This window comes from Bradysia coprophila, chromosome IV (genome assembly GCF_014529535.1).
Source record: "Bradysia coprophila strain Holo2 chromosome IV, BU_Bcop_v1, whole genome shotgun sequence".
NCBI lineage: Eukaryota > Metazoa > Arthropoda > Insecta > Diptera > Sciaridae > Bradysia > Bradysia coprophila.
In genome coordinates this window covers 11,382,694-11,447,322 of record NC_050738.1, presented here as the reverse complement: position 1 = coordinate 11,447,322, position 64,629 = coordinate 11,382,694, and the positions used below count along the sequence as shown (strand labels likewise).

Below are 64,629 nucleotides of genomic sequence, written 5' to 3'. Positions count from 1 at the left end.
AAAACTTTGATCGATGGAAGTAATAGACCCGATAATAATACTTGCCAAATGACTGCCATCTGTAACAGGTTAAAAACATTCACAAACTGATAGTCATCTGTTATCGACAACAACAATAAACGGTGGGCTGAGGATACTACTCCATTATATGATGACATGTGTACTTAAAGAAAAGATGTACAAGATTCGGTAACACGAAGCCCTGATTTCTGTTATGAAGAGAGCACTACATTTACTAACTAGTTATCAAAATAGCTATTGAAATACTGAAATACGACATATTTTGCCATGATTTTTTGTTATGAAATGTCAGGTTTCCCCGAACGATGTAGCGTGCGGGAAAAAAAATCATTTCTTTACGATTTATCGTGCGAGAACGGTTTTGAATGAATTTTTCCATGACTATTCGATTGAACAAATTTAATATGGTGAATGTGAAGTTTCAATTTTTAGCCCCGTACGAAGTACGAAGGGGCTTATAGGATTACGATGCCGTGTGTAATTGATGGAATTCAAAGCAGACGGTAAGGGCAAAGTGTTTGCCTATGTTCATAGATAACGAATCCGCAATAAAAATTTTGTCTGTCCGTCTGTCCGTCTGTCCGTCTGTCACGTCGATATCTTGAGTAAATCAAATCCGATTTCAAAAAAAAAAAATTTCCCTGAAAGGTAGTTGAAATAGTGAGGCTAAGTTCGAAGATGGGCGATTTTGGGTAGACCCCTCCAGAGCTGGGGCCCCATAAGTGCTTTAACGTTTTCCAAAGATTTCTCTGGCCATTTAAAGGCTACACTTGTAAGTGATACATCAAATGAAAGGTATTTTCAATACCTATCCACAAAAAAAAAGTTTATGGAAATTGGATGACCGACTCGTGAGTTAGACCCCTTGGTGTGAACTAGGTACAGGGCGGCAATCCGTTTTTGCTTGTAGGTTAGTCAAATTTGAACGGATTTAGATGGATTTTGATTGATTAGATAGGTATTGACCGTACCAATCAGGGAAAAAAAAAGTTTATGAAATTCGGTTTACCGGAGCGTGAGCTAGGTCTCTTGGAGTGAGCGTATATGTGGCTACTCGGCCGTACAGTGAAGGTGGTGTTTTTTGTTAATATCTCGAGTAAAATTTAACCGAATTTCATGAATTTTTTTTTGTTTGAAAGGTACTAACGAATGTAAAGCAGCCGTTGTACTTTCCACCTCCTAACAAAATGGCCGTCGGCCGCCATTTTGGATTTTTGTAAAATCAATATAAATAGGTGAAAATGATAATTCCAAAATCACTGATCAGTGGGAAGTGTAGTTTGTGTTACTTTTGAAAGGAACGTCGTACGGGGCTTCGTAATTGCGCTATGCGCAATTTTTAAGACGTATACATTGCATAAGAATTTTACGACGTTTACGGGCGCAATAGGCTTACGGTAAGAGTAGGGCGACGGACGAAGTAGGGTCACGTGCGCAATAGATGTACGGGTTTGTACGGGGCTCAGTCGCAGCAAACGCTCCGACTGTTCTGACGGCTCGTTGCATAGTATGTTGTGTTACAAGTATTGTAATGTTGATTTTTTCACTCCGCTCGTAAGGAAACTTGGGTCGTGCGCTGAAAAAAAAACATTACAATACGTGTAACACATCATGCTTTGTGCCAACCGAGAATTGAAATAGACAAGAGCACAAAAAATCATAATTTTCATTGTAAACAATCACTCTTCAAATTTGATCGATCATATTGCTTTGCATTTTCTCAAACGAATGCTGTAACAACTCATACAAATTCCATATCAACACTGCTTTCAGTGTTGTAATATCACATCAAACGGGTGCTGAAATAAGTCACTTTACAACACTAAAATGACTGCTGAAAAGAGTCGTATTTCAATTCTCGGTGGCACAAAAAAAATTGATGTGTTTTGTCTATTTCAGTTGTTCGGTGAACAAAACGTTGTTCGTACCACGACAGGAAATGGATTTTTTCAGCACACGTCCTAATTTTCCTTACTCGGAAGGAAAACTTAGGACTGGTCCTGAAAAAATGGTCATTTCCTGTCTTGGTACGAAAATACTAGTGTTCAAATATCGCTACTTCGTCGCGTATTTCCGACGTCGTTTATGCTAAAATAGTTATTTTCCTATCACATGCTTAAATTCTTTTTTAGAGAATGAGAGACGAGCCGAAGACGAGTTCTGGAATTCAATTCGATAAAAAATCCTTTTTGCATAAGTTAGGAACAACGTTTTTTCTATAGCGACATCGGAAATACGCGACGAAAAGCTTTTTTACCGAATTGAATTCTAGAATTCGCCTCCGGTTCGTGCTAAACTAGTGCTAACTAGTTACGAAATGGTGTGTCAATCGTTTACCTAAACCACGCCTCTTTTCTATTGTTAAAAGAGTAAACGGAGAGAAAACTGAGTGCTTTTTCATAAAAGAAATCAGGGCTTCGTGTTACCGAATCTTGTACATCTTTTCTTTAAGTACACATGTCATCATATAATAGAGCAGTATACTCAGCCCACCGTTTATTGTTGTTGTTGTCGAAAAAAAACTTTTAGTCTCAAACCCTATTTCACAATAATTGATTAAACATCCTCGATGAAGCGCTTCATCGAGGCTGTTTATAATTGCTGACTTTCTGTCACTGAATTCTAATCATCGAAGAAATTCATTAAATAATAATTGAAAGATAATTGTATGAAATCCAGTCAATCCTTGCCTAATTTATTGAAGCGAATGCAATATTTTGCAGCTCGTAATGTTGTGTTGTTTAAAGCAAACGATAATCTTTGTTTGATTTTCGATTTTTCGTTTATTAACAATGTACTCAACAACAAATGAAGTGGACTTAAAAACAAACAAATGAATCAATTTAATTTAGTTTCGATGTTAAGCATCCGTCCATAATCCGTACACACATAACAGTATGTATCGTCCGAAAGCTTTATACTGTTAATGCGCTAATTGATTTGTATATAATCTCAGCATCAGATTCACATCGGTACTTTGAAAAATAATCCCAATTTGTGCTCATGAACACATCAATAATAAATGGAATTTTATTATATCATTTTGCGAAGGATACAAGAGATACACCGTACCATATAGCTGTTGATAAATATTCACATGTGTGGCTTTGTTGCGTGAGGCATATATTCCAGTCATGTACAGTCGGATGGATAGATATTGTGATTGCCTTGAGGCTGTTGCGAATACGGACGAAATTCTATTTTGAGTGAAAATATAACAATATCTATTCGGCATTGCCAGAGAAAATAAACACAAAAACCTTTTATGCTGTGGGAATCTTCCAGAAAAGTTTCATATTACTTTTGGCGAATACAAATCCAAAATAGCAAAACTGAGTCTTGTTTATTTAACAACAATGTGACTCTATTTCAATAATGCTTATATGTAATTCTGTGGCGAGGTTAGAGTAAAAAGTAAACATTCAGACTTCATTGATTGTGGAAATGATGAGGCAGCAAATAATAATGTTCCATCTGAAAATAAGTTCATTTCCTATTACATCCCCTACGTTCATTGTATTTGACATGCTTGGTAAATGATCTCGGTTAAAATTAGACGAATAGATAGAATAACATTTTAGCAATTCATTGTAATGTTTGTCTAATCATTTTCTTTTTCTTTGATTTTGTAGGATAAACACTAAAAACTTGGTATGATTGAAAATACTGAACTGAAGAGAATAATAATAAATTTCTACTCAAATTCTAATTTCTACTCCAGTCTACTGTTATGAACATAATACCGAGGTTCGTCGTTAATGTTTGCACGCTTCGGGAGGAAAAGTGAGGAATTTTTGTAATTTTCTCATGATTTCGCCCCTTTGCATTTAAAATTTTGGCGTACCTACAGACACGCCGACTTCCAGGGTTAGCTGGTGCCCGAGCACCCAACGAGGAAACACGTTGGGTGCGCAGCACCCAACAAAAAGCTTTATCACAGCTTTAAAAAACATTGAGTTAGCTGACATTTTAAAGGAAAGTTTGATAGAATAACTATTCAACTGCGTCGCAATTTTACAATTTCCATTACCAAATACAATCTTAGCTCATAAGCACGTGAGCATTGAGAATTCGACTGCAGGTGAGATTTTTTTTTCTTTTTTGACAAAAACACCAAATTCTGTATGAGAGAAAAACAATCGTTGGTCCTCTTTCTATCTTATGTTTAACTGTGTTCATCTTCATTATATAAAGCAAAATTTTTAGACACCTGCAAAAAACATGCATTTTAGAACAAAATCCGAAAAACAGACAAAAAAATGAAAATTTTAAAGGAGCTCGGGAATGTGCTACATTTATTCCGTAAAACGTTTGTCGAACCACTTCAATCGCTGAAGTAGGTAAGAAAGTGAGACACAAATTTTTTGGCTCACAGTTATTCATTTCTTGATTACAGTATATTTTCGACACAACTTTTCAGTCTTTCGACACTCTCACAACTTCAGAATACTTTCCACTTCATAAACGACAAAAAACGTAAAAAAAAATTTCCTCGCTCCGCTCGCGACTACGACACAACTACAATTACTTGTTAAAGTTATGGTTCAGCATCAGCACCCAACGGGCTAAACGAAAGTCGGCGTGTCTGCGTACCTACCTTTCTTAGACAGTTCATTTTTGAATCAATTTTACAAAACTCACACACGAAAAACAACTACGAACTGTCTACAGGCGCCTATACCATCTGTTAAGGGCAGTGACGACGAAAACAAAGTGTGCTGAACTCTGACTTATGTAGTATTGTATTGCTGAAAACAAACGAGGCATTGAAAACGTGTTTTGGTCCTAGTTTTCATTGACAGATGCAGCAGTCGCAATTTTGAATAGAAAAAGTTCTAACTTCATTTGACAGTTTCGAAAATTTCGCCATGAAAAACGGGACCAAAACACGTTTTCAATGCCTCGTTTGTTTTGAGCATATAGCAAAAATGTATGTTGAAACTAGTGAAGTAAAAGATTTCCTTTCAGAGTCAGACTTTTTTTTTAGTTGAATTGAATTCCATTTACAACATTATTCTAAAATATGAAATATTTCATCCAGCCCTTTATGATCTTCACTGAAAGTGCCCATAACTCAGGCAGCGTTCGTGCGATGTATTGTACCTATTCGCTGTTTCACTTGTTGAATTTAACGCTGGCAGCTTTTGTCACCAAGGCTGTATACTTTGGGGAGGTCACGCAGATCGCCATTTTATTAGATACGCCCTTGTTTGTCACTACTTTACCAACTTTACCAGGTCCATTAAATGAAAAATGTTGTCAGAGCATGTAGCATCCCATACCAAATTGTGTCCCTTCCCAGTGACTTCCCGGTGGATTAGTGAGTAAAATGTAAATCAATGATAAGGTCGAAGAAAATTCCAACAAGATAGTTCCATCTATTTTGTTTGCTTGCGGCCAGAAAATGCGAAAAACTGCTTTTGAGTGAGACGGTAACGAGTCGTTTTCTGGCCGCAAGCAAACATAGGATTGAATTGACAATATTGGATGGGAAGTGGGAAGTCGGAGTTACCTTGTGTGACGACTATTGGATTATCTTTGAAACTGATTGGATTAGCTTTATTTCGTTTGATTACTCTTTTTACACTTTCTACACTCATAGAGACTATCTCTTCCAAAAAATTCAGCTAGCTGACTTAAAAAAAAGTAATGGTTTCATGCACAGACTACGATAGGATAATTATTTTGATATTCCCTCAGCAATTTACACTACAATGAGAAATGATTTAGATTGTCATCACAATTTAGTTTAAAGGCAGCCTTCAACAGCGGCAGCGAATCTTCGAAAATATCAATTTCTTCAGGCCCGGACTGGCTATACTGGGCGATGCCCGATGCGCCTTTTGCTTTTTGGCGCTCCTCCGACCAATTAAGTTTATTTAGGCGCCTCTGAGCCTTTTTCAGCCAATTATCCCGATGCGCTTTTTGGCAGTCCGACCTTGAATTTCTTACAATTTTGACTCGGCGAGAATTTAATTCTTAAGAACTCCACGAAATTCTTAAGAAATTCCTTAAAATTTCTAAATTTACAAATTTATGGAATTTTTAAATTTCTAAAAATAGACCCTGCACCGAGAGTGGCAAATTCACAATTCAACACTTGTCTGTTGTTATCTTATCCTTAAAAGACTATCGAATATTCGAGAGAAACCTGGTTCAATAAAAATATAATTATATGACAGATTCTGAGTAATCCCTATGGGGAAATCAAAAACATTGTCCTCAGTTCCATACAACATCAAAGAATCCACTTCGGAAGTCGTTTTCTACTCAAAATTATACCAATGCCATATCAAAATGACCTCAAATATTTTCGCAATAAATAGATATTCCAATTTCATAAAATTCAAAATTTCCCGCTCGATTCTACCATAATAATGCATCGATATAAGAGCACCAGAGTCTCTTGTTTTATCGTTACAAAACATTCCATTCACAACATTATAGCACGAAACTTGTTTGGATATCCCCGAATTCGTTGGAATGAAAAACAACATACGAACGATGTGATAGAAAAAAAGTGATATAAGGTTGCAACATAACGACAGTCTGTTTCAGTACTTGAAGTGCGCAAGTCACCAGTAAGAAACGATATATATCGTGTTGAGGAAGGTGTCGTGGCTCTCTGCCATACAATTCGAATAAAAATACAACAAAAAAAAAACTTATATTACCAGTTTCAATCGTTGAATTGACGAAATAAAACTGTAATTGATTTAACAAAATTGTTAGATTTTTGTTTGTTGTTCGACAATCGACTGGAAGCACAGTGAAACTAATATACCGGACTCCGTACATTAATTTGTCAAAATATAGAACACCTCGATGTTCGAGAGAAAAGTGACAGGAAATCTATTATTTTGACGTAATAAAATTCAGGATTTTTGTGTGTTTTGCTTGTGTCACTATAGAGAGTTATTTGATTACCATTATAGTGTGAAATTACCAAGTGGTGCTCATTTCCAATTCCAATAATAAAAACTGTGTTTACATTGATCATGTTAATTATTTCACTGTAATTAGCGTTAAATTGCCATGGATAACGAATTCTATTGGAGCCGATACATTCTAGTAAGAGGTAAGTGAAAAACATACAATACTATGCTTAATGTAAGTCATGCATGCATGATAGATAGAGATGTTACACTTTCGACTGCATAAACAATGCAGACCAGTGATTTATATGAACATGCATTATCTACGATTTCATTTGTTGTGTAGATTTTTTTCATCAATTATACCATATGCGACTCAAGTGTGTTCGGCTGGACGACCTACTGTCCAGTTCAATTATTCAATAAAGTGTTAGACGGTTTCAATTTTAGTGTCGATCCTTTTGATATATTGATTCGGTTGAATTCAATATAATTAAGAGGTGAGACTGTCACTAAACCTAGACAGACGATAGACAGTAAATTAGTTGGAATTGAAACTGTTTTGCAAGTTGAATATCTGTATACATTTCGAATATCCAGCAGCCATTCGAATTCATGCGCAGTTCTGTGGTTTTCGTTCAATTTAATTTTTTGCTTCTTTTCTTTCGTTTAAAATATTACCCAAAATTTAGACCATATTACAACGTTCCACTCAAAACATCAAAATGTGTTTTGCTTATAAATATGGTCTTAACCACAAGGGAATTTGCAGGAATTGCCTTATCTATGCGAGATTTTTTAAAAATGTTTGAATTTTTTGTGTTCGCCTACATCGTACACATCTCCAACCACACTACCTACATTATCAATTTAGAATACCGTCTCGTATCCGTTGTAGAAGAATCCAGTGAAGAATAGTTGTTGTTCCTACATAACTCGTGCCTCTCTCACTAGAAAAGAATGTTTACATTTTCATGCATTATTAAAAAGTTGGTTGCATTTTGCATTATTGTACGAAAAATTCTTTTTTTTCTAAATTTACTGCAATGCGAATGTTCTTACGTGCCCATTCATAATGTCTGCCCCACAGAAAGTTTTTTTTTTAGGTTGATAGTTTTGACTCGGCATTGTAATATACACAAAACTGGTTCAATCGAACTTTTTTATCTGTCGTAAAGTTGGTATATTTCCATTAACACCAAATAGAATTCGAATTTGTTTCGTTAGAGAATATTAAATCGAAGTAATTGTAGGAGTATAATTATTGTAAACATGGTTAACCTCATTCATGAAAAGGTAGCAATCGTAAATGACACACATTCTTTGTTGAAGTTTAATCGAATTCATTTTTAAACGGGTTACACTAGTTGTGTGTGGTAGTCTGGAGGTGAATCTTTATTCGACCTGATCGGACACGGTTGGACTTCAAATCGATTGGGTCTGATTAGGCCGATTTTTCGATACGAGAATCGAGCCAGAGCAGCGTGTTACCAGAAACCGACAAAACGGCGTGAAACCAATCAAATAAGTATCAAATATGGCCAAAAACTTTCCGATATCCCTCACGTCGCGGCTCCGGTACTTGTCCAAAGTAATTTTTTTAAATTGAGGAATATGTCCCATTCGTGAGACAGCTTGTCAATCTTGTCATGTTTGGTGTCAATCGAATGTTGTTCCCAGGAGCTTTCAAACGAGCACAATTTTAATTACCTTTCGAATGACACCACACATGTTAATATTGCTTACTCGTAGCTGGAGTGATAGCATGATTTTTGAATAACTGTGACGGCCATAGAATTCCACATGTTATGTGAAAAACGACATTCGGCTGGTTTGAAAGCTTTTGATTAACCTTTTACAGACAGTAAGCATATAACCAGTATTATTATCGGGTCTATTACTTCTATCGATCAAAGTATTTTAAATCTGTTGATTTGAAATCTTGTACTTCAATTTTTTTAACATGCATTTTACTGTATAAATGACCATATTACTCAGAGCTTGTCATTGTTTTTGTCGTCATTATCGATAACAGATGAACAGCCGGGTATGACAGGCTAACACCAAGGTATCAGGGAATGTGGCACACGCGATCATAGTACGCCACCTTTTACTACATGTAACATGACTGTGCCAGATTTGCCCCTTAGATGGGAATCTGGCACACCATCAATTTGCGACGAGAGGGTATAGGAAAGTTTTTGACACTGCCTGTTACTCCAATGTATTTCTAACACAACAAAAAAAATCACGAAAATCGGTGTATTTGTTCCTGAGATTCTTCTCACTTCGTGTTTTCGGTTTTTTGAAACAATGTATGAGACCTGGCCTTGGCGAATCTTGAAAAAAATACAATCCCAGCTAACCTCTAGTGGCAGTACATCACAGATGTGACCTAAAGAGAAACATTTACAATGTACATATTTATTCAACGCATTACCACTCTATTGTACGTGTGAAGTTAGGAAGAAGTAATGAGATGTTCAGTGTAGATTTTTCGACTAGTAATTCTGATTCCGGAAAGCTGAAGGAGTGCGTCCGGCTGTTCAGTGTGTATTTAGTATAAGAATGATTACAAACGGGCTGTGGGCAATTCTATCTTTACAAAAGGTAAGACAAAGTTGGGATTCAATCTGCTACTTCTTTTGTTTAAGGTATCGCTTCATCTTATACCTCTTTTGTTTCATTGTAGCTATATAAGAAAACCCTAGATTATAGATTCATTCTTGATGTCGTTACCAATAACAGCTTTTTATAACAGATTTGTTCGGTCTGCTATATATTGAATCATTATTAACTGATTCATGATTCTACGAATTCAAAACGATATCTCGAACAATACACAAAAAACGTTGCAGCAGATATTCGAATTTGACTTCAATATTTCGATTCATTCATCTGCAATTCCACTACATTGTTCAATGCACAAAAAATGGTATGATTCGATACATCAGTTATTTTTCATATGAAAACGAGTTAATTTATCAACAACTTCGAATAAAAAAAACAACAAAATGTTTGTAAAACACTCTTTTATCTTCCATTCCTAGCCATAATACAATTAAAATAATTAACATTCCTCCATCATATTAAAAAACTTGATTTCATTAATGACGAAAACACTATGAAAATTGATTAAAAAAAACCATCTCATCAACCTTCGATTATTCTGCACACATTAGCTGCTCATCTTCGATAATATCTATAAAAAAGTTCTAAACTTTTGTTTAGTTTTTTTTTGCATAAATAAGAACTGAAAAAAAACGACACAAAGTTTGTAGTACTCGATCAATTTTGTGAAGACTCGAACGGTAGCCATCGTCTTCGTCATATACCTATACCATATGCACTGCCTTTCCATCAATTATTTACTCCGCTTATTTCAAAAGTTTATTTATAAAAGCTACCCCTAGGGGCTAGGTGGGAACTTTCATTCATTCGATACGTACACACCTAATAAGAGATGATGCTATGGTGCAGATGGTATGCACGGAATGGAAATGATGTATAATGCTATTCCGCAAAACAGAAATACCTTTTGGTCATAGTTATGTACACGGCACGTTTGTTAATTGTTTTTTTTTTTATTATTTTCTGTTATGATTATGTTGAGGAATTAAGTATCTTTTTGGTTGGGATTTTATTTGGATTATGTCTGCGTAGATGAAAGGTATACGTTTGAAGGTTGAATTGGGTTGATGAGTCACGATTCCATGGAGAGAAAAAAAAATTCCGAAAATTATTTTTAATTTATGCGTCGTAATGTATAACAATAGAGACTGGCGAATTAAAGTGGCTTTGGGATCATTTTATTGAGCTAACAGTCTGAAGAATCAGAATTTATTTTCGCCGTTCTTAGTGGCCTTCATTCTGAACATTGAACAATCGACAGAGAACAACATCAACATCACAGTTAGCGCGGCTAAGCAACTGGTAATAAAAATAGTTTTTTTCTGTAAACATGCTGCTATCCTTACGAAAATTGATACGATGCATGCATAGAGTGTTTTGAGAAAGCATGCATGTTCATGCAACAATAATTTTACTGCCATCCGCTATTAATTGCATATCGTAATAGTCTCACCTTGATTGCATTATGTATTTGCAACTCGGTCGTGCAACACACACACAGAAAAAATTGAAACATCAGAGATAGTAAATAATATGCAAACTGTCGGTCGTCGTAAACTCTCAGCCATAAATTGTGATTTAAACAATTTGTTGCAGCACATCTATAAATAGACTTATGACTGAAATATCATATAACGATGCAGGCATTTTATCCGCTTGTTTATGAGGTACTTCCATTTGAAATATATTTTTTTCGAACCAACGAAAGACTGATATTTCAAATGCAATCAATACCAACTAACTAACCAACCGAACAGTATATTCGTACATCAATTGTATTCCATTTTTGGTGCGATAATGGAATGTTTCACAAAGTCCATTGAATTCCTATGTAATAGAAGTCGGCCTTGAACTGATCGTAATTGGTGGATGCTGTCAAAGTCAACGTAACTGATTGACGTAAATCGTTATAGGGATGCACTGCACATTCTTGTTACCTATTCTGCTGGAACTTAATTTTAACTGCTCATCTGCTAATTATGTCTGTTGTACGAGCTTTGCCTAATGATACACAAATGTATGTGTCCCAAATATCAATCCGAAATCTTCATATTCTTCACGTACATTCGGCTAATTGCATCATTTCTCTATCCATTCGTGCAAGGAAAATTACACTCACTCAACATTAATGCGAAACATAATTTCCGCGTTTTAAAATTTGCTAAGCAGTTGAGAAAATCAGTCAATGAAATCAGTCAAATAATGTTTTGGCAAAGGTCATTTCATTCTAAAAGCCTAAATGTTAAATGTGAATAACTTTGATAAATCGCTCACAGCAACTTAGCTGGCAGAATGAACAAAAAGCGTTTTTTTTTTCTTCTTCTACAATTCTTTGAGATGAGAGTTTAGCAAACTATACTTGCGTGAAGGTTATGATCGGTAATTGCCGATGCGTGAAACAAGTAAATTCACCGAATATAATTGAATTTGTTTGCTAAAGACGACGACAACCGGCAGTGTATTGAACCTTATTCTGCAGATTAAATTGAAATATTTATAGAAAATACCTCTCTGCTCTTTTTTTTTGCACAAGGTTACAGCAATTGAAGAAATTGATTCTCAAATGTCTTAAAGCAGTTAATTTACTTTGTTTAGCGCATCATTAAGCAATTATTGAGTACGGCTACACGTATAAATGGAAATGGCTAATTGAATAATATTAATAAAAACAAACTGAAGCTGAAAGGATGTTAATGTCGCGCCCAAGTTCATTTACTAGAAATAAAGTTCAATTTATCGATTTCTATAAGCAATTTAACTGCTGGTTAGGTACAAATGTAACTCGGATTAATTTGTCCATACCTCTTTTTCGAACAAACGATTTTTTTTAGTAAAACATGAATTGAATACCACTTAATATTTGCATTCATTTATGAAGAGAACACTCGAATTCGATTCAGATTTTACATCCTTTTTTACCTTTGATTTAAATTCTAAGATAAAAACTTTTGCAACAAAAATTCTTCTCGTTCAGCTTGAAAATATTAACCGAAGAGTAATCAGAAGAATCGCTGTGAGTGTTGTTATGTCTGCAAAAATCAATTGGAGACTTAGGTTTTACAACAAAAAACTCGAAGGAGATTCAATGGTTTGTTTCGTTACATTATTGACATAGGCATCATTTCTTTGTTACTTTCGTCTTACAACTGTGCACAGTCGCATCCTGAAATACTACAGCAGATATGTTGCTTCGAGTCTACTCCTTCATTTGTTATAAAACTTTATGAAAATTGACGTACTAGAATTGTACGCACTTATGACTGCCGTCTGAAAAATAAAACCAACTAGAGCCAAGTACAGGTGGACGATGATCACCCATTGAAACGTTTACCCTTACTGTCCAATAACTTGGACATAATAAGTGAACCCCAAAGACATTGCAACTGTTTTTCTATTCGTTTTCCTTTTTGATCAACACTTGATAAAGGTGCACCAAAAACTCTAGAAACTACTTTTCGGATTAAAAACTTAACAACGTCTTATTTTTACGGGTGGGAAGCACATCGATCATATTATATTTCTGATATTTCTATTTACATCACAAATTTCTACATCTAAAAATTTTCAGTACACTACACAGACTTGAAACCTCGCTTGAAACCGTACTGAATTTTGTAAACATTTTTTTTTTATTACGCTGTTTACTACTAACAATATAAATAAGTTAGCGAGGAAAAAAAATCGATATTTATTGCAACAGTCGAGCAGATAAAAGAGGCGATAGTCAGAAACAGTTTAACTATTTTGCTCAAAGTTGTCGGATGTTAAAATTAATTTGTAAGTGATCGGAAGAATTTAACAACTTTTCAATGTGAGTTTTCCTTGATGTTTTCCTTTCCCATTTTACGTTAAGCTCAACATAGTAACTAAAATCCAATATAAACGACGCACAAAGTTTCTCGTTTAATATTTTTCTTTCACAAGATATTATACTCTGTGATAGACCGTAATGCTGAAAGACGTGTTAAAAGCTGTGATAATTGTAATGCTCACATTCCATGAACGGTCGATTAGAGCGCAAACTTCTTTAAATTATAATTAGTTGTCTATCGAGTCGCGTCATGAGTTTGCTACAGTACAAATATAGACTCGTTTTTACAAATTAATTCAAATAAGTAGAGTAAAGAAGATAACACATAAATTGAATGCATAATTTTCATGCAGTCAAAATGCTGTTATATAGGAATGGGACGTAAAACGCATTACCGTTTTTGGCACCAGTACGGGAATTGGAATTGCAGAGAATTAGATATATACCTGGCAGCGCCGTAATGTAACACAATTATTACCTTGCAATGCACCATTTCGAAATAAATCTAGTCACTTTTAGAGGTACCCCGTTGAGTTGCATTATTATCTACCATCTCACAAGTGGAATCATAAACATTTTGTGTAAGAAAACGTTCGGCTTTCCGACAACACTGCGCTTTTTCGATTGTTTTTTTGGTATGCAATTCCTCTTCATTTTCATCTTTTTCTTTTGCGATAAACGAGTTGGTAACGGTGTCAAACACATTCTGTAATTATTATTTATGGTAGTTATTGCATGATCCGAGTATTTATTCGGTTTTGTAAACAAAATTAACGCATAACGAGTTTCTGACCGTTTGACCATAACAATACGATGAAAGTGTTTTGTTCGTTGAACTTGGATGAACTTGAATTTTGTCGTTTATTTTTTCAATATATTTTCTGTTCTATTTTTTTGCTGACAAAGTTTGTTCAAACTTGCTAAAGAAAGTGTTTGTGTTGATCCATTCTTTACACTTTGACTAATTCAATTTGAAGTTTATCCGACTATTTAGTGCCTTCCGACATTATTTACTTCCCGTTCATAAATCTTTTAAAACATTTTCTTTCTTTGCTTACGCTTATTAAACAGAGAGACGGGAGTGTTGTATTATAGTGCTGGCAGTGTGTATGTTCGGTTTTTTCCTCATCTCGTTCAAAACTTAACAGAAATGTTTAATTGGACATAAAATTAACACATTATCATCTATTTACACACAGAGATCATATTACTTTAATGGCAAAAGAAATTTCACATTTCAGTGTAAAATAAAGAAATTTTTTTTATTTTTTATTGATCAATCACGCTATTTCCTACAAGTGAAACAGATAATCGTAGAGTAGAATATGAAATACCCGAACGTGCAGGTGTGATGGTATACTTTATGATGGATGCATGCATATGTCCGAGGAAAATTAATGGGATTATTCCTTCGGGAACGAAAAAAGTTTTAAAATCAAACGAGATGAAATTTCTATCGTAATTTCGGATATATTTACTAAAACATAAACTTGTTCTCGTCTACAGTGCTCAAAGGAACTTTGTTCTCACCAACGAACTGTAGTTTTGGTAATACGTATTCTGCAGAGGTAGAGGTGCAGACATTACTGTCTTGCCGGTACATTTTTTGTTGAGGCGTGTGGGAAGGTTGTTTTGAGCCGAATACGAGGAACGCATCTTACATGTCGAAACAAAGAAGTACAGTCGGAAAATGCGAAAAACTGGCGAAAGACAACAAAGATCATTTCTGGAAATCTATCAGCTGTAAAGTATAGGTCGATGTAGTAGTACTCGTATGGAAAAGGAATTCTCGGCTGGCCTGTAGGGTCGTCACATTTGCTTCAGTCCTCCATTTTTAGCTCAATTTTCTTGTAAAACTAATGGTTAAATAACAATGAAATGTCATCGCTGTGAAGTTGATTCACAGAAAAGTAGATCGCTGACATTTGTAGTTTTATGGCGAAATGTACTAGAAATGCAAGAGAATTATCCAAAAATCTAATACATTTGTCTAGTTTCCAAACAGAATTTCCCTATAGTGTAATAATAACGTATATAGTCCAAGCCTAGAACAATGGTTATGATCAGACAGTCAAAACAACAATTTCGAACAATTCACTATTCAGGGCTTATTATTGTTAAATTACCAATTTTACTGAAACTTTCCAAAATTTATCGAAAAAATCTATCAGTAAACTCAGAAAATATTCAGATTTCAGTAAAATTCGTCACATTTTGTCGATTTATCTGACCAATTGAATTCAATCAATCCCCAATTATTTTTTTTGTGAAATGTATTTTCGTCAATATTATCTTCGACATTAAACTTTAAATGTGGATGCTCAAATGAAGGTACACAATCAAATGTGTGCAAAATGTTATTCATCTTCCGTTCACGTCTGACAATAACACTTCCCAAATGCGTGCGTATTTTATGACTAATGAAATCAATTAACAAACATCTTCTTCTTCAACCTCAATGGGAAGACATGCAATTTTCTCTTATATTTCTTTTCCTAAATATTTGATAAATAAATACTTTTTTATAAAATCATTGACATTAGTTCGTTAACACATTGTGCAAATTGCTAATTGTGATTGTGCATTTCATAGTCAAAAGAAAGGCCTTCTGTAAAACCTTCTTCGTAAAATCCAGCCATTGTTTACCAGTGAATCACCTTAAAGTTCATTAATATTAATTAAATAACCAACGCTCGGAGCGAACGAAACAATGGTAAATCTGATGATATTGGCACCCAAATATGTCAAATCGAAATAAATTCATTGCATTCAACGAAACCTTTTCTAAAGAGGTAGATTGTAATTTTTAAAAATTACATAATTTTCGACTGGTATGGAAATCGGTACGACACACTCTATAAGCAATATTACATTTTGATGCCGTGCACTGAATGTAATTATAAATTTTGAATTTAATTTTTTTTCTCTAATACAATGTGTATATAGCATGTACGAGAACGTATACAACTTGAAAACTACAAGAAAGTAAAACAAAAATATTTTCATGTTTATGTAGAAATGCTAAAATAATAATTTTATTTATTACAATATCTTGATTTTTATATGAATGTATTTTTAGCGCACGCTTAAATATGGGTTAATGATCCGTCGTGATTCTGTAAGAGTTTGTGTAGCTACTTTTTTGGTAACTCATTGTTATACTCTCAATTGTACTCTTGTAATGTTTATATTATCGAGTGGATCATTCTTTTGTTTTTGTTTTATCATTAATCAATGACTTTGAGAAATTTATGTGAAAGCAGGGCCTATTTCCAAGAAATAATTTCTTAAAAATTCAATTACTAAATGTTTTAGCTAAGATGGTATGTCTTTTAATTGATATAAAGGGAGCCGTGGGCTAAACATTGGGAAATATTTCACCAAATTTCACTTGAGTCACTCCAGTGAGTTTTTTTTAGTGAAATTTAGTGAAATATTATGGATCATCTACACAATAAAACCGAAGGGTCGTTACACTTAGGTTCCTCTAGCTTCACTTGGATAGGAATTTCAATGGGAATTCGGATTCCGATTAGCTAAATTTCGTTTTTCTAGGAATTCAAATTTCCTGGGAATTCCAATTTCATAGGAATTATTCTGGAACTACGATTCCGTAGGAAGTGCACTGTACTGACTGTACTGTGGGTCAGTGTGATTGAAAGTGCAGTTAGGAAAATCAGTGAGATTAGGAGTGTCAGCATGGTTAGGAGTGTCAGCATGGTTAGAAAAGTCAGTTTCGGTGCGTCGGGAGCGTCATTTGAGTTTAGTGTGTCAGTGTGATTGAGATTGTCAGTGTGTCCCGGGTCTAGGAACTATCGCTTCCACCGTTGTATGTGGTTTCAATCCAATCCCTTCCTCTCCTCGTTGAATATTTAAATCTTTTAGTATATTTACGCATGCGTATACACACTGTAATGTGGATGACGGAATAATGTGGAATAAAGTAGATTGAAGACGATCCGCACAGTGCTGTATCTACTTTAAAATAAATGTTGAATGTGCCGTTATGTCCTACTGCAACTACAACATATTTTCCGTGACAATTTTTTATTGAATTTTACTCGCAGTACTGGTGCCAGGGTTGATGTGTAATATTTTCAAACATGAATAGCTTGAATTGGTAGATGATTTGTGTTTTAGATAAATATGTCGCTGACACAGATTGACTCCTCATCCCTCATGAATTTCTAAAAATTGATCTGATTACAACTGACCCTGTTGGAAATAGTTTCTAGTTTTACCATAGTTTGTCAAAACCATAGTGGTTGAGATATAGTTGGTACAGTATATACATACATAGTTCGGTATATCACTACAGATTGTACGGAGAGAGACTTCCTCTTCCATGTTAATTTGAAATTGAAACTGAATTTATTTTATATTGTCACAGTTATTTTTCGATCGTGATAACACTAGCTGAAAACATTTTTATTTTCAATTCGGAATCCAATTTCGTTTTCTTATCGGCCAGCCGTCGTTCAGTCTATGTTTAAATGTATAACATTTATAAAATAGCATGGGCATTAAATTGTGTAACTACCACCATTGTTCTTCCGATTTAGCACTCACTGTTACTGTGTGTGGCAGCAATATAACAAAATGAAAATGAAAATGTTTGAGCAAACGGTTCGATTCGATGCAGAAAAAATCGAGCGCCGAAATAATAATATTTTGATGGACGATAGGTGTGTAAAATCCACAGTCAAAAAAAAATTCTAACAAAACGCTAATAATACGTCTGACTCAACAAGGTCGAATCGATTCTATATATTTTAGTACAATTAACATAGATACTAAATATAATACTGCGGTGGAACCAACAATTTTTTGTTGTTGAGAATCATCAAAATAACTTTTCTGATGTATAGCTCGTTAATGGCACGTGATAAAGGTATAATTATGAAGATTCGAAACTGAAATTTATTAGGAACACAAACACATAAATTTTCGCCTCAATATTCATATTCATGAAAATATTCCAGCAAACATTTGATCACATTAAGATTGCAATATTTCGCGAATGTTTCCGCACTATAACAACAAATTCAGCTCTTTTTTATTTTCCTTTTTTTAATATATTCAATAACTTCTTTCCATATTACACGGAACGTATCGAACACATAATTCACATTATCGATTGATGTCACATCACACATCAATATTAATCAAGAGCGAACAGCATTATAATCAATTTATTTGTTATAACCAAATCGAGTCAGATTTATGTGTGTCGTTTAAGCATTGTAATAAAATTGTGGTATTTTGTCACTTTTTGTCATTTTTGCAATTTAATATCAAAATGCATAAAGGAAGATCGTATATCAGTTTCGGTTAATTAAAAATAAAATTATTAACGCATTTCCGTGGCAATAAAATATGAAATTTCAAATTTATCATCGTGTGGTGCGGTTGAATATAATTATTATTTCGTGCTAGAACGGCTACGGAATTTCAGCAGCTGGCGAGCATCTATGTAAGTGTCTTTGAAAAGTCTATTATGGCTCGAATTCTGTGTTCTTGACATCGTGATTAAAACAGCATATTACGTCACTTATTGTCTTAAAGTTGTTTAACTATAACTTCAATCATTCGAAAGAGAAAAAAATTGGTTTTCACATGAAATTTATTTTCAATTTTTTCAAATTTAAACTGACTTTGTACAAAAGCGATTAATCAAATACAAAGTGTTTGGTACTGTATTTTCGAGGTCTTCGTTCAAGTGGCGTTTCAGAACACTGTTGAATATTATACATTATATACAACACACTAGATACTCATGTTACGAACAGCAGCGGTAACATTTCCCAGGATTCAATATACATTACCGTGTATAACAATTAGAATAGCGACAAAGAAGCCAACAAAATCGTTGATAATCGCTTTCGGAAAGCTAAAATAATTCGTTTAATTGCTCGAACTTAACGAGAAATGCCAAGTTATTGTAAACGGTGCACTGTGGCATAATACTTAAATGAATTTGTGATGAAAATGAGAGAAGAAAAAAAACTGCAAATGATGATGGATGGATGGAATAACGTAATTATGAATCTTGTGCAGTAATTTTATGTCGCTCTATGAACTTTTGGATTTTTTCTTTTGCCTTTAAATTTATGGATTAAAGGTTAAATGTTTTTTCGAGGTTGTAATCACAATTAATCAAATGACGACACTTCATTGTTCACAATCATCGACGAATTGATTAAGAGAATTTAATTTTAGATATGGGCTTCGATAATGGACTCCCTTTGTTTTTTGTTGCTTCTTTGTATCATCACTAATCGTGATTTACTGGACCTCTCCTTTAATGATAAATTTGTCATGTGTCACATCTACTATACTAATGATACATTCAACGTTTAAAATTTTATCAATTCAATGAACCGAGAAACCAACCCATATTAATGTCCTACACTTATTGAATATGGAAAAAAAAACTTTGGAAATATGTACAATAAGGATTTTCAAGGTCAGACCATTGAGTGAGGAAATCGGGCAATATAAGAAAGAGGTATGCTTTGAACACACTATACATTGCACAACAATATTTTAAGGATTGTTAAGGATGATGTCCTGTGCCGATAAGATATAGAAAACGAAACTCTAAAATTCAATCATGATTCGTTTACCAAGTAAAGAAGGGTAAAATCTCAGCTGGATGGCGAGTTTAACACTCTCATCATTTGGTTTATAACAAACATAGAAAAGGTGATGGATAAATCATTGATATTGACATGCTTGTTGTATTGGATCATATCAAAAACATTTTTTTTTCTCCATAACTTCATTCATTCATTCCAGATCTTCTATCAAATTACTCTTTTAATTACGCTCGCACATGTTGCATGTGGGTTGGTCTAACACATGTATCGAAAAAAACACTTTTTTTAGCCTACGGTTCTTTGCAAGGAGAAAAAGTGAAATCTTAAGGTTGTTTTTTTAGTCATTGGACTTTCAAGTGTGGAATCAAATTTACATTCAATAATGTGTACGTCTTTCTTCATTTATAGAAGTTACCGCTACTGTTCAAATATTAGCTGTTGTAGGTATTTAAAACAACTACATCATTTAGCGGTATTAGCTTTGACATTGAAGAAAAAACAAATTTAAAAAATTTATTTAAAAAAATTAGAAATTTAATTATTTTCTAGTATTGTTTGTGCAAAGCATCAGTTAGTGTTCATGTGAATATTAAATTAAGAAAAAAAAAAATGAAACGAGCTGCTAAAATACTTATAAAACCTTGAAGAACTATGTCCACTTTCGTTCGAAATTGATGATAGCCACGCCATTTACTAATTATAGGTAAATTATCGTCTCCGATCGCCAACCGATTCTTTGTATACAATTAGGAATGTTAGCTGTATATTCACACCCCTTCGGATTAAACGTGACCATAAATAGTGTCTAGGAAGAAGATGACTTGAATATTCCGGTTTTTTTGTTATTCAAAACAAAAATAAAAAAATATGTAAACAAAACCCGGACACATCACACGCACATAATCATTATATATTTTGTTAGCACTGTAGAATGTAAGTAAGAATTCAGTGAATCAGGAAAAAAAAACTTCTATTTGACAATAAGGAAATCAAATCTTGTCTAATTGAATATAGCAAACCCGTTCAGAATTCTAATTCAGATAATTCTGGTTGTACATCAAATATTTGATAAGCTTTTTCCATATTTCATTACGAAATTAATAATTTATTCCGTTGATGAACATATTAATTTTGAATAAACATGAAGACATAACTGACAATGTTAATTGTAGCCCGATATCGTGTTTTCCTATACGCATTTAAACGCGTTAACACAGTCGATTGATGATTTACCTGGCATAATTAAAAAATTTAATCTTTTTAATGTTACAGGAACTACTATTTTCTAACCAACCATCAATGAAAAACTAATGCGGCCCCGAGGACGTTTACGTACATCAATGCCCATTTTTGGGCTCTATGTATACACAAATTCTTGAATGGTTTTTGGCATGACATTAGCGAAATATTGTAAATGGTGATGATATAATAAAGAATAATCAGGGTGAGTCCGTAATGTTGTATGCTTTAATTGATATTTTCTATTAAGTTGATTAGATATAAGGAACGTTTGTAATGTTAAAAAAAAACCGAATTGAATCCTACAATGGATTGCTAGGTAGATTTGTTTTGTCTTGGTGTTGTATTAAGATCTAGTATCAGTAGTATGATTAGTAAGTACCAGTAAAGTTTAATCTTTTTTACTACATGTCCTATGCGAAAGACCATTACATAGCAGTTTGCCCCATGCGAAAATGATCCATTGCATGTGGACTATTTTCGGTTAATTTTTTTTTTTTCATTTTCCTGTGTACAACTTTTGCATGGAGCTCGGAGCTGGTAGTAAACCAGAAGATATTGCTGCCACTTTTAATTCATTATTTCGGAAACAACTATACTCGCAAACTCAATTGTGTGTTTTTGATCAACTTGCTTCGGTGACTGTTGTTTCAACAGGGGTAGAGTTTCTTTATCCGAGCCGAGGGTTTGTTGCTCAAAAATTTTTTTTTATCATAAAATTGTTACCTTATATAATGAACTACTTTCGAAGCATCCAATTGTTTGCACGAGTTGGAAAATGTTGGACAACGTTGTAGAAACTTTCCTATACATTAACTGCTCGCACATTTCCTTATATCCTGCAAATTACACCTTCAATTGTATTTTTATTCACATGACTGCACCTAGGTTGCGGTTTATTTTCTGTTATTGCCGTTCTGTCAGACTCAATAAATTTGACCAAGTCTTCACATAATATGCTGTCAGTATTCTACTTTCTGCACGTCAGTGACAAACCTGAACCTCCACTAATATGTTACGAAATAAAGTTCAACGCGGTGGAATAAACGGCTCAGTTAATAATCAGCTCAACTTACAAAAATCGCAGGAATTTTGTTGTTCTCTTTTACGCAATGAAAGGTGTTGTAAAAATTGTTCGACAAAAAAAAACAACAACCGTGGTACCACCCATCGGATCGACGGTATAAGATGTGAGTTTAATTGCATATACACCATACATTGTACAGTACGTACGTACATGATGTGGCCGTCTTTCAACGAAATAATAATAATTATTTGCTGTACATAACGGTTTTAGCTTATTGGAATTTTGTGGTACTTTCGTGATGTTTGTCCAGTGTGTGGATGGTATATAATTGAGGAAGAAAAAAGATGATAGCTACACCGGTCTTTTGGAATTCAAAATTATTTCAAACGATATAATATTTGCTTAGAGTTTGTTAAACATCAGAAGTCGTTTAACATTATTCAAATCACCGTGTACAATTATCCGATTTTCGGTTTTGGATTTTTATTTGGTCTGTTTATACATTGCACACAATTCAGATAGAATTGAAAATAGTTTCCTTGACATGTATCACAGAGGGACGAATCTGAGAGATATTTATTTAGCTATAAGTATATCATCCATTTAGCAACCGAATTCATTTGCGTAATAATCGCCACTAACCATTCTCATTCGCTTCAAAATCTGTTTTTGTGTTTTATTTCTTAGAATTTGATTTTAACGACACGATGTGAAAACCTGAACGTTTCTGCTAACATAATATTTGCTCAAAAAAAAACCCAATGTTAAGTTCTGCGTTAATACGATTTGATTGAATGCAAAGTTTGTGGATGCCCTTTCTCGGAAACAAGCGCAAAAACTGATTAATTCATTCATTCATTCGTACAAAATTAGCATATTTTTTGCAAGCTTTTGTGATATATTGTGAATGCTATTTTTTGTTCAACAAATTTTCAATGGATCTGTTTGCTTGATGTATTTTAAAGTCAATGAAAGCTAAAGGTCAGTAAGAATTATCACAGGATAGGGTGATAGTTAACCGCTTTCGTTTTGCAGCTAGTCCATGAAGAGCGATTTTTGTACTCCAAAGGAAGCGAAAGGCTTAGTGGCATATTTTTGGCAAAGATAGTCTTTGAAATGGTTTTTCACTGTGACGCCATAGTAGAACATTTTCGGCCAAATCAATGCCAAAAATGTCCTAGATTAGATTAGATTACAGTTTTGGGAGGCTTCAAAAGATAAGCAGAAACCCAGATCCAGGATTCTTTGTTTCCAACTCTCTGGCCTTGTTTTCTTCATTAGGGAAATTTTCCAGTTTCAACAAACAACAAGTCCCAAGAGCAACAATTCCTTAACCTTTCAATTTGTATAAGCGAATTCCTTGAGTTCAGACGGTTCAGACACAAGTATTGTTTCACGCTTTTCACAGCAGGATTCGGAGTGAAGACAATTTATGGCAGTTAGCTATTTTCAGTGATCGGCGACCGAAAACGCCTTTTCTATACAATTAGGTGGCGCTCAATGAACTAAAAATGCTTTGCTATCAGGAATGAAAAACTCCATTTTCCCGATATAAAAATCAAGTCACAGCGTAAGTCTCAAACCTTTGATATTTCATTGCACAGCAGTAATGAAATGATATGTTCCGCACCGATAATAAACGAGTAGACGGAATTACTTTGGTTCCGTGGAAGAACGGTCAATGTTTAACCTGGGACGCGACTTGTTCCGACACCTTCGCACCTTATTACCTTCATCAGTCGTCGAGAGAATGTGGTATTATCGCTGAAAATTCTGCTCGCTCGAAAATCCGTCTATACGCACAGGTTACTGAACAGATTTTCGTTTTTGTTCCTGTGGCAGTTGAAACCAGGGACTAAAATAAGGATTTCTGTGCATGTGGGAAACTTTTCAACGGGGCGCCTTAAAACGAAATCTTGGGCGCCAAAGTAACAATTTTTTATGCCAAAGTAATATCATGACCGTAAGTCTGGCGAGGGATTGCGGAATCAGTTCTCTTTTCTCAATTCTATCAAAACTCTACTGATAGATAACGATTCACTACTTCACTGAAAGATGTCGCAGCAACAAGGCCAATGTCAACAGAAAAATAATTAATTTTTTACTCAATGGATAATAGTCAAATAAAATGCCATCGTAAAGCCCATGATCTCAGGACTCTGGCACAGTAATCAATTTTTTAATCGGCCCTATATCGCAGCTATATGCTTGGCGATAAGAATTTAAAAAAAAAACGTTTGCTGTCATTTAATCGATTCGTCAGACTCTTATCGCCAGGCCGATATAGGGCCGATTGAAAAACTGATCAGTCCGTCCAGTAAAAAATTAATTATTTTTCGGTTGACATTGGCTTTGTCTCTAACAGTAGAGTTTTGATAGAATTGAGAAAAGAGAACTGATGCCGTAATCCCTCTCCTGGGTCTTATTCGAAAAATCACTCAAAATGTCCATGACATGATAAAAGTATGATTGAAAATGTTTGAAAAACTCCATAACTCGAGTAATTCTTAGGGGTCATTCAAATAGCGCGCACGCTAAAAACGTGAGACAAAACATAATTTTTGTATGCGATTTGGATGTTTTGTCTCATGTTTTTCCCACCTGAAAATTCCCACCTGCGATGTTCCTTAGTTTAGTCCCTGGTTGAAACGATGGGACCATGGTGCGAAAGTGGAAATAGATTTCTTCATGAGCTTGGTCGCTTGTTGTGCGAGAAAATCGGGGATCCGAGATCTAAGTCATATTTTTTTCAAAAAAATAATCTGTGCGTTTTCGATAATGGGCCATGCCCCATGGGAAAAAGTTAGATGAAATTTACGAGTTTTTGTAACTTCACTTTTGTAACCAATTTTAAAGTTTAAAAAAACGCTATGTTCAATCATGTTAGAGATAGAATCATCTAAGCAATTTCTTTTCTTTTTTTCTAAATTAGAAAATTATATCACTACGAAAAAAGCCATTTTACCCTTGTGAGATTTTTTATTTTAAATTGACAAATCTTTGAGACAAATCCAATTTTGCTGCTGTGCTATTTAAGCATTTTGTAGATATCCAATCCAGACAATTTCACAATTGAGTATTGGTAGCCACGAGCAAAATCATCAGCTCTATTTTCCTATTTTATCCTTAATTAGTTAAAAAGGTATTTAAACGGTAAGTGTTCCGATAGCTACGGACTGATAACATTAAACAGAAACAATCCGATTTCACTTCTTAAACGGTGTAGAAGTCGTTCAGATACACTTCTTCCTTTAAACATAACCACTTTTAACCAACGTCCGTCGTGTTAATTAGATTGCTAATTGCATTCCCAATGTATATCTCACAGTTTAATTTTCGAAGAAATAATACAAAATTAGCGACAATGAAGAGCACAACAAAAATGTGCTACTTATTACGCCACTGGCATCGAATTCCAACACAGACTTTTTTTTCTGTGAAAATGATTATTCAGTTTCTGTATTAAATCCTCAGCTATAACTTCCATTATAGCATTATGCAGTTGTGATTTATGGAAATCGCAGGAGTTGGTAATGTTTTTGTAATTTTTGCATTCTTTATCACTACTCAGACGCTACTTGATTGACATAAACTTCCGGTGTTAGAGGCTTCATAATTCGTTTATCATACGTACGAATAAAGCCCATTTTCTATAAATCATTATGCGGACGTTGTTTTCTCATAGTTATGGTCATGATCATGATCATAAGGTTAATTACCTACAATACGAAAATTGTTGGTATACACACACTACACAGCGTTAAAAGCCAAAAGATTTTTTTTTTTAATCTTGAACACATGTGTAAACTTAAATGAACACACCATTGTTACTGTCGATGATTAACACAGTTCGATCTCTGTTTATGCAAAAAAAAGAGAACGAAATACGAAGTTAGTTGTAGCTGAACATATAAAATTAACGAGTTTTGCTGTTTTACAAAATGTTAGCTGACGGTGGTAAATAAATTACTGCACCGATTACAATGGTGCCAGGACAACAGAGAAGAATATTTAATGATTTCGACTTGCTGGTATCAATTACCTTCGTAATTCATTGAATATGTACTGTCGCTATTCAGTGGCGAAATTGTCACTTTTTCGTGCTGAGATTTAGGTTGAAGGCTTTAGCAGAATGTTTTTCGTAATTTGGTTACGAAATACGTACTTTTCGTGTGTCAACCGAGATGGTAATTCCAAATTGAATTGCGAACTTTCTAGCATCCAAACATTGCGAGCATCCAAACTGAATTACAAAAAATCTTCTTTGATGAATGAAACGGGTGTGTTCACACCTCTTTGGTCTTAACAATCTCATATCTAGTGCAAAAAACAACTGTTTTTAATTACGTGAGTCAGAAAACGATGCTTTCGTTTTAGTGCAAACAGATGTTCTCTTTAAAGTAGAAATGCGCTTAGAAACATTTGAGATTGAACCTCAGACCTTTATTCATAGGATGTAGATACGTTCATTTGTTCCATACGCTCTATTCGCTCCACGTTTTTAATCATCGCACAATAGAGGTGACTTTGTATTTATCCTGTTCCATGAAGCGGTAATCGAAGTTTATTCTGTTGACAACATTGAAAACAATTTGGAACCAATACAGCTCCGGAACGTCAAAGAGATAAACGAAAATGAGCATCCGCACAAAAGACAAATATTGAAAACGGTTATTACTACAGGTGAGGTGGTCCGCATGGGTTAGTTGAAAGTAATTTTCAAATGATGTTGTGTTATATGCTTAGGATGGGATAGAATGGATAAGGAAGAGAGTAATTTCTGACCAGGTAATTTTACCTAATCTGTGGGTCACACGTAATAATGTGAGTAAAGGCAGGGTAAATTAAAATGATCGATTATGAAGATTTTTAGCGTATCGTGATTTGAAAACGAGTATAGACCTAAATAACAAGCTTTCAATCAATTTGTATAACATTCACAATGTGTTTTCGGTGTATTGAGCTTGCGCGCGCACGTTTTTACTTCGAGGTCGAGCTTATGCGTGTGCATTGGAACTGTTTACAGATAATAAACCTAACAAATGCCATATAAACAGTTCAAATGGGCGGTATGTAAGACTATACTGGCTTTCAAATCTGGATACACTCATAGTCGATCATTTTAATTTGCTTCCACTTTAATTACACAAAAATTTAACCTGGACCTATTTTAGGTGTTTTTTTATCATTAATGGATTTTTGACAGATCAGTTAAATTTAACTGGTTCAAGCTTTCCGTGAACATTTTACAAAACTTAATCAAAAAACGAGAGCTCCGGTCTAATTTTCCATATTGAAAGTTAAGAGACTTCATGAATGTGTCTAATTTATACTAACATGATAGACACATTCATAAGCCAAAGCCATATTCATTTTAGATTAGAGATTTACGGAGGGCTAAAGGAGATCACCCAGACCCCTTATATTTTCGTATTTAAAGGAACAAAATGTTGTGAAGATAACAGTCTGTGTACCGTGTTTCTGAAGAATAAGTCTGCAAATTGAAGCGAGTGTCAATTGATGGATCTATTCTGTAGAGAAAATAATCTGACTTCTATTGTTCTACGTACAATAGGGAGCATCAATTTCTTTATCGAAAGCTTTTCATTATTCACCATCCTAGTATATTGTGGTGGTTTCGTATTGATATAAAAATGATCAAACATTTAAATTTTGCTGATGAATCATAAAAATTGGTCGAATTAGATATCCGTCACCCGTATGATGAAACATTTAACTAACAATGAACTTTGATCTGTACAATGGCGGTAATCACATTGAACGTTCTTTTTTGTTGATAATCATCATCGACATTAACGATTAGGTTGTTTACAAACAACAAAACACCAACAGCCAACACACACCATTTTTGACTAATGGCTCTGTACATCACCTTTAGTTATTTCGTGTCGAAATAATTACTTTTTTTGTATGGACAAAAGTAGGAAATTATTTTTTGTTCAATTTGATTTCACGTTGAGGTCTTATCGTACATAAATTACGATCTGATGTAACATTTCGAAGCGAAGCTTTGGGTTTCATGGTCGGTCCGTCCCTCGTTGTTTGTGTTAAAAATTGTGGATAAAAAAAATAATCTCGTGATATAGAAGCAGGACAGCATTTTAACTACCTAAAAATTATCATTTTTAATTATTATGTCGTCAAGCATTGTTGATAGCGGTGTTACACATTTTAAATAATCGCAATGTATAAAATGGTGAAATTAATTTTACATTCTAAATAGCAAATAGAATTTCATGACACAGAGTCGTATGTACATACAATGTTGTTGGTTCGCAATTTCTGTTGGTAATTTTTTTTTCTCTTCATGCAATTTGTAATTTAAAATTTTTTTGTACCTAGTCATTCAAAAGTACATTTACATCAAGTTAAAAACTTCATCACATTTTATCTTTTCCTGTTCGTTGGATAGTTCATTGACATTAGAATTACTTTTTTCCTCCATTGAAGAAGGTGTAAGACATTTTTCGTACGTTCAAATCATTTTAAATGTGCGAAAAAAAAATAATCACAATTCTACTACATGCAGAGGCGAACAAATGGAATTCGAAACTATGCTGGAGGAAAAAAAAAGTAATTACTTTTGTCACCGGCAAAACCGTTTCAAGCATTCTTCTATCACTATTGGACGGATTTCAAACAAGACTGATAAATTGGTCTATTGTCGTCTTCGTGTAATTTTTTTCGCGTATTTTGTAAACTGGGTTAATTATATACTTGATGTATCTAGAGATTTGCACTTTTGTCTCAACATGCATTAAATACCCGCACCGGTTGGTAAATAGGGGACTCTCTTTTATGGAAAAACCATGTCGTACACTCGTTTCTATGACCACAATTTCAGGCTACGAGATCGGAAATAAGGCGAGTAGTTGGAGCGATTACGAACCACTGCACGAATAGATTTTATTTCCGATAAAGTAAACTAAGTACTTGAATCGCGTAGCTCCTGAATGCATTAACAATTCAAAGGACCAATCCTAAGGGATTATTCATTTTACACCAATCTCATGTTGCGCATCTTCTGGTATTATAAAGATGAGGATATGCCATCATTAGATGGCAAATGCATGAACCAATAATCCGGCAGAAGGCATACGTTAGCCGACATTTTATTAAAGATCAACAAAAAACCATTCTCTTTTTCTGTCACTTTTATTCAACTTCTGAAGCATGGGAGCATATTTAAGTCTAGGTTGACAGAGAGGGAATGGGTAGGACAAAACATTGAAACCACTGCGCTGAAATTCCTATCAAAATTAATCTAAAATCGAAACATAAATCAATCATAAGCATAACAGAGTCAATACTCTTCCCTCCAATGGGACAAAGAATAGGTCAAAGGTTAGAGTGGGCTAACCATCTTGAGACGTTTCCCCTATAACCGTTACACGATACAGCATAAACGAAACTTTCTTTTTGAACTGGTATTGCGAAAGATCGTTAAGGAAGCTTTTTGTCCTAGGACGAGTAAATGGTGAAAAATCGGAGAGACTGCTGTGAAAATCCCAAAAAAACACAGTCCACTGACAATCAAAATTTCAAATCATTCTCTGAGTTCATTAGGAACCACGTAGCGAAATTATGCCAATTGCATCAGACGTACAGCAATATAAGAAAACACACTTTCTACAACTTTTTCATCTAACAACCGAAGAAAAATCAAACTGAAATTGCTTGACTGTGAAACCAAATCAGTTTTCACAGTCAACGTTGATTGTGACGTCCTTCAAGCAGCTCCCAGATATAAGGCTGATTGCCAAAAAAAACCCTCTTCAGCACCACTATGATATTCCAGTGGTAAACACTATATTTCCGGCTTCGTGACACAAGACAGGTGTGGGGTGTGGGGACTGAGGGTCGAGGCAATAAATGTAAGACACAATTTCTGTGATCTTTACCGTTTTTATTAAACGCCAATTTTGGCCCCTACATTGCATTTAACTGAATCAAAACAACAAATCTGTTTCAACGTTTATTAAAACAAATCCCGACCCCGAAACTTTCTCGTTTACTGAAGAACCGAAAAACGATCCACCTTCGCAACCTCACTTTGGGAGAAACGCCGAGAAAATAAAACAAAGTTGCAGAAAATTTATTGTTGATAGACGAAACAGTGTAGATCAAACGTTGCGTCCTTATGAAATGCTAAAACAGAAAATAAGTTCGCAAACAAAGCTAACGCTTTTCCCTTTCCCAGGGTTCACGTTAATTGAATGGATTGAGAAATACGAAGAAAATTTGTTGAGAACTTTAGAGAATTTTTGGAAAGTTATTCCCAAATATGTTCGACATCCAGCGCAAATCCTGGTCTCGGTTGAGCCGCATACGTGCGGTCATGGAAACTGTGCCCATTTTTTGTTCAAATGGTACTTGGCGGATTCAACAATGCGCGATTGTGTTGCAACTGACCAAACCACGTTACACATTGTCAACGAGTGTCCGTTAAGGAAGTTTAATCGTGGAATTTAGCCATTACATTTTCTGGACGAAGGATCTATTGAATAGTTAACCACTCTGGTCATAAATCTGTTTTTGGCTTTGGATATTTAATTAAACTTTTGTTTAATTTTTTGTAATTTTAGAACTGTGATAAATAAATGTTCATACTTCACAATGTAAAAGCCTCCCAGAACTCTAATCTATCTATCTATGACCACAATTCTTTCAAATTTTCCAGAGTCGCCATTTCTCAAGTTAGAAGCTTTCGATATGTTTGCAATTCATCGAAAGTTATGAGCCTATGAGAGTAATAAATCGTAAAGTGCTATGAATTCTTACTGACTACAACCCCTGCACTATTACAAATCTTCCACAATTCCTTAATCTTAAGCCTATACTGAAAAGAAGTGTTAATTGAACTGAATTCGTCAATTTCACTGAAAAAACTTACACGAACTTGCTCTTTCTCTTACAGGTGCTGCAATTTTTATCAACCCGAATCTCAATGTACTTAAACAACGGAAAACGTCGATTGCGTGAACAGTAACAAAAATCAACGTTTCCACTTTATATGTGAATTGTGCGACACATTACAGAGTTGAATGTGTTCTTCTCAATAAATTAGAAGAAAAGAAAAGAAAAAAAACGAAAACCGGCTAACAAACTGTTCAATTGTTAATGATACGAACGTATAATTAGATTTCGGTATTAAATAATCAAAATGATAACGCGAAGAAATTGGCTACTTCGGTGCAGCATTCTCATCAACATAGCTGTCCTGTTATATATTTGCAGTCATGTTATTATTGGAAATGGTAATGTTTCCATTGGACCATCGTTTGTTATGCAAGATGAATACAATATAAAGCCACAGTCTCATCAACAACAGCAGCAGCAGCAGCAACAACAACAACAACAGCCGCAACAAGCAGCACAGATTGTCTATCAAGAAGCAGCTAATGATGCATTGCAGGTGAGTTTCGTTTCAGTTGTAAAAATTGTTCAGAGACCACGATTTCTGAAATAAGCAGATAATGACGATCTGAAATTGCTTGTGCTTACTCAATCAGTTGTCGAGTGGTTTACAATTTAGATTTTTTTTTTTTGTATAGTTTTCACTACTTTTCGTTTCTTTGGATTATATTTCATTCATTTTCTGATGTTTTACGACCGGAATATTAATTCAACCGTCGATTTCGGTAGGTCAATTTACTTCCACAAAAAGAACCACCTCCACCTCAGTGGAATGCTATATCGGGCGATCAACAGCCGGATCAAGTGCGTGAAGCAAACGAGAACCTAGAAGATTCTCGATTCGAATTGCCAACAGAACAACCACCAATTCAACAACAACCGCAACAGCAACCGAAGTCCGGCGGTGCTGGCGATGTAGTGTATCAAGATGTCAATTTGGTGAATACCAGCACGAACGAAGGTTTCACGATGCAAAATGAAGAGAAGGACCTCGAGACAAGACTTAAGTATGTGACAGCGATGAAAATGAATGAGCGTAGTTTAACCGCAAATCTTATTCCAGATTACTGATTGAATGCCATAACAAAGGCTATCAACCTGAAACCATACAACGTGGTGATTTCTGGGTGCTAAAGAATTACATACGAGCAGATCACGACGAACTACGCTGTTTTGAAACAATAACGTACACAACACATGCGGATTACACATTTTTGGACAATTTAATTCCATTGCTAGAAAGGTAACAGCTGAAGGTTCTGAAGGTCTTAAATCGGACCGATGTAACATGCTTGAAACTCAAACTGGATTTTCCAATTGTTTACAGATGGAATGCTCCTGTTAGCATAGGGTTACATGCACCGGGAACCGATTTCGTTCCGACCATTAAAGCCATTAAATATTTAAGAGACTGTGCACCTAACGGCCAATTGGTTCGACAATTCACCACATTTCATATTTACTTTAGCAGCAAACACATACCGAAATTTGTAAGCTTTCAGTCCTCGTCTACATACGATTCAAGATTAATTTTAACGAACTGTTCACTCCCACAGGTGCCGAAATTCAATAAAGTATTGGACCAACCATACAACTGTTCGCTGCCGTCACCATTTGTGAATATAACGTCGGCCCAGTTGTACAAAACGCAGAAAAAACTGCTGTACCCAGTGAATGTGGGCCGTAACATTGCACGTGATGCGGCAATGACGCATTTTATCTTAGCTAGCGATATCGAATTGTATCCGAATCCGGGTCTAGTCAAACGATTTTTAGAAATGATAGCACGTAACGATCCGCCGTTACAGCGAAAGAATCCGAAGGTGTTTCCATTGTCCATATTTGAAGTGGACAGTGCGTCACAGGTTCCTAGGGACAAGACCGAGTTGCAGGAACTGTTGAAGAAAGGAAAAGCCATACCGTTTCATAAGCGGGTTTGTTCCAGTTGTCACGGTGTGCCAAAGTCAAAGGAATGGATGGCTGCTAATGAAACTGATGGTATGGAATTTCTAGCGAGAATTCTTCGATTGGTTTAACACACCGAAAATCTTTTTCCAGAACTGGGCATCTTTCATATTGGTAAGAGAACCGGTTACTTTGTTCATTGGGAACCCATTTACATCGGAACGCATGCGGATCCACATTACGATGAACGGCTGAGTTGGGAGGGTAAGAGTGATAAAATGACTCAGGTTAGTTGATCAAATTATTCGATTCGCGCACCAAAACTTGACGCCATTTCTCCATTTTCCAGGGATACGCCTTGTGTGCTCTCGACTATGAATTTCAAATTTTAGATAATGCATTTTTAGTACATAAGCCGGGCATCAAAGTGTTAAAGAAAGATACGAAACGAGCCATGCTGGCGGCCAAAACAAATCAATTGATAAAGAAAATCATTTATCCGGAATTGCAAGTCATGTACGGAGTGCGGAAGGGTTGCGCTGTATAGTAATGGCACTGAATATCCTTTTCTGTTGATGAAAGGATATTCCGGATCCATAGTTGCTGCTTATTACTTTTCACACTCTTCATTTCTCTGCCAATAATTTATATTCGAATGTGCTATGAGAATGGTGGGTGAATGTGTGGTGTATTGAAATACGATATATAGGATCTTGCCAACAGACTAGCCATCCATCGAGTGGTAACGGCTGGTTTGTGTCTCTAAAAGCAAAAACGGAGAATTAGCTTCAGACTGACCAATATTCTTTGCCGTTAAATAGTTAGTGTCGTTCTGTGGCAACAGAACTCAAAGGCGTAAAATAATCCTCAGGTTGGGGGGTAACATAGAATCTACGCTCATCACATCAGGGAAGTAAACAATGTTAATTTAGTTTGAGTACTTGCGATAGCCCAGTTTTAGATTTATTGAATCGTCAATCTGTACGTCACATCTAATTTCCTTAAAATTCGAACTTTTCAGACTTTCAGAAAAGTTTGTGTCTCGTTAAGCAATTAATTCACATGTCTCTCCAGCAATAGTGAACAGAACATAATTACACGGATAAAGACACCGTGATATTCGAAAGGCTTGATTTTCACACATAGTAAGATGAAAGGAATTCGAATCAGTTTGAATGCCATTTTCGAAAATGGATCGCCACATTTTGCAACCTTATGCAAAAGATAGTTTGTATCGAGCATACAGACTATACTGCATACTGAGCGGTACAAAATGTCTATTGAAAAGCAGATCAGATTTTCCGAAACTGAACTGACGAATCTTTGGTCTCCGGTCATATGAACTCCGATAGACTTAGTCAGTTTCAGATAAAAATGACTTACCCATCATGTGCAACCAGACCAGTCCTGAGCATTAGCGTTTGCTTAGAATCGTGAATTATTTAGAAATTTGTAGAATTTAAATTTTAGCAATTTAACGCTCCCGCGGGTCTGTCAACAGCATAAAGAGCTTTTCTTGACAACCTGACTTGCGTCTTGTTTCACATTTTGGGTGAAATTTTGTTCGTTCAATGTAGAATCGAATGCTGGTTCTTCGACCCAGCAGATCTGACCCTATGTAAATTGAAATTGAAAAATTAAGCGAAGAGAAACTTCTGCTTAGCGTATCTTTTGCACTTTCAAACTGTGAAGATTTTACTGTATCAACTGATATCAACACTCGACTGACATCCGAAGAAAATTCAGTGTTAGACACTTGTCAAGTGGAATACCGATGCTGGCGCAAAATTCGAATTCCGAAATTTAAGCCATCGATCATTATTTTCCTTTCAAAGCATTTATTTTTAACTATCCGGACGAGATAAATTGTTAGTTACATGCTTGCCGGCAAAAGACCGTTCTTTTCATCAAATTACATGGCTGCCTGCCTTAACATGTAAAATGTACAAAACTGTCAAAATGACAAAAGGAAAAAGTTCGAATTTACTGAAATTTACCAGAATTTATCAAAACATAAATTCGGTAATTTCTTGTAAATTTCGGTAAATTTTCGGTAAATCTTGGTAAATTTCAATAAATTTGTTAAATAAATTTACCAATGACAGGCCCTGCGTTTTCGTGACGCTTATTGACTTCGGCCTCGTCTCCGATCAATAAAATTCACGCAAAAACTGGACTTTTCGAATTTGTATCACTTGTTATTTGAATGACTATTACAACCGGTCAAAAAACACACGAAAACGAGACTTTTCACATGTAATGCATTAAACAAGCTAAGGCCGTCGAAAGAAGTCCTTGAAACATGAAAAGTACGATTTTCGACACAAATGTAAAAATTAATTTCAATTCTGAATCGGCATGAGTCGGCATAATTAGTCAACACACTACAGAAACCTCGTCTCAAAACCTCGACATTTGAACGGCAATTTTCGAAGTTGTTTACTATAATATTTTAGGGTTCAAAACCTTTGTGGCAAAACTTTTTTTTTTTTTTTAATTAAATCTCTGTCACATCTCGAAGACTTTAAAAAAGTGAAGAGAAGAATAAAAGAGCAAAAAGTAAATTGATCAAAACAAAATTCGTTATAGCCATGTCTACATTAAGTAGTCAAAATAAGAGAAAAAATTTGTTTATTTTAAGTGATAATTGTTGTCATTAAATAATATTAATTATAAAGAAAGAATCTACGATCCTATAAGCTTAGGTAACGAAAAACAAAGGAAGGATTACTGTGTAATATTAAGCTCTATATATGCAACAACACAACAATCTGTAGTTGAGTTCGTTTTTGTTCCTTCAACTTTCTATTCTATCTCAAACTCGTCGTATAATTTGGCTTCCAGACCAACTCTTTACCTAATAATGTTTTGCATATTTGCTTCACACAAAAACAAACAAACAAAAAATTTGTTGCCGGAGTTGTTTGTTTCCGAAAATTTAATGATTTTAGTTTAGAATCATCACCAATTGTTGGACTCTGTTTTTTTTATCCTTCTTCAAAGTCTGAAGTTCTGTACGATAATTTTGAGAAAAAAAAACTTAGATTTAAGCGAAAAACAAGAAACATATGTTCAAGTGATAAGAGGAAAAAATCACTTTAAAATATTCATTAGAATTAAGATTTGTTAAAAGTAAAAAGAAAATCAAATGTGTCAGATTAAGTACTAAGTTTAACTAAAATGATTGATCTGATATAAAAACCGAAATGAGATTAAACAACCAACCATGGTCATACTACTGGTCGATCATTCAGCTCAAATGCATAAAAATTATGAATTGAAATTTGAAGCACACCCTTTATAACTGTTGAGTATTATCATCTCATAGATATTTACGTCACAAGGACGGGAAATAAGAAAAGTCGAGTTTTTGTGTGAAGTATGTTGATCCGAAGCGAAGCCGAGGTTAATAATCACGCGAAAACGTCATTTTTCATTTTTCGTCCGAGTTACATATTTTACTTGCTTTTGTTTTTCCCAAGGTCGAAAGTAGCTTATTACACACCTAGGAAGGACAAGAAGATTGGTTTAACTTTCAAAAACATACGAAACCCATTACAAAACTCGGGATAAAAAAAAAATGGAAAGTCATGTTTTCGTGCGATTGTTGACCTCGGTATCGCCTCGGTTCAACAAACTTTGCACAAAAACTTAACTTTTCAACATTCACATGCTGAAGGCACCGAAAAAATGCTCCACAGATGAAATGAACGCTTTTCGGAGCATGTAATAGTATGCGGGGAAATTTGCTTACTAACCAGGGGGAGATTTTAGAGTGAGCAAGCATTTTTTCTGGCAGGTACGTGTTATTTTTTACATGTCAGCGTCCAGTAAGCGTTTTTTCACAGTCACAAAGCGTGACGTAAAACGCACTTTACCGGACGCTGACACCAAAAATTAATTTTCAATTCGATTGACTATAATACGACACATACGCGGTTGTTTCCTCCCATTTCAATACGATGTACATAGTTTGTGTGTAAAAGAAAGAAATATTTTTTAAATGAAAGCAATGCGGTAGGATGAGGATAATATGTGTGTCCAAAGCTGCATTTGAAAACACCTCTCAACCACTCAACAGGTTTAATTACAGTAAACTGATGCGCTGAGTATAAAAGGCATTATACTAATTGTAGCATTTTAAACATATTGTACCGAAAAGAAGAGAAAGAAAATTTATGTAATTTACTACTCATAGAGCTTCATATCATTTACCAGCAACATTAGCTTTGTTTGACTGTTTGTTAACTCCACTTATGTATGCAGAATCGCTAAACTGATATTATGATGGGGATTTTACTGTTATCTTCTCAGACTCGTATCGGATTCTGATTTAATTGAAATCTCTATTTTATATGGTCATGAGAACGTATTTATAGCCTTCGTGGGCTGAATGAATTTTTGATTTTACATTGAATTTGATTTTTGCTTAATTTTCCAAAATGTTGCTTTTCTTGTTCACTTCATTTCATCATTTTGTTTGCAATTTCTCAAGCATAAAATGCTTGCAATAAAACAGAAAATATTTCGAAAGTGCCTTACGGGAAATAAAACTCATGAAAAACTATTAGCAGCAAAATAATAAACAAAAACAAAAGAGCCGTTTCGATAGCCGAAATGGTGCATCAATCGGTGAGCAGCGCAATTTTAATCAGCAAATCAAACATTTTAAACATTTCAAAAGAATGTTTCGAGCGAAAATTTCTCTACAACACCGTCAAAAACGTCCTCTAAAAGTAACGATGTTGTTGATTCATTTCAAAAATGAATGTGAAACTGAAACATATCTGTATGAGCGTAGAGCCGATTGCATTTGGCGGTTTGAAGAGGTTATAATTGATTGCGATGTAGAACAAATTTTTGCACGATCGAATCAGGCGAGATAAGTTTTTCTAGGCGATGATGCTACAATTACAGTTTCAATACAGAATGTTAGTTACAGAATGTAAAGATACAGAGTTCGCCTCTGTTTAGACATTTTAATTTTGACAAGCGAGAAGTTTGCTGACTGCCACCAAAGGTAAGGGATGTAATCCCACCGGTCAAAATAACAATGTCTAAATGATTAACGACTCGCGAAATGCTTTGGAAATTAATCTAATAGTGTTATGGTCACTTAATGGACGAGTAAGACAGTTCAATAAGAAGTGACGTTGGAAAATCTGAACCGGAATTTTGTACTGAAAATTTTGATCGTCGCTTCGAATAGAAAACCTTCTCTGAAGATTTGTCTCGTCTAGATATTTTTTTAATAAAAGAATGCTGCACGAGCGATTGCAGCTAAGAAATAATAAATTCACTAAATGAAAATAGATTCCAAAATCAAATTTAATGTTTCTAAAACAAAACTCCCCATTGATTCAATGGGCAAAAATATAAGTAAAGAGAACAAAGAAAATGAAAACTGCTATTACGTTAATTTAAAGAAGAAAAAAAATTGAAAAGAAAATGAAAATATTATGAAAAGCATGACTTAATGGTATACTTTTATACAAAGTATGTAGTAGCAATTACAAAATACATTTATGAAACATCGATGATGAGTAAATATACCTTTTTCTATCAAAATCACTTGTGTTTTGCATTATTCTTTCGAGGATTCTTTTGAAAATCGATTTCCAAAAGTCGCACCTATTTTTGTGAGCATTGGTTTGTATTTACCTGGAGTGGTCTTGAACCAAATTCGCCGGAACCACTATCAAAAATAAAATTTCGTCAACATGTAGCGACTGGTCGACTGGTCCATCGATGGTGCAGTCATTACAAGAGTCAGTGAAGTGCGAGACCTCGGCGTAATACTAGACGAAAAACTCAACAGTCACATCGCCAGAATCGTTTCAAAATCATATTCGACGCTTGGATTTTTGAAAAGAATCTGCTGCGAATTTCGCAATGTGAAAGCTCTCACAAGTATTTACAATACTCATGTGCGTTCTCATCTCGAATACGCTTCTGTGATTTGGAATCCGATTTACGGTGTCCATAGTGACAAAATTGAATCGGTTCAAAAGCAATTTGTACTATATGCGTTAAGTATAACGGTTAAACGCGATGCTGAGTACAGCCTACCACCGTATTCTGTCAGATGTTCAACATTAGGTCTGGAATCGCTGGCAAGAAGACGCTCCAATTCATGCATTTTTTTCGTGTTTGATGTGCTGTCTAAAATTATCGAAATTTATAACTCGAGCATTAACGTTCCAGCGCACTCGTATAGACGCGCTAGTTCTAGTTTTAATATGATTTTATCAGCTAGGTTTATTGTAACTGATTGGTAAATAAATGTTTAAAATCTGGTCGACCTCTTAAGTCTGATTTCCACTGAAATATGTTAGCCGTAAAAGAACACAATGAAGGATTTGATTTCAATTGGTTGAAATTCGTCTCTCTCTCTCTCTCATTTCTTAACCAATAAAAATCCAACATTTAAGAAAATCGAACTTACGAAGACTGTTCTGATCAGTAAATGGATAATATGAATAAACTTGATAGAATAAAGTCCAGGGAAAACTAAGTGTAAGAATTCGTTAGCAAATCCTATCTGTTACAGATGACCATTATTATTATCGGGTCTATTACTTCCATCGATCAAAGTATTTTTAATCTGTTGATTTCAAATCTTGTACTACTATTTTTTTAACATGTATTTTACTATATAAAGGACCATATTGCCTAGAGCTTGTCATTATTTTTGTCGTCGTTATCGATAACTGATGACAGGTTAATATGCAACATGCAAGTACTATATATTATGCACCTGTTGCCAAGATTGGTATTTTGACGTGTAGGACATTATTGCCCTAGCCGAAGGCGTGGGTCATAATGCCTACACGTCAAAATAACAGTCTGGCAATAGGTGCATACCATATTTTATCTGTCGAGAACAGATATATCGAGATAAACAAAAACTCCCTAGAGGGATAAGCTCGAGATTATCGTTCTAGACAGATAAAATATTTTATCTACCTAGGTGAAATAATAGCAGTGAAAAAGTGCTATTATTTCGCCGTCGGTAGATAAAATAGCGTATTCACCTCTGTCCAAATGTTTATTTAGACACTTGGGGTTATAACATTCGCCTTCGGCTCATGCAATAACTCCCCAAGTGTCTAAATAAACATGTGGACAGAGGTGAATAATCTACTATTATCGCATACGGTTTGTGTGTATTGTGCTCTATATACACGACGTACATAAGAGTAAACAAATTTACCCTAGAGAGCTAAAGGTTTTGCGAGCAAAATTATATCTCTAGAAAAAGAGATGTTTGCCTACTGCCTTCGCGCAAGCGCTCGTATACGTACACGTCTCTTATATACAGCCTTATAGCAGTAATGTACTATTATCTGTCTAGAACGATAATCTCGAGCTTATCCCTCTAGGGAGTTTTTGTTTATCTCGATATATCTGTTCTCGACAGATAAAATATGATATGCACCTATTGCCAGACTGTTATTTTGACGTATAGGCATTATGGCCCACGCCTTCGGCTATGGCAATAATGTCCTACACGTCAAAATACCAATCTTGGCAACAGGTGCATAATATATATTATAGATGGCAAACGGCGAGAATATATCAACAAAATATTATCGATGCTGGTACATCGTTTCTATGTATTAGCAGCGGATCTAAAAATCTTTTACTTCATCAGTTAGAGCAAACTTTCTGCTATATAAGACTGGACTTGGCACAGTATATCGCTTTGCTTTCGTAGTTGTGGTTAACAAATGATATTAAGGCAACTTTTTGCTCGTTTTCTTTCAAACCTGGTATTTGTAATGAATAAAGATGAATACACAAAACCTGGTAAAAGTGTTAAAAGTTTTTTTTTTCATAATAGTTCAATTCAATTCAAGTAAACATAATGCACAGAATATTTTTTGTTTCAATTACGTAACAAAAAGAACGGTCGCGCAATCTCTACCCATGTCTTTCGAGAACCGTTGATCATATTCAATCACAACATACGCAACACAATTAATGAAATATCGAAGCACATTACGCCTACCACATATTTTGCTACCTCAACTTGGGAAAGAAAAACCTTGCCCAAAAATGGATAGCTGTGACAATAAAAAATAAATAATTCATCAATATCCGCTATAGAAAATGTCAAAGTCGTTTAAAGAAAATGGTTTTCACAAGCGTATATAGGTACAGTATGTACACACTCTATACGCTCGTATACATCAGAAACTCAATGTGGATCCAGCAAGGACAAAAATTCTCCGAAAAAAAAAGCTTTTACATATTTCAGTAGGGTATCTCAATGCGCTGCTATTCATGTGGTATCGTATATGTTATGTGCTCTAGGTCTCATAACTCTATTATTTCTAGTGTAACATTTTATCAATGACAAAGACAAAGATTATTAAACATTTTATTTAAAAAAAAAGATGAGAAGAAGAATGAAAAAAAAAATCTTGAAGATTCACTCATATTATACTTTAACGTAGCTTATCATCACAATGTCTTTATACATTATTTATTTTCCATTTTGAAGTGATTTTCCTTTTCCTTACTCGTGTTGTGAATATAATGTCCTTCGCTTTTCAATTTTATATATACCGTCGTCTTCCCGTTATGTGTCCCGACATTGTTATTTATTTTTTTTTTGTTGCCGAATATATAAAATAGAAAGAAGAAGAGACAATATCGAACGAAAAAGGACTTTTAGGATATGAATTTAGTCAATGATCAATTACTTATTTATAAATTTATTATTTCAAATTTACTTATACAAAGGAAAAACCAGAATTGAGACGAATAAATTCGATGCTACGCTAAGAACAGTACATTATAGAACTAACGAGGAAGGGTGGCGTTTATATTCAGTGCTGTTAACTTATAATACGATAAAAATATCTTTAGACATAGCATCAACAAACATCTGAGATGTGCTGGTGAAACCATAACGAAAAGTCAAGTAGTTTACGTGAAATAGTCTGGTTCAAAGAGCGGATAATTGTAAATTTGAATGACAAAGAATTTTCCAAAAGTAATTCTCTGACGATTTTCAGTTTTTTATCGAGCAGTAAGCATCTTCTTTAAGTTTCAAGGGTTTTCTATAAATCTTTCAGATTTTGTAAAGGAATTTTTAAGTAGATTTGACGATTTTTATAAGAGTGAAATAGCGAATTCTTCAAATAATCGGCTAGTCATCCCATCCAAAATTTTGAAAAGTATGGTACCGATGGAACTCGCTGGTAAAAAGTGGGACAATTGGGACATTAACAAGCGATAACAAGTTGAAAAGAAGAGTTTTCGTGTGAATTTTGTTGATCCGAGGCGAAGCCGAGACTTTTCATATTCATCCGAGCTTTTAATGGATTTTACATGCTCACGGTGCGGTTGAATGAATTTTAACTTTTGATGTTTTTGCATATTATTAGTCAGTTCGGAGCACTGAACAAGGTTCCACAAAAATGTTTTGATTTTCATCCGTAACGTCGGTGACATTGGTGCATAGCCCATCCTGTCTACAGAATGAGTGGTTAATAACTGGTTGTGCCTGAAATTCTAATAACAATTGTACAAAAATTTGGTACCCTAAGTGCTAGTGAAGCTGGTAGAGACACGCTAAAGTTGAAAAAACGCGATTTTCAAACAATCATAGAGGCGTGGATACTTGAGGAATGAAGATAATAAAGGCATGTAATTAAAGTGATAGCTATTTAATAAGAAATGATCACAAGAAAATAGGAAATGATCACTAGAAAAAGAGAAATGATCACAATTTTTTTATGATAGCAATAAAAATAGAATTTGATCACCAAAAAATAAGAATTTGATCACTAAATATATGCAATTTTACCACTAACATATGATCGTCTCGAAATAAGAAATGATCTACAATTATACGAATTTGATTACAAAAAATAAAGAAATGATCGTGCAAAATAAAAAATTTGATTGCAAGAAATAAGGATATGCTATCTATTATTCTGTTTGATTATTAGACGATGCAAGAAAAAAAAAAATTAACACCTAAGTTACCAACACCGTTCCGGCGCCCGGCTCGCATTGCGGCCCTCCGCTTCGCTACGGGGCAATGGGCCGGATCGCTCGGCGTGTTAAAACGCTTTTTATGTGCAATGAATTACACAGACTAATTATTAGACGATGCGAGAGAAAAAAAATTAACTCCTAAGTTACCAACACCGTTCCGGCGCCCGGCTCGCATTGCGGCCCTCCGCTACGCTCCGGGGCAATGGGCCGGATCGCTCGGCGTGTTAAAACGCTTTTTATGTGTATTCGTTCGGACTTTTAGTGATCAAATTCTTTACTTTTAGTGATCAAATTCTTTATTTTTAGTGATCACATTTGATTTAGCGGGTGGTAGGTACTACTTGTGATCACTTCTTATTTTAGGTTGATAGAATCTTATTTCGTAGTGTTATATTTGAAAAACTGGTTGTGATCACATTCTTATTTTCCTGCAATCATTTTTATTTTCAAGTGATCAATTCTTATTTTAGATTTATCGCTTTTATTTCTTCCCGATAATAAATACCTCTACCAATGACCAAAAATTTATTTTTGAGACCAACTACATAGAGGCTGACAGTAGCTCAAAATGTTTCCCTCATATTTGGTAAAATTTGCAGGTTTCAAAGCCACCTGAGACGCACAATAAAATTTTTTGTAATTAAAATGGTTAATTCTAAAATGCTGGAAGTCTCAGCTGTCGACACCACACATGCAATGACTCATGTCAACATTGCCGATAAGGTGGATGAATAAGTGAAATGTGTCCTTCTACAGCGAATCATCATGCACAAAATTTCGCTGTAGAAGGACACATATCACTTATTCATCTAACATATCGGCACTGTTGACATGAGTCATTGCATGTGTGGTGTCGATGGACGGCTGAAACTTGCAGCACTTCAGAATTAACCATTTTAATTCCAAAATTTTTTAATAAGCGCGTCTCAGGTGCCTTTGGAACCTACAAATTTTACCAAGTATGAGGGAAAAACTTTGAGCTACTGTCGGCCTCCATAGAGGACTACATAGATCTCCAAAAAGGAAATGTCGTTCTACTGCTAGAACTATTTGTTAGCTTCATTCCTCAAGTATCCACGCCTCTATGATTGTTTGATAATCACGTTTTTTCAACTTTAGCGTGTCTCTACCAGCTTAACTTGCACTTAGGATACCAAATTTTTGTACAATTGTTATTAGAATTTCAGTAAACTGTAGACAGGATGGGCTATGCACCAATGTCACCAACGGTACGGATGAAAATCAAAAATTTTTGTGGAATGTTGTTCAGGGCTCCGAACTGACTAATAATATCCAAAAACATCAAAATTGCATCGAAATGCTCAGTTAAAATTCATTCAACCGCACCGTGTATGTACTACGAAAATCCACTGCAAAAAAAAATCACTTTTGGCAGATTTAAAAGGTAAAATAAACTACATAGTTGTGCGGAAATCGTTGTTTTGAAGAGTGTGAAGTTTGTATGCTGAGCCGAAGGCGATTACTAATAGATGCTTTTGAAACCGAAACCAATTTTCTGGTTTTTCCTAGGTGTGTAATAAGCCACTTTCGTCCCTAGGAAAACAAAGCATGTAAAATCCATTATCACATACGCGTTGCGTTCGGATGTCAAAATTACTCAACTAGAAGAATAATTCAAAAATTACACTTCAGCTCTATGTTGTTGTCTCGTTTTCGCTTATGTGATAAAATAGAGTACATACTTGTCGGCAAGCCTCGACTTCTTCGTGACAAGTGTGTAATATATATTACGTAACTCGGAATAAACATAAATAGTACATTACTATACCAGTGAAGTAATTTGATATCTTGTATTCAGATGAGTAAAAGTATCCGAGGGCTTCAGCCCGAGGTACTTTTACTCATCGTGATACGAGATATCAAATTATTTCACGTGTAAAGTATGGCGTTTTACTTTACGAGGGAGGGAAAGGGTCTTCACTAGTGAGGGAATGGCCATATTACCTCACTAGTAAAGTAAAAGTCTTATTTAGGTGTGTTATTCACACGAAAACTCTACTTTTCGTCTTTTTATCCCTAGGCATGTAAAATACTAATCACACACCGCTCGGGTATCAAATCTATGTGGAATAAAACTCGGATGTTTTAGAAAAATATTAAAAATCGAATTTTATTGAATGATCGAAGTCGGTAAAATCATCATTGGAAATCCGAGAGATCAGGCAACTCTGTAAACAAACTTTAACGTAAAAAAATGGAAATATTTATTGAAAATGACATTACCTTCAATTTTGGCCTACGCGAAATAAACAAATTTGATTTGAATTAAGTAAATGAAACATTAACGTTAACTAACTTTTTGAATATATATTCATACGAACAACAATAATAATAATAATAAATAATGCTCATAACAGCAATTTCGATAATTATGCAAAAGGCATAATATAAACGGTCTTCGGTAGAAAAAAACACTCGAACATTTATTTGATTTGTGTAAGAGAAGATCGCTCATTTAAATTGTCTGTTTAAATCTTGTATGGCGGTTATTATTATATGAAATTTTGTGTGTGGAGATTTTTTTGTTGTTGAATACTGTTTGACTGATGCGCAATATTATTGAACATAATCATGATCTTTTGAAAGACGTTGACATAACCATCTCAACAAAAATAGTACATTACCTACCTGCTTCCAAATTTTTATTTTGGCCAGTGGGAAGTTTATAGCTCGAGCCGAAGACAAGGGCTACAATTCCACATGCCAAAATAACAATTTGAAAGCTGGTGTGTACTATATTTTATCTGCATGTGCGAGTACCCACTTTACCTCACTGAAAAACGATAAGTAATGTCGACATTACCTATGTGTTTTTCGCACTATGAAATATCGAATTATTGGCAATGTCGACAAATTCTCCCATAGTGTATCCTGGAGAAAAATGACGTCATCTAATAGTTATTAGTACGTTATGTTTTTGAGTATATTTCAGCTATTAATAATAATCTATCGGACCGATACTATCGGTATTGTATTTTCGTTTTACAATGTTTTGTATGGATCATCTTCGCGGTTGTTTACCATAAAGAGTGTATAAAAATACATCGACGTTTTTTTCTTTACTTATTTTTGGTTATCTAACGACATCATTTTTTCCCAAAACGGGTTTTCATCAATGGACATTGCGCCCGAAAAAAATTGAATTGCCATTAGATTTTATTTGGAAAGTTTAGTTGCATACGTGAGGTGGAATAGGACAGTTCGCAGCCTGAAATTAATAGAAAAGTGAATGCAATGATTTGGCCAATATATGCTGTGTACGTATGCATCGTCGGATTCATACGGGCGATGAAGTGGATGGAATATCAGTTACTAAAATTGTTCACGCAAAGCGTGAAACAGACCTGGATCAGGATAACTGAAAAATTAGGTGTAGTGATTCATTTTCCTGGCGATAAGTGGAACGAAGAGGATAGCAAACGTGTTCTGACGGCATGTACTAGATACGACAAATTGGTGCATTTGAAAGTGCATGACGACCAAGTGTTCTTAAGATGGGCGAATCTAGGCTCGCTGGGCATTGGCGAAAGCTACATGGATAAGCTATGGGATTATACAGATAGTCCGGAGGATTTGACGGAATTAACGGTAAGAGTTCTGGAGCGGAACCTGTTGAAACGTTACTATGTTGGTTGGAATAAATTTTTTGAATGGCTCGAGCTATACGCCTTCAATTTGCAAACTAGAGAAAGAGCATTTCAAGTGGGTGTCGTTCATTATGACTTGGGTGAGTGTGCCTGATGTTCGAGAATACATTGACAAAAAAATGTAACTATCAAATTCAGTGAATTTTTAGTGAGACTAAGTGAATCAACTCTCATCCTGATGAGGAGGAGAACCATTTGGCTTCAAAAATTTTATTTATGATTTTTTTAAAACAATTTGCAGGAAATAAATTGTATGAACTGATGTTGGATCCATGGCTGCAATACACATGTGGCTACTGGAAAAATGCTGACAATTTGAACGATGCTCAACTTCATAAAATGGAATTGATAGCTAAAAAGTTGGATCTTAAGCCAGGCATGCGTGTATTGGACATTGGCTGTGGGTGGGGCACACTTTGCAAGTATTTAGCCCAAAACTATGGGGTAGAGTGCGTTGGCGTCACAATTTCCAAGGAAGGAGTTATCTACGGTAAACAAATAAATGAAGGTCTTCCAGTCGACATTCGACTTCAGGATTATCGTGAAGTGAACGAAAAGTTCGATAGAATTGTAAGCGTTGGAATTCTGGAGCACGTCGGCTTCCGAAACTATCGTGAATTTTTCACATTGGCTCGTCGCTGTCTGGTGGATGATGGAATATTTTTGGTGCACTCGATTGGAAGGAATCATCTCAATTTTCCCAGATCGGAAAGATTTAGCAACAAATACATCTTCCCGAATGGAAACTTAGCTAATCCTGAGGACATCACCAAGGCCACACACGGTTTATTTATCATCGAAGATTGGCATAATTTCGGTCCTGACTATGCGAAAACACTGTACGCGTGGAGGGAGAACTTCATAAAAGGATGGCCCCAAATTGAACATCAGTATGACGAGAGATTCTATAGGATGTGGATTTTCTACCTTTCAATGGCAAGGGCTTTGTTTAAATCAAGAAAATGTCAACTTTGGCAAATTGTCTTGAGTAAGGATGGTCTTAGGCGGGAATACAGAGCTGCTCGCTAACAATTTGAAGAAAATTGATCGTTTTTAAATAAACGAATTTTGTTTTACTTTTTATAACTCTTTCTCATTTATCAATGTTTTCAACCCCCAGTGTTTTCCAGTTTGTGATATTTCGGCGCAAAATTCGAAATTTTTATAAAAAATCCCAATTTCACCTCAAATTTTAAGAACTGGAAAACTCTTAACTGGTTGATGAGTACCTTCAAAGGTGTTGTTTTGTATAATATGGAATGTTTCGTAAAGATACAAGTATTTTGCGTACAAATAAAAATATGACTTTTTGTTAACAAAATAGATTTTTTTGTGTACGAAAAAAATTAACTCGCCATCTGATATCAATTCTAAAACAGTGATCTTTGCTGAAAACGAAAGATATTGATTGTACTTTACAGCGGAAAAAAGGTGTATGAAAATTGGTGCCAGTATGTGAGCCAAGCTCGGGCTCCTCGCCGGTACAGCCATGGGTAAGATTCAAGTAAGCATCATTGAGATAAATACAAATAACATTTTGTAAATAGGTATACGAAAAAACCACTCGAGTGTAGATGAAACGACTGTAGGTAAAAGGAAATTAAATAAATATTGGCTCAATAAAAGCGTAATAACGGACACAATAACATCTCCAACCCATTTTACTTTTTCTTTTATCATATCGTTGAAGCTTAAAAGTGTTATTGAAGGCATGGGAGTATAACATTGAGCAAAATGCAATGAAAAGACTTTTAAAGCTTTTTGCATTTCGAAAGTGTTATGCAGAGTGAAGTGTAATTTTATGATTTTAAGGACGAACGACGGGTGTAAGAGCTCTTTTTATCATAATATATTTTGAGTGTCTGGCTAAAGTGTAACGCGGAACAAAAATGTTTTCAGCAAATTGTAAAAACCGTTTTCAGCGAGAGCGTGACAATTGCGTTTAAAATATGGATACCAGAATACAGTTTTATAAATAAATAAAAAGAAGATTTAATGCGCCTTACACTTTGCTATTTTGTACATTGTTCGTGATTATAAAAGCTCGTACTGGCTCTCTGATTGAATCAGTTTCTATGTGTACACGTGGCCTACGAGAAATTTCCATAAGAAAAGTGCATGTTTTAGATTTTTGGTCCCCTCTCACTAGCCACACAAGCTTGGACGAAAGTGGTTTTGGCTTCTAGGGACCAATAATCTAGGTACGTATCAAAAAATTCACTAGAAAATGAGTCCGATTTGGGCAGGCTGTTTTTCAAAAGAATCTCTCTAATCAATTTGTTGCCTACATTTCGGGGTAGAATTATTTTTATTTTGATGATAATTTTGGACTCACATCGTTTTTCAAAAAAGTACGACTATCGTTTGGTGTTAAAATGTGTTAGTGTTCAGCAAAAATTTGAATGTTTGTGGTGATGTAACCTTAGTCCGAGAAAACTCAAAATATGTGTTAATTTTCGTTCTAACACCAAATGATGGTCGTAATTCCAAAAAGAATGCGAGTCCAAAATGTAGGCAACAATCTAGCCATGTAGGTCCTCTTGTCAATAAATCTACGTTTCTACAAAATGAAACAATGCACTTGGGGATGTTGTCCCGTGAACCTCTTGTTCAACCATTCTATTCTTTCTTTATACAATTTTTGACTAACATTTTTCTCTGATTTCTTGATTTGTTCTAGCAACGAGCCATATAATTCTCGACACCTCTTAAACTCTGACTAAATTTACCTTAATTTATGAAGTACAAGAGTCAAATAGGCATGTTCACAATAGGGGTAAACCATCATGGTTCGTAAAATACGTGAGTATGGCGATTCCGTAGACTTTTAACATAAAATATATGGGATAAATGTCAAAAGCTCACGAAAATGTCATAGTTACGAACGTTATGAACCATAATGGTTCACCCCTAATATACAATTAAAACATTCAAGTACAAGACTTTGTATCACACACTATGAAACAAGTGAAGTAACAGATTATCTTGAGTACGATTGCCGTCTCTAAAATGTTAAATATGCTAATACTCGAATCGTAATGAAGTTAGAATCATTTCACGCGCGGTGTTCGGATGTCAAAATTACTTAACTAGAAGAAAGATTCAAAAATTACACTTCAAGTCTATGTTGTTGTCTCGTTCTCGCTTATGTGATAAAATAGAGAACACACTTGTCACTATCAGTCTCGGCAAGCCTCGACTTCTTCGTGACAAGTGTGTAATATCGTTCGAATACTTGAAAAAAAATCAAACCCTTAGTGTGACACTTGTATCCATTCATACATTCATGGTGTGAGCTGAAGCTTAAGTCACATATGCATCTTAAGTTCTACGTTTCAGTTGCCGATTTAACAGTGTTATTATTAACAGTGTTGTTCAACTACTGTATCGACGCTTCCATTTTGGAACGTGTGACGCTTATTCGCGATCTTGGAGTCTTTCTTGACTGTGCACTCAATTTTAATTTTCACTTTGAATATGTTGTATCGAAAGCGTACTCGATGCTTGGATTCATGAAACGAATGTGTTACGGCTTCACCAACTTGAGAGCGCTTGTTAGTGTCTACTGTGTACTCGTTCGCTCGCATCTCGAGTATGCCTCAGTTGTATGGTATCCCTGGCAAACCAACAGAGTAGCCAAATTCGAGTCGATACAAAATACAAAAGAACTTTGTCATTTATGCCCTCCGTAGTACTGTTAGGAGAGACGCTAATTACAGGCTTCCCTCCTATGAGTCTAGGTGTAAAATTCTCGGGATCGAGACTCTGTCGAGGCGAAGGCTAAACCTGTGCGCATTTTTCGTGCATGATCTTCTCAGCGGTCGAATTGATGCTTCCGACCTCGCTTTGAAGCTCGTCGTTAACCGACCTTCCAGGTCCCTCCGTTTTCATGAGTATTTGCACGTTTCGACCTTGGTTTCGACTCATCGCACGTTTTACGGCTTTTTCGAACCGGCTTGCAATTTGTTCAGGATTTTTAACAATCGTTTAGTTGACCCGCGAGCCAATAGGGCCACGATCACCGTTTGATCAAGTCTCTGTCAATTGATTGTGAACTGAAATTCGCTGTTAGCTCATATCTTTTCTGATACCATAGCCGTGTAGTTGGATGAAGATTGGTTTCAGTATTGCTGAGACGCGATCGTTTATTTTTCTTATTCAAATTTTTTGTAGTGATAGATGGTTTTCGTTCTAAGTTTCGTCAGGTTTCATTTGAGGAATTGGCTTGCTGTTTATAATTTTTAAGAGTTTGATTGCTAATCGTTGTAATCGTTCATCATCAGTTGGCAAACATGCTGTCGATGATTATTCCGAATAAAATAAAAAATTAAATTAATTGTGATTATGATAATACGATATCAATCTATCGAAAGAAAAGTTGGAGGAATTAGATGACCCAGCGACAGTGTCGTTTTTCGCTTTTTGACGAATTATTAAATAGGAGTTAAATGTAAATGTTGAATGTTGGGAAAAGAAAACACTGCATAGCGACGATAAACGCAATCCCTCCGTAGCCAAATCACTAAATCTCGGGTCGAATCAAAAACATTTCGCACTCAAAACATAACTTCCTTCAATTCAACTGTAAACCAATGCGGACGTGAATTGACTACTTCTATTTATGTCTTCATCTTCAGTGTTGAAAAGGGACTATTAAAGCATAGTACAGACTACAACAATGAACCACAATTTCAAAGTTTCGCTTCAATGAAACTTTTCATTCAAATGGATCTCAGAGAAGAAAAAAAGTGTTGCGACAAGCTACAGCTTCAATTAATGGATTCTCAATACAGAACTCGATATAAAAGATTTACGGTTCCTTAATAAATTCTACCACTTCAAAATGTTCGGATACAAATTCTTGAAAAAAAAAAAAAATTGTTAAACCCAATTTCCCAATCCAATTCGATTCGAAAGTATAGTACATATATCAACAGAGCGTTGTGATAAATTGTTTAATGAAAATCGTTTTCCTATAGTGTGTCCGATATGTGTGACCTTTTTAAATTGGGTTATGCTCTGTGATAAATTAACTAACGAAAGTATACATTATAACAAACTGTAATGTAGTTGCACAATACACAGTCAAACCAGAGCAGCCGTTTCGACTTAAGAGTTATTGCTGCAACTGTAACATAGTTAGTGGCATGTATACTTCACAGTAATACATAAATACACCGGCAAAGCATTAATTTGAATTTGGTGGAATGGAGTGTCGCTTTCTGATGGTTATACAAATAATACAATGAAAGTGTTGCAAAGCTTCGACATATATACTTCGAACTGCCGAGCTGCCTGTTTATTGCATCCGATCGGCTTGGTATGAAGAGAAGAAAAGAAAAATGGCAAGTAGCAAATAAATGGTACGAAAAAAGAACTAAATCTAATTTCCAAAGAACGTTATTTTTGACACTTCATATTTATTTTCTTCTGTTGTACTACACGGCAACATTGTACACATATATGAAAAATAGAACGCTTTTCTTCTATGCTACAAACATTTTCCCGTAGCATGAATTTACTTTTCATAAAATAATAAATTCAACTTTCTCGTATAAATCATCCTGTCCAAAATCCTTTTATCTGGAATATCAATCATGTTAACTTTACAATAGATTTGTTTTCAAACATTTAAAGGTAGCAAAATGTCTTGTTATTGTGCTCCCTGTATAAATTTCCAAGATGAATATCTCACTTTTTTACATTTACATTACATTAGCTTCGGAAATATCTATCACCCACAGTAAAACACGTTCGGAATCTTTCTTCTACTCCTCTCTTCTCGTACACATCGTTAAAATGCACACAAATAAATATTTTTATCAAAAGATTTCTGCAGCATCAGCACAAATAATATTGATATCCACTTTAACATTTAAAAGCGTGTGCACAGAGGAATAAAAAAGAAACTTTTTTTTCCACCCCATCTCTCTCGCTTCCTTCGAGGCAAGAAATCAAAGCTTATCCGGTCATTTGCACATACTTACATGGAAGGAAAGTCAGAGAACTCATTCAACCGAATAATGTCTACATCAGTGTGCATTTTTATTCATTTATCTTTGATATATGTATGGATCCTGATGAACGAAAGTTAATAATACGAAGCCAGCGTATAATATACAGATAGTATATTTCTATGTTCTGCATCTTTTCGATATTAAGCTGAAACGAATATCAATATGTCATGAGAGAAAATGCCATTTCCTTTATTGTATATACTTTAAGCATTACATTTTAGATGACATATTATGTATAGCCTAGTCAAAAAGTCAAGAATATACTCAATTTTTACAGTGGAACAGAAAATCGATATAAGTGCAGAAGGGGGTAACCACTAAAAAATAATCTCTCGCAAACAATTTGAAAATTTTTCCATACAATCTACAGCAGGCAAAGTCTTTCCATTTCAACGACGAGCTTAATGTTTAAAAGAAGTTTCTGAGTATATTGTAAGTAGAGTTTAACTAACAGAAACACAATAACTTATTGAAGTGCTCGTTGCTTTAATGTATCTTATATCATAGAATGATGGACATGACTTAATTCACTTCAAACCAAAACGATAGCTTGTTTCGGTGTTTACTTACATGCTATGTGGTTTCAAGTATTAATCCCTAATTACTAAAATGACTGTTAGCGGATGAGATTAGTCTCCGCGATCTGGTTTTGAATTAACTTTTCCGTCTACCTGACAAGATACTGAGCTCTCCATTGTTTATCTTGTATAATACCAACGCACTTCAAGCATGTATGGTACTCTAAATAGGGTACTGAAACTTGGCAGTGTAATTGGTAAACTCTGTAAAAAATCATTTCAAACAACGTAGTACTCTATTTGGCAGCTGTCGACTATGATTACTTTTGCTTGAAGTGCGTTGATAATACCTTAGATATAGCATAAAGCAACGCACTCCAAGAACAGGCAAAAGAACATGATTTAAATAATTTATGCCACTGCGTTACGGACAAAATAAGAGGCCAAATTACAGCTAATAAAATCTGTTCGAGTGTGTGTGCTTAATTTCCATATATCATCTTCAAGGCCGTTTGAAGCGCGATCCACGTTAAAAATGATGTCATTTTAACGAGAGATTTTGAACAGCCTATTGTTCGTTCTGTTTTTTTACGCAGGATTTTAAACTTAGTACTCAAATGGCAGCTCATTTTTGACATAAAAGTTTGTTTTAAATAAAACACAACGAAACTAATCTGAGGTTATGTTTGAAAGTACCGTGTCTTGAAGATGATCTATTACCAAAAAATGTACTCAGTGTGAGAGAAAAAATTGAATTTTGTCAATTTTTGCTTTGAGGGATTCTTTTGAAAAACAGCCTACCGAAATCGTACGCATTTTCCAGTGGACTTTTTTATATGTGCCTAGATAGGACTTCGACCCTAGAACCCTAAACCACTTTCAAAAAAATTCTTCGAAGCTTTTGTGACTGGTGAAAGGTGATCAAAAACCGAAAACTTGCACTTTTGGCCCAAAAGCACATAAAATTACCTTTCAAATGATACCCCCACACCACCATGTACGGCTCGTGTACCAAGAGAAATATTGGTAAGAAAAGTGCAAGTTTTCGGTTGAAAACTTCAACTGCACATATTTCAATGTGGATTAATTTTAAAACCAATGAGTCTCTATTCGGCTCAATAGTACATGTGATAACCTTTCTAATGAAACCCCACACGACCCTGTACGGCTCGTGTACCTGGAGAAATTTTGGTAAGAAAAGTGCAAATTTTCGGCTTTCGATCACCTTTCACCAGCCATAAAAGCTTCGAAGAATTTTTTTGAGAGTGGTTTTGGCTTCTAGGGTCGAAGTCCTTTCTAGGTACCTATGAAAAGTTCCACTAGAAAACACGCCCGATTTCGGTAGGCTGTTTTTCAAAAGAATCCCTCTTTGTTTACTTGACAGCTCACTCTCTCACGGCTCTCACACGAAATACTTTATGAAACCATAGAGTATTATGATGAAAGAGAAAGAAATATTTTGACAAGTACACCAAGGCAAGTTATGATTAACCAGTCTTCGGTTTTCTCGCTCTGATCATAATAGCATATATGAATGAGAGATATATACGACATGTAGAAGAAAAACATAGGCTAAAATTTTATGTGTTGGTAGTACCGAATTTGAGCTAGTTAGCTGTCAAAATTGTATGAGACGATGGTATAGCGATGCACTGAAGCGCTGTAGGAGATATAAAGTCTCATACATTTTGACAGCTACCTAGATAGATAGATAGATAGAATAAGTGGGTGGAATATAACCTGCACCTAAGCCTCAGATGGGCCTGTTGTGCTTCCCCACAGTTACTTAAATTCTTTTGGTTTTATTTATGAATTTAAGGATGTCTGCTGGAGCAATACTCCATATTGAGTTGTAATTGATTGTATAGGAGCCTAGATGTGTTGCTCTTGACTTGATATACGCTGGACAATGGCAAAGGAAGTGTTCTGTAGTTTCAATATCGCCGCACATGTCGCAATATGGGTCAGTTGATATACCTATCGTGTGAAGATGTTTTTTCAAGGTGTTATGACCTGTTAGAACTCTTGTGAGCCTTTTAATATTGGATCTACTGAGCGACAAGAGATACTTAGTATTTTTGTTGTTTATTTTAATTGAGTTTCTGGCTTGTCGCGCGGTGTTCAATGAATTCCAGTGATTTTTGAACTTTTGGGCTTTCCAGTCCGATATTATTCGTTGGAGGGTAGAAAATGATACTGCGGTTGCTGGTTCGGGGCCAGTGAAACGAGTACTAGAAGCTAGTCTTGCTAGTTCGTCCGCTTTTTCATTACCGGCTATTTTTGAGTGACCTGGGACCCAGATAAGTGAAATTTGGATAGATTCCGACAATTTTTGAATTGTGTCGCGGCATTCAAGTACTATTGCTGACGAAAATTTATATCTCATTATGGCTTTAATTGCTCCTTGACTATCTGTGCATATGACGACAGGTGGGGAGTTTGAGACGCAATGTTTAAGAATGTATCTACAACATTCAAGTATTCCATATATTTCTGTTACGAAGACCGTAGTATACATGCCAAGTGGAGTGAAAAGTTCTTTTCCCATAGTTGGGCAAAAAATTCCTGAGCCGGTCATGTTATTGCAACGTGAACCGTCCGTAAACCATGATACCTTATCACTTAAACTCAAGTCAGAATTTGACCAGTGTTCACGCTCCGGGATATTGACACTGAATGATCTCTTGAATCTGTAAGTTGGTGTGATTAAGTCACAGGGCATGTTTAGTTCTGGAGATTGATTTATCATTGTTTTCCACAGTTTTGAGTGACCGAAATTTGATTCACAGTTAAGGGAGGATTGTTTGAGTCGTAGAAAAGACGCTCGGGCAACCGATTCTATGTGGATGTGTAATGGTTCGATGTTCAGTAGCGCTTCAAGCGCTGCGGTTGGAGTTGTCCTCATAGCAGAAGTAATACCTACGAGAGCTAGCCTTTGTAGTTTGCTCAGTTGAGTTTGTACAGTCTTAAGCTGACACCTTGGCCACCAAATAACGGCGGCATAGCAGAGCCTGGGTCTGACAATTGAAGTGTAGATCCAGTGAAGAACCTTAGGGCTGAGTCCCCAGTCGTTACCGAAAAGTCTACGACATTGCCACAGCGAAGCCGTGGCTCGTTGGATAACGTAATTCATGTGGACAATCCAGTAAAGCTTTGAATCTAGTAAAATTCCCAAGTATTTCACGTAATCTGACAATTCAATTTCTTCGTGATAAAATTTTGGTTTTTTGAAACCGATGACTTTCTTCTTACGAGTAAAAAGTATCAGTTTTGTTTTGCTTGGATTCGCCGTTTGTTCATTACTTTGACACCAGGATTCAATCAGTCTAAGTGCTGATTGCATTGCGTCTGATATCGTTGATACACAGATTCCTACTAGAAGTACTGAGAGATCGTCAGCAAAACATTGAGAGTAATATCCTGAATCGTTTAGGAGTGTTAAAAGGCTGTCTTTAACTAGACAGTAAAGCAGAGGAGGAAGAATTCCACCTTGACAGCTACCTAGCTCAAATTCGGTACTACCAATACAGGTTTTTTTGTTCCACGAATATTCAACTTTGTCGTATCTATCACTCTTTCATATATGATAATAGTCTATTCATAAAGGTGCAATCGCAGTTAACCGTTTTGGATCTCCGTTTAGACAATGCGCATGCGCAGAGATAGAATTCTCTCTGTGCGCATGCACAATATCTAAACGGAGACCCAAAAGACACATATATATATATATATATATATATAGCAAATGTGTAACGAATGAAGTAGAAGATTTTGCATCATTTTGTTGCAAGTGGTTACATTAGAAGAAGTAATAGATTCATGATTATGCTATTGATATGTTTGGTGTTTACTGTTTACTATGTAGATAAACCATATAGATTGATAAATTACAAAAACAACAAATTATTTATCAAAATAAATTATTATTTTCATGGGCAACTCGTGATCCGATATACCACGCAAAATTTTAAAAATTAGCTCAAAATGTTCATTCGTCTTTTTTCCCATGAAAAATATTTGAAAATGAAAAATGTTCCGCAAAGTATCTAAAACTCAAACCATCAACGTATTAAGACAACCCCGAGCGCAATTTTTATTTCATAAAGTTATTATTAATTTTATCTTTTATCATACATTGTCTCCTGATACTCATATTATGGCAAAATATATGAAAATGTGGGAAATGTATATATACACAAGCACGGTTGACGGTTTTTTTTTCAGATGGCAGACAATTTGGTCTGATTGCGGAAACTCCTAATATTGACATATTTTCAAGAAAAGTTTGATATTGCTTTTGTCTTCCAAGTTACACATGGTGGCTTTTATGGTTATTTTAACAGCTACCCCGAGGCTCTGCAGTTAGAATGGAATGTATGTAATGATGTATATGTTTAGTATTTTCTTCGCTTCTATGGAATATGGGGTTATTTCGTTTGTACAGTTGATAGGTTTTATCTTTACCGTGGAATTATGCTCTTATGTTTATATGATTAAGTTTGTTTTTGAGAGGAACATAAAACTATTTAAGACATAGTTTGATCTCTTTGTCGTCGTTCATTCATTTATTTATTCTATTTACCACCTTCGGCATTACAACCAGTGATTAAATGAATTGAACATAGGAATCTCGCGCGAATTTTGTACGTTTGTATACTGTGATATTACTCCAGAGAAACAGAACTTTCCCTAATGCTTGAGTAGAAGTGTGTAAGAGGGGAAGATGTGTTGAACTAGCTGTGCCGGGAACAATTGAATAAGTATCAAATATACCCTTTATCGATGAAGAAAGAGTCTAAACAATTCGAGTAAGAACACATTAGACTTTCTCAGACTTATCTCAGTTCCCCTGGATGAAGAAGTACTTGACCGTATATTATTAATGACTTCTCATTTATAAAAATTGGTTAGGTGCATCAATGAATTTCCCTGATTTTTTCGGATAAACCCTGATCACGGCTGCATTTCTACTCGATTACAAAAAATCTTCTAAAATATATCAGCATCACTTTTACCGTTTTGAAATTTAGAAAAAAATTAGAACCAAAACGTTTCAATGACCTGTCTCATACGGCTATTCATCTGTTATCATCTGACGATGAAAATAATGACAAGCTCTGGGTAATATGGTCCTTTATATAATAAATTGCATGTTTAAAAAAATTGAAGTACAAGATTTGAAATCAACAGATTGAAAATACTTTGATCGATTGAAGTAATAGACCCGAAAATAATAATGGTCATATGCTTGCCGTCTGTAACAGGTTAAAATCTAAAGGCGAGCAGAAATACAAAGCCTCCATGATCTTTCGAAGATTTTTTCTCGCTTCAATGTATAACTTTTCAATTCAATATTAATAATTTAAGAAGAAATGCATGTTGCATGTTACATATTCAATTATAATGATAAAATGCATTATGTAAATGCATTTTTCAAAAATCTACAATCGATTCCAACATTGTCATAAGTTGTCAAAGCGAACCAAGTGATTTGTCTCAAATTGAAGTTGAATTACAGCTCAACAAACTTTTCAATTTAGTTCGCTAATAAAAATGAACATTAAATATGGAAAGTTATTTTGAATTGAAATATGGATTTTGTTTCAATTTACTTTTCATACAGTCTGTCTGTTCAGTTAATATGTATATTGACAGCAAATGTTATCTATAAATATTTTTCTGGTGAAATCGTAGAGAATCAGAATGGCAAGAGATGCACTCAGATTCAGATATACTTCGTAGTAATGCGTAACAGCTTAATAAATATTACCCCTTTCAATGAAAGCACAGAACAGGTAGGACCGATCGGATAATCCATCTTAAACGTACTCACAATTTATGTCAAAATATTATGAAAATAAGTGTGTTTGATTGGAGGAATAAAAATTTTTATGTACTCCGGGCGGGCGACCATACTAGTTTTACATTTTCATTGATCTCCTTACCTTCTATTTTTCGTTAAAATTAATAATATCATTAACCGTTTAAAGGTTTTAGCGTTGTTCATATATACAGAATCTTCTGTTATATAATTAAGTCAACCAAATTTATATCCAAATTTGTCTCACATGTTTTATCAGTTGGTCCACTTAAACACACTGCTTTTGGCTGTTTATACAGGTAAAATAGTCAGCACGTGCATGATGTGAGTGTATTTATATGAGTGGACCATCTGGACCAATAAATAAATTTGTTTGACTTTAGCTGTAGCTAACGCTCTACTGCCCGGGTAAAAAAAAAAGTGGTCGTGAGACGTCTTTTCGATACAGCTTTTTTGTATGGAGGTGAGACGTCTCTTTTTTGACCTTTGAGACTGGTTTAGTTCTCATAATTCATCCGAAATTCATCATAATTCATCCGAAACTGTGGAGAAGTCTCGTTTTAAATATTTTTCAAAGATGTTTGAGACTTTATGAGATTGTCAGAGTAGTCTCGTTTTCAATATTTTTCGAGAATCTGGAAGACTGACAGAGAAGTCTCATTTGGAATAATTTTTTTGAACTTCGAGAGACTGACGAGTAGTCTCATTCAGACTTGTTTGACAGAGTAGTCTGCTTTTCGAGACGGTGTGAGACTGAATGAGTAGTCTCGTTTCGACCTTTCGAAACGGTATGAGACTGAATGAGTAGTCTCATTTCGACTTTTCGAGACGGTATGAGACTGAATGAGTAGTCTCATTTTAACTTTGGGAGACGGTATGAGACTGAATAAGTAGTCTCATTTCAACTTTTGGAGACGGTATGAGCCTGAATGAGTAGTCTCATTTCAACTTTCGGAGACGGTATGAGACCGGATGAGTAGTCTCATTTCGACTTTTTGAGACGGTGTGAGACTGAACGAGTAGTCTCATTTCGACTTTTTGAGACGGTATGAGACTGGATGAGTAGTCTCATTTCGACTTTTTGAGACGGTATGAGACTGGATGAGTAGTCTCATTTCGACTTTTTGAGACGGTATGAGACTGAACGAGTAGTCTCATTTCGACTTTTTGAGATGGTATGAGACTGAACGAGTAGTCTTATTTCGACTTTTTGAGACGGTATGAGACTGGATTAGTAGTCTCATTTCGACTTTTTGAGATGGTATGAGACTGAACGAGTAGTCTCATTTCGACTTTTTGAGACGGTATGAGACTGGATGAGTTGTCTCATTTCCACTTTCTGAGATGGTATGAGACTGGATGAGTAGTCTCATTTCCACTTTCTGAGACGGTATGAGACTAGATGAGTTGTCTCATTTCCACTTTCTGAGACGGTATGAGACTAGATGAGCAGTCTCATTTCGACTTTTTGAGACGGTGGTCTGATGATAATTTTTAAAAAAAGACTGTTTGAGACGTCTCACATTTCGAGTTTTTTTTTAACTTTTTGAGTTTTTTTATTCTTTTTGAGAGGTCTCACATTTTGAGTTTTTTTTATTCTCTTTGAGACGTCTCACATTTTGAGTTTTTTTTATTCTCTTTGAGACGTCTCACATTTTGAGTTTTTTTTATTCTCTCTGAGACGTCTCACATTTTGAGTTTTCTTTATTCTCTTTGAGACGTCTCACGTTTTGAGTTTTTTTAATTCTCTTTGAGACGTCTCACATTTTGAGTTTTTTTTATTCTCTCTGAGACGTCTCACATTTTGAGTTTTTTTTTATTCTCTTTGAGACGTCTCACGTTTCGAGTTTTTTCAATTCTCTTTGAGACGTCTCACATTTTGAGTTTTTTTTATTCTCTTTGAGACGTCTCACATTTTGAGTTTTTTTATTCTTTTTGAGAGGTCTCACATTTTGAGTTTTTTTTTATTCTTTTTGAGACGTCTCACATTTTGAGTATGTTAGACTGTTTTTGAGTCTCATATTCTCTGTCCCGTTTTTTGTCATTTGTTACTTCTCTGTTGAGTTCATAGATGGCCACAACTTTTCATTTCTCTTACAATTCACTAGATCCAATTTGTACAGAAGAAGTTGACTGAAATTGATTGTAATAATGTTTAGTAATATTTTGATTTTTTTTACCTTTTTTTTTATTTTGTGATGTATTTTGCGGTCACCCATCCAAGTACTAACCGCGACCAATGATGCTTAACTTTCGGATCGGACCACCAACGACGTTACGCTTGCTGCTAAATCTGATATATCTATTGGCAGTTTTATTTTTGAACCGTTGTTACAATTTCCGAGACTAAACGAGTGGTCTCTTTTCGAATAATTTTTCTTTGCACCTTCCGAGACTGACCGAGTAGTCTCGTTTCGAATATTTTCCGAGAATGTTTGACGATGAACGAGAAGTCTTTTCGGATTTTTTTTTGTTAGACGTGATGAGGCTGACCGAGTGGTCTCCGATTTAATACTTTTCGAGACTGAACGAGTGGTCTCTTTTCGAATAATTTTTCTTTGCACCTTCCGAGACTGATCGAGTAGTCTCGTTTCAAATATTTTCCGAGAATGTTTGAGGATGAACGAGACTGAACGAGTGGTCTCTTTGCTAACATTTACGGGTGTGCGAGACTGGAAGAGTGGTCTTATTTGGCAAAAATATTTTCTTAGACTTTTGAGAACGGAAAAGTGTTCTCATTTCGACAAAATATTTTCTTGGACTTTTGAGAACGGAAAAGTGTTCTCATTTCGACAAAATGTTTTCTTGGACTTTTGAGAACCAAAAAGTGGTCTCATTTGGCAAAAATATATTCTTAGACTTTTGAGAACGGAAAAGTGTTCTCATTTGGAAAAAATGTTTTCTTGGACTTTTGAGAACGGAAAAGTGTTCTCATTTGGCAAAAATATTTTCTTGGACTTTTGAGAACGGAAAAGTGTTCTCATTTCGACAAAATGTTTTCTTGGACTTTTGAGAACCAAAAAGTGGTCTCATTTGGCAAAAATATTTTCTTAGACTTTTGAGAACGGAAAAGTGTTCTCATTTGGCAAAAATATTTTCTTGGACTTTTGAGAACGGAAAAGTGGTCTCATTTCGAGAACCTGAACTCTTTAACTCGATTTTATAACATTAGATTTTGAATGTGCGGCATAAAATTTGAACAATTACGAATGAAAGATTCATTTTAAATTTATTTTGTTTAGGCGGGTGATTTTAACATGTTATCTGGTAATACTGATAATATCATCTTTATCATACAGTCGTGCCAACTACCTATCAATAATAAGAAAATATTTTGTCGAAATAAGAACACTTTTCCGTTCTCAAAAGTCCAAGAAAATTTTTTGTCGAAATGAGAACACTTTTCCGTTCTCAAAAGTCTAAGAAAATATTTTTGCCAAATGATAACACTTTTCCGTTCTCAAAAGTCCAAGAAAACATTTTGTCGAAATGAGAACACTTTTCCGTTCTCAAAAGTCCAAGAAAATATTTTTTCCAAATGAGAACACTTTTCCGTTCTCAAAAGTCCAAGAAATTTTTTTGTCGAAATGAGAACACTTTTCCGTTCTCAAAAGTCTAAGAAAATATTTTTGCCAAATGAGACCACTTTTTGGTTCTCAAAAGTCCAAGAAAACATTTTGTCGAAATGAGAACACTTTTCCGTTCTCAAAAGTCTAAGAAAATATTTTTGCCAAATGAGACCACTTTTTGGTTCTCAAAAGTCCAAGAAAACATTTTGTCGAAATGAGAACACTTTTCCGTTCTCAAAAGTCTAAGAAAATATTTTTGCCAAATGATAACACTTTTCCGTTCTGAAAAGTCCAAGAAAACATTTTGTCGAAATGAGAACACTTTTCCGTTCTCAAAAGTCTAAGAAAATATTTTTGCCAAATGATAACACTTTTCCGTTCTGAAAAGTCCAAGAAAACATTTTGTCGAAATGAGAACACTTTTCCGTTCTCAAAAGTCCAAGAAAACATTTTGTCGAAATGAGAACACTTTTCCGTTCTCAAAAGTCCAAGAAAATATTTTTTCCAAATGAGAACACTTTTCCGTTCTCAAAAGTCCAAGAAATTTTTTTCTCGAAATGAGAACACTTTTCCGTTCTCAAAATTGGAAGAAAATATTTTCTCGAAATGAGAACACTTTTCCGTTCTCAAAATTGGAAGAAAATATTTTCTCGAAATGAGAACACTTTTCCGTTCTCAAAATTGGAAGAAAATATTTTCTCGAAATGAGAACACTTTTCCGTTCTCAAAATTGGAAGAAAATATTTTCTCGAAATGAGAACACTTTTCCGTTCTCAAAATTGGAAGAAAATATTTTCTCGAAATGAGAACACTTTTCCGTTCTCAAAATTGAAAGAAAATATTTTCTCGAATTGAGAACTCTTTTCCGTTCTCAAAATTGGAAGAAAATATTTTCTCGAAATGAGAACACTTTTCCGTTCTCAAAATTCGAATAAAATACTTTCTCGAAATGAGAACACTTTTCCGTTCTCAAAATTGGAAGAAAATATTTTCTCGAAATGAGAACACTTTTCCGTTCTCAAAATTCGAATAAAATATTTTCTCGAAATGAGACCACTTTTCCGTTCTCAAAATTGGAAGAAAATATTTTCTCGAAATGAGAACACTTTTCCGTTCTCAAAATTCGAATAAAATATTTTCTCGAAATGAGAACACTTTTCCGTTCTCAAAATTGGAAGAAAATATTTTCTCGAAATGAGAACACTTTTCCGTTCTCAAAATTGAAAGAAAATATTTTCTCGAATTGAGAACTCTTTTCCGTTCTCAAAATTGGAAGAAAATATTTTCTCGAAATGAGAACACTTTTCCGTTCTCAAAATTCGAATAAAATATTTTCTCGAAATGAGAACACTTTTCCGTTCTCAAAATTCGAATAAAATATTTTCTCGAAATGAGAACACTTTTCCGTTCTCAAAATTGGAAGAAAATATTTTCTCGAAATGAGAACACTTTTCCGTTCTCAAAATTCGAATAAAATATTTTCTCGAAATGAGAACACTTTTCCGTTCTCAAAATTGAAAGAAAATATTTTCTCGAATTGAGAACTTTTTTCCGTTCTCAAAATTGGAAGAAAATATTTTCTCGAAATGAGAACACTTTTCCGTTCTCAAAATTCGAATAAAATATTTTCTCGAAATGAGAACACTTTTCCGTTCTCAAAATTTGAATATTTTTTTTTAAAATGAGACTACTCGGTCAGTCTCGGAAAGTATTAAATCCGAGACCACTCGGACAGCCTCATCACGTCTAACAAATGAAAGTCTAAAAAGACTACTCATTCATCCTCAAACATTCTCGAAAAGTAGTCGAAACGAGACCACTCGGTCAGTCTCGGAAAGTGTAAGGAAAAATTATTCGAAAAGAGACCACTTGTCCAGTCTCGGAAAGTATTAAATCCGAGACCACTCGGACAGTCTCATCACGCCTAACAAATAAATGTCAAAAAAGACTACTCATTCATTCTCAAACATTCTCGAAAAG

General features: G+C 34.9%; 2 protein-coding genes across 5 annotated transcripts; both read left to right on the top strand.

The window, feature by feature from the left end:
* Positions 1-6,561: 6,561 nt before the first annotated feature.
* Positions 6,562-35,039, top strand: LOC119066241 (beta-1,4-glucuronyltransferase 1-like). Of its 4 annotated transcripts, XM_037168560.1 has the most exons (10): positions 6,562-6,886; positions 6,957-7,099; positions 21,210-21,381; positions 31,142-31,639; positions 31,870-32,147; positions 32,204-32,383; positions 32,468-32,630; positions 32,697-33,138; positions 33,199-33,332; positions 33,395-35,039. In XM_037168560.1, exons 4-10 carry the CDS (start codon positions 31,388-31,390, stop codon positions 33,590-33,592), a joined length of 1,647 nt encoding a protein of 548 aa, XP_037024455.1. In that variant the 5' UTR covers positions 6,562-6,886; positions 6,957-7,099; positions 21,210-21,381; positions 31,142-31,387; the 3' UTR covers positions 33,593-35,039. The 4 variants fall into 4 exon arrangements, with proteins under 4 accessions (XP_037024455.1, XP_037024453.1, XP_037024454.1 ...); XM_037168558.1 differs by having other exon boundaries at positions 6,562-7,099; XM_037168559.1 differs by having other exon boundaries at positions 6,562-7,103.
* Positions 35,040-46,254: 11,215 nt separating this feature from the next.
* On the top strand, positions 46,255-47,799 carry LOC119066240 (cyclopropane-fatty-acyl-phospholipid synthase-like). Its single transcript, XM_037168557.1, has 2 exons — positions 46,255-46,804; positions 46,966-47,799. The coding sequence occupies exons 1-2, from the start codon at positions 46,312-46,314 to the stop codon at positions 47,751-47,753; spliced, it is 1,281 nt and encodes a 426-aa protein (XP_037024452.1). The 5' UTR covers positions 46,255-46,311; the 3' UTR covers positions 47,754-47,799.
* Positions 47,800-64,629: the final 16,830 nt, after the last annotated feature.

Bases quoted from the DNA above. Each gene is read 5' to 3' on its own strand.
- LOC119066241 (XM_037168560.1), top strand. From the start codon at position 31,388: ATGATAACGCGAAGAAATTGGCTACTTCGGTGCAGCATTCTCATCAAC. The intron at 32,384-32,467 runs GTAACAGCTGAA...AATTGTTTACAG, and splicing joins TTAATTCCATTGCTAGAAAG to ATGGAATGCTCCTGTTAGCA. The intron at 33,333-33,394 runs GTTAGTTGATCA...TCCATTTTCCAG, and splicing joins AGAGTGATAAAATGACTCAG to GGATACGCCTTGTGTGCTCT.
- LOC119066240 (XM_037168557.1), top strand. From the start codon at position 46,312: ATGATTTGGCCAATATATGCTGTGTACGTATGCATCGTCGGATTCATA. The intron at 46,805-46,965 runs GTGAGTGTGCCT...AACAATTTGCAG, and splicing joins TGTCGTTCATTATGACTTGG to GAAATAAATTGTATGAACTG.